At 32.6% G+C, this 72,089-nt stretch overlaps 5 protein-coding genes across 6 annotated transcripts; 3 read left to right on the forward strand and 2 right to left on the reverse strand.

Moving 5' to 3' along the window:
* Nucleotides 1-487: 487 nt before the first annotated feature.
* Nucleotides 488-3,782, reverse strand: LOC126660700 (uncharacterized). Of its 2 annotated transcripts, none has more exons than XM_056103993.1 (4): nucleotides 2,627-3,782; nucleotides 2,166-2,219; nucleotides 1,701-1,824; nucleotides 488-846 (listed from the first exon to the last, which is right to left on the reverse strand). In XM_056103993.1, the coding sequence occupies exons 1-4, from the start codon at nucleotides 2,735-2,737 to the stop codon at nucleotides 746-748; spliced, it is 390 nt and encodes a 129-aa protein (XP_055959968.1). In that variant the 5' UTR covers nucleotides 2,738-3,782; the 3' UTR covers nucleotides 488-745. The 2 variants fall into 2 exon arrangements, with proteins under 2 accessions (XP_055959968.1, XP_055959969.1); XM_056103994.1 differs by having other exon boundaries at nucleotides 753-1,587.
* A 17,897-nt stretch (nucleotides 3,783-21,679) lies between these two features.
* Nucleotides 21,680-31,110, forward strand: LOC126660373 (SAC3 family protein A). Its single transcript, XM_050353843.2, has 14 exons — nucleotides 21,680-22,007; nucleotides 22,108-22,179; nucleotides 23,217-24,269; nucleotides 25,119-25,538; nucleotides 25,745-25,858; nucleotides 25,935-26,032; nucleotides 26,191-26,353; nucleotides 26,477-26,971; nucleotides 27,095-27,235; nucleotides 27,367-27,426; nucleotides 28,126-28,256; nucleotides 28,820-28,953; nucleotides 29,073-29,299; nucleotides 30,640-31,110. Exons 2-14 carry the CDS (start codon nucleotides 22,120-22,122, stop codon nucleotides 30,739-30,741), a joined length of 3,198 nt encoding a protein of 1,065 aa, XP_050209800.1. The 5' UTR covers nucleotides 21,680-22,007; nucleotides 22,108-22,119; the 3' UTR covers nucleotides 30,742-31,110.
* Nucleotides 31,111-35,107: 3,997 nt separating this feature from the next.
* On the reverse strand, nucleotides 35,108-35,900 carry LOC126659585 (uncharacterized). The gene has a single exon (XM_050352881.2). The coding sequence runs from the start codon at nucleotides 35,819-35,821 to the stop codon at nucleotides 35,243-35,245; it is 579 nt and encodes a 192-aa protein (XP_050208838.1). The 5' UTR covers nucleotides 35,822-35,900; the 3' UTR covers nucleotides 35,108-35,242.
* Nucleotides 35,901-39,417: 3,517 nt separating this feature from the next.
* Nucleotides 39,418-41,664, forward strand: LOC126660989 (ABC transporter G family member 6-like). Its single transcript, XM_050354723.1, has one exon. It carries the CDS (start codon nucleotides 39,432-39,434, stop codon nucleotides 41,580-41,582), a length of 2,151 nt encoding a protein of 716 aa, XP_050210680.1. The 5' UTR covers nucleotides 39,418-39,431; the 3' UTR covers nucleotides 41,583-41,664.
* An 18,926-nt stretch (nucleotides 41,665-60,590) lies between these two features.
* Nucleotides 60,591-61,728, forward strand: LOC126662022 (uncharacterized). Its single transcript, XM_050355907.1, has 3 exons — nucleotides 60,591-61,029; nucleotides 61,133-61,314; nucleotides 61,414-61,728. The coding sequence occupies exons 1-3, from the start codon at nucleotides 60,591-60,593 to the stop codon at nucleotides 61,726-61,728; spliced, it is 936 nt and encodes a 311-aa protein (XP_050211864.1).
* Nucleotides 61,729-72,089: the final 10,361 nt, after the last annotated feature.

The raw sequence follows: 72,089 nt of genomic DNA on the forward strand, positions 1-72,089 counted from the left end.
AAATGATTTTCATTTGTTTTATTCAAGTCAAAACACTTTTTTTTAGGAAGTCAAAACACTTTCTTATGCTTTCCTTATTGCATCAGAATTCTATAAAATTTATAATTACTTACACTTTCAGAAAAAAATCAAACATCTTAAATTCCTTATTAATAGTAAGTTTAATGATTTTCTTATTGCAATAGAATTCTATACAAATGCCTGTCCCACCCCCCCCCCCCCCCCAGAATTCTATAAAATTTATAATTACTTACACTTTCAGAAAAAAATCAAACATCTTAAATTCCTTATTAATAGTAAGTTTAATGATTTTCTTATTGCAATAGAATTCTATACAAATGCCTGTCCCACCCCCACCCCCCCCCCCCCCCCCCCCCCGCTTTTATATATAGTATAGATATGTTCATAGAGAGAAAGACAAACTTTCTCGACAATTCTAAAAAATAAAATTAAAGGTGTACCACATAAGAATAGTAAAGAACCTGGATAGAGAGAAACCTCAAATTATTTTTTTAATCAAAAGCAATTCTTTGCAAAATTAGTTCTAAAGTCTCTGCTTCATTTTCTTCTGAAAATAAGCCCAAATGCAGCCCTACACTCCAACTTTTTCTAGCCTCATTTTCTGCCCTTAACTTGGCAGCATTTGCAAAATTCAATTTGTTGGGGTTCCTCATGTTTTCATTCGAAAAGAAGGACTCAGAGCTACACGAAATTTGTGACGTAGAGTAAAGGTTCCCTGCCGGATTTACTCGTTTGCATTTACGTCTCTGAGTAATGAGACCTGCGAAATTTGCTGGAGCGAAACTAGTTGGAGCCTGGCAGCATCATTTCCCATATCAGCAACATCTGAACCCCTTGAAGCCCCAACCACATCACCATGAACCAAATCAGATGTAATATCAGTAACATGCATCATAAGCCCCTTCAACAATAATAGGTTTGGAAATATTTAAGCCAAAAGCTGGAGTTGGATTTTCAAAAAATCTCGTTGCCTTTACAGATAAAGAATTATGAGATGCCAAACATTTATCATAATCTGAAAAGGACCCCTTACTATTCAGCGACTCCGTCGATGAAATCTAAATGGAATCCGAATTATCAAGCTAATTGGAATGTCGGATTCTAAAATAAAAATAGAGAGTTCCCGTCCATGAATCATGACAATGATCGATTCTTGGATATGTTCGCTAGTTGTAGAGATCAGAACTGATCCTGTATAAGGTCTGTCATTTGATAGAACCATAGGATGAATCGAGATAGATTCACCAAAACAAAGTTCCAATCACTCCTTCCATGCACAAATAGGGATACCCACAATATTTAACCATATGTAACGCCCTGTACACTCACAGCATAATCATCACACTGCTTGAATGAAAAAAAGAACGTGACAATAACAAGATTCACAAGGAGATATATTCTTACATCAGACCGTCCTTTTAATCAGAATATATTCAAGTTATTGTTCGATGATCTACATGGCGCTAGCGCGTGAAAGGAAACCCCGCCTAATATGATGCAAATGCACACAAATTCAACATTCCGTACAACCCATCATCATGTAAGATATATTTCCTCCTACATCCACTATGTTTCAGGCCATTGTAGAATCATCAGGAAATCGCATCAAATATTTAGTCACTTTATCTTATATAAGCAACTAGTGCCACAACAATGCAAGTGCTCTGTTTAGGTTTTACCTGTTAGTTCTCCATCTGCTTCTAGCATCGGAGCAATTTTGTCATCCAGTCTTTGCATGACAATCAAAAGCTTTCTCATGCTTTCTGTGAGTTCTTGATCGTCCATGTTAGTTGCAGCAAGGATCTGAATGTTTAAAGACAAACATGAGCACTCAATATCTACATAGAAGAAGCTAAAGCTAACTTAATATCTACATAACTTATAGGAACTGTGAGCACTCAATAGGCTGCAACTAGACTTACTTTTGTTCATACTTGTTCTATGGAGAAAACAATTTCTGTGTTATAAAATGAATCGGCAAAGAAACAAATTATATAGTTGAAATTAAAATGACGAGATATAAATCGGCAAAGAAATAAATTATCTAGTTCAAATTAAAATGACGAGATATAAATCGGCAGAGAAACAAATTATATAGTTGAAATTAAAATGACGAGATATAAATCGGCAAAGAAACAACTTACCGGAAGCTTCACTACTTCTCGGTTACAAGTTATAGCTACATGAGTAGCTCCTCCCTGTATAATTCATCATGATAAGTGATATTGGATGAGAAATAGCACTTAAAGGTGACAATTAATGATACAATGAAACAAACCTCGTCTGCTACATTAACAGCTGAAGCAACATTGTCAAAATCAAAATGGAAAGCATCTTAAAAGTAAAAGCAGAATCAAGATCATATCAAAATTGAAATTGAAATCAAAATTGAAATCGAAATCGAAATTGAAATCATAATTGAAATCAAAGTCGAAATCGAAATTGAAATCAAAATCAAAATAAAAATCAAATGATTGGAAATCTAAGAGTAGCGAAGCCGATGCTGAAATTGGAATGGACCTTTTTCCTCAGCAAAGCATCAAGACTCTGTGGGAAAAAGAAAAGTATGAGTTTAGATGATTGGTAACCGCAAGAGATGAATCACCTGCTCAATTGAAGTAACAGATGATGTGATTTCACAGCAGTAGAGGCAGAGGAGGTTGATGAAGGTTGTTGAAACCCTAGAAGAGAGAAAATGAACCAAATCAGATGCCATATGCTTACTATTATTTACTAACTTTCCATTTCTAAATTACACTCTTAATTGACCATTACATACACATTTTGATCTTACAAGAAGAAGAACAACTTATATTGTCATTACATAGAGAATTTGTTTAATGTAAGGTTTTGAGCTAACACGGACACAATCGCGGTAGCGCCACTCCATGTAGATCATCGATCAATAACTTGAATATATTCTTATTAAAAGGACGGTCTGATGAAAGAATATCGCCCGGTGGAAGATCAACGCCACAATTAGCTAGTCCATCGGCAACTCTGTTTCCTTCTCGATATTGATGTTGAACTCTGACAAACCATTCCATTTTGAGCATCTCGTCTATGGAACTAAGCAAGAACTCTTTCATTTCATCTCCTCGGCATTCCTTTCGATGATGGCTGTTTATGGTATCAACCGCTATCTTACTATCACTCTCGACAACCGCATCCCCTTTCCCAAGAGATTCTTAAACCTGTCAAAATCCCCCATAATTCCGCTAAAATGGCAGAGGAGCATCCTGTCAGATGCATGGAAAAACCGACACACCAATTCCCCGAGCTATCTCGTACCACTCCGCCCGCTGTAGCTACACCCAACGAAGGCTTCCATGCGCCGTCTGTGTTGATTTTGACCCAGCCATTTGACGGACAGCTCCAAGAGACCATCTTGAGAATTTTCCGTCTAACCTTGCATTGGTTGTCTAATCTCTGATCCATGGATGCATCAAGAAATTGCCGGCTGCATGGAACTGGTATATGATAAGCCATGAAACTTAGGCATGTTCTTGTAGTGAATTAACTTCGCAAGCAAGTCCATAGTCTGCTAATAATTCCATCTCCGTAGATTAATTGCGGTTTGCTAATAATTAACTTCGCAAGCAAGTCCATAGGATACTGAAACAAAAGTCGTGTACACGTGGCATATATGGTTGTAATTCAAATTTAATTAATTTTTTTATTTTGCTATTCTACAGAATGAAAAATTTAATTCTTACCTATCTTTCAATTAAGTAATATAGATACTTTTAAATTAAATTCATCAATTTAAAATTGTTTTTGAAAAACCTTATAAATAACTGATATCAATGTCAAGTTCCGATTAAGGTTCATGTTAGTTAACTTAGCGCCTATAAATAAAATTCATCAATTTATCGACCAAATTAAGGTTCATTGATATTAGTTATTGATAGGCGCTAAGTTCCCATCATTATCAATGTCAAGTTCCGATTAAGGTTCATGTTCAAAACCTGAATTATCGCCATCGTGATCATCGCCTTCGAGACTCATACCTTCACGGGAAGCAATTGGAATCTCCACCTTCGTCTCTGCCATGGTTGTCCCAGATTCCAATTGCTTCCGCGGTCTTTCTCATCGGATCTATACTCAACGCTTCTGCTCGAAATCATGAAATGTTGATCATCATACGAATGTTTCTTGGAGCTGGAGTTGGTTTTGGTAACCAGGTGATCGACTTCAATCACAACTATTTTATGGATTTCTTAATGTATGCTAACTGTTTGATAAAATGCTTCAATGGAATTGCCATTGCATGCAGTTCCATTATTCATATCAGAAATTGTGTGATTTGTGTCCATTTCTTGTCTAATTTCTAATCAGGTTGATAATCTTACAACCCTTTAGTATTATCAAAGAATCATCAATTTTAAGTTTAAATTTCAATGATACAGACCTTGATCTGAATTTCAACAGGCACCGAATAGGAATCAGCATATTATGATAGCAATAAGTTGAATCTCAGCTGATTGCATTATTATTTCAAGAACCTTAAGGTAAGCAATTTAACATATTACTAGTCTTGTTTGTGCTTACTGTTGTATGTGCTGCTTTTGTATATTGTTTTGGCTCCAAAGTGTTTGATAAAATGTATGTAGGAAGCTTTTGGGATTAATACTAGGAGAATTGCACAAACATTCTCGATTTGTTATGTAGGTGATTATTGGATATCACATCGACGTGAACCCGAGTAGAATATCCGGGTAGAATTATGGATCAGCAATAAATCCCGTCAATTTTGTTATAATTTTATGGTTTAATTGTGGGTTTTTTTCGACCTCTTGTTGTGATTCTTTTTATCTAATGTCTTTTGAATCCTTTGTTTGCAGGTCTGTATCAATTAGGTTCATGGTGATGGGATTTGTTGGATCTTTTGTTAAGCTTATCTTTACCCCTATCAACAACATCATCGTTGCATCTTGAAACCAGCAATTCAATTTCTATCAATCTGTTCATGAAAATTTGTGGGTTGATTATTGATTGTTAGATACGAGTTTAATTTCAGATTTTAATCATGTGAAATTTTACATTAGCGGTCATGTTTTTGGTGCCTCTAATGAACACTATGGTTTGATGTGAGCTTCTCCCTATCTCCATTATATGATAATTGATTATGTGATATGAAAATCAACTACTGAAATTAGGGTAATGTTCGTAATTTATACATAAGGGTATCCTTAGTGTTATTTAGGTGTTACTTAGATGTACTTTTGGTGTTTTTAATGTTTTTAGGTGTATTCTAAAAGATAAACACTTCTCCGGCAGCACAAGGCCTGATCATGCTCTTCAACTACAAGAAGGGTTGCTATGGTTTGACAGGTTCTTCACAGAATGAAGCTTACGACTTGGGGCAGCTTGAGCTGCATATTGGGTAAGCTTATTTTGTTGATTATTTCTGCTAAATGGGTCTTTTGATGTCATATCTACTATATGTCCAACATTAATTTTGTAGGTTTGAAATTATTACATCAGATTGAGACCATTGCAAACCCTAAAGGTCTATGTGCTATGTCATAGTAAAAAATTAGAAAATTTTATGTGTTTGTCATAGTTTCAATAAGTGTATTAACTTTGAATTTAGTTGCTTTTAAGCAACTCTATAACTTTATGTATGATGATCAAATCATTCTGCCGTCCTCTATCAATTTGTCATGATACTTGTGGTTTGATAGTGGTTTCTTTGACCTTTTGTCGCGAGTTCTTTTATCTGCTGTCTTTTGAATCCTTTATTCCAGGTCTGTATTGTATTGGTCTTTGTTATATCTGGTAAGTTAGAAGGAACTTCTCTCTTTTCTTGTTTTATGAAATCTGAACTTTGATGCTTTTCATGTCGACAATTTGAAACTGAGTTATTTTTATAAAATTATGGTAATATGCGAATAGAAACGTTGTTATGCTTTATGCCTGATCTTAAGTGTATTTTTAGTGTTTTTAAAGTATGTTTTTAGTGTATTGTAAGTGAATATTAAAATATATTAGTGTATTTTTAGTGTATTAAATGATCTGTAGTAGGTGTATTTTAAGTGTATTTTTGGTGTTCTGTAGGTGCAACTTCAGTTTACTTTCTTTGTTTTTCTTTATATGATACAAGCAAACAGATTGATAGCTAACTTTTGAGTCCATCCAAACTACCAGCTGGTTAATGAATAATGACCCTGAAAATTCAAGTCCAAATGATGTGTATTCAATGTCCTTCTATGAAAGTGTATTAGTGTCCCCTGATTTTGAAAATCAAAATTTACATAATCTGTCAACTTCGTCTGTACTTTCTAGTTCAGGAAATAATGCTGCAGAATCTACAACTTTGGATGTATATATCAAGTAGCATCCTTATAGAATTCGATTTTTTTGGTGCATAAGAACCTCACTGAGAGCTAATGTGGTGTTTATATAATTGATTCTGCAGCGTCAGATTTGAAGGACTATGAGAAACAAATGAAGTTTCTTGATCTTGAAGGACTGTTATGTTTATTGGAAGATGGGTTTTTTCATGGCTTGGTGTCTTGTGAAGCATTAAAAACAAGTCACAAAGCTGTCAACATAGAAAATAAAGAGAAAGCAGAATATGAGGGAATTATCATAAACACTATGATAAATTCAAATCGTCCAAATCATAACCAAATATTGATCTAAATAAGTGATACAAGATGCTCATAAAGGCAATATAATACAGCAGAATTTACAAATTAAAAGTGTAAGGAAAATTATTCTCTAATGTAAAAATAAAAAATCACCTAATCAAAATTTGCTCACAACTATCTAAATTATTGTTCTCATTCTGGCAACTAGAATTGTAAAATATCTTCCTAGAAACAAAATTTAAATAATTCCTAGCCATTTTGAACTAATCAACAATACAATCCAAGTTATCCCTAACAAACTTCTTCGAAGTTACTGATGCATCTTCAGACATAATACAACTCTTCATTTATAAAGCCATTTTTACCTTGCGAGAGGCAAGCCGTCGAAATAAGCTTATAAGATCATCAAGACCCTGTTCAACAACACAACTAAGGGACTTCAGATTTTTTCCAACATCAGGCTACTTGGTCAAGAAATGAAACTATCTAATATAAGATTAGCATTTCCAGTCCGATGTTAGAAAGAAAAGTTAATACCTTTATTGTGATGACGAGAAAGCTGAAAAGCACTACCAAATATGATCCCAGCACCAGAAGTAACAGCAAGTCAAATGTTACACTAGCAACCTATCATAGCACGTTTTAGCTGATCATCAAAGAACCAACGGAAGGTGAAAAAAATAAATGCCACCAAAACACCAACAATATATATCAAAGACCAAACAACCAAGAATCTATAAACCGAAATTAAACCAAAACTAGATCAAACCAGCAAATACAAGCTAATCGACAGTCTGTTGCACGCTCCAATAACCTGCTACAATTTGAAATTCCACCAAAAACACACTGAAATTACACCAACAAACACTGAAATTACACCAAAAAAACAAATGCCTATAAGATTGCTACATTAAAAATATATCCCAATTTTAACAATGAACTAAAGTAAATTGTGTCACTTCTCAATTATTTACCGTCAATCTAACTTAAAATACACCTAAATAATCTTATTTATTCCGAGTTTGTAAACTTCATGCCTACTGATCTAATCTTGCCAAAGTTATGAATCTCATAAAAATGCAACATCTACTCAAAACAAAACAAGACAAGAGAGAAGTCTGTTCTAACTTACTAGATACAACAAACCCCAATAAAATACTTCAAAAGTACAATGCATTGAACTTGTGTATCAGAAATTGTATATACAAGAAGTCGGACTTCAATGCAATTGACTAAAATGTAGATCGCGATGAATTAAGGGTTATCCTTCTGTTATACGAAGAGCTTCGCATTCAGCAAACCGATTTTAAACTGAAATTAATTGATTCAACATTGTTATACGAAGAGCTTCGCATTCAGCAAACCGATTTTAAACTGAAATTAATTGATTCAACATAGCAAACCAAGATAAGCACAGGCTTGAAAAAATTGTTAACAAGATTGATTGATCAAGCAACAGTACATAAAGCAGTAACTAAATTCAGAAAACCACAATTAATCCATTTATGAGCAGCTTCAACTAGAAAAGCATACAAAATAGTGAATTTCTTCTTACCCCCGATTCAGAAAAACCGCTTGTTCTTTTCTCCGGCCACCATCGGAGCAGAAACCACCACAATCACCGCCAATCTCTTTCTTTAAAACTCTCGCCAGTCATAGAAGCATAAAATTTGACATCGCGTTGAAGGCTAGCAGCTGCTCTACTTTTTCGGTTTCATTCGATGATGATGACGATGACGATGACGACGACGGTGACGTTGCGGAGGTAGAATCACTACCAGATGCATTAATATTCTCTTATCTGACACCGACGCCAAAGAGAAGTCCTCCGGCAAAAAAGGCAGCTCTGGCGAGAGAGAGAGAGAAGATGGCAATAAATGATGCTTAACTCTGTTAACTAAATCTCGTTAGTTGTGTAATTTTTGTAAATAAATTACCGAATAGTGTAGTGACACAAATTACCGAAAAATTGGCCCAATCTGCTGTAAATATGTGAGTTAATCAGAGGAAAAACGGGATTCACCCAAATTAATTAGACAAATACAGTGCTAAGTTTCACTTTACAGATTTAGATTTTCTTTTCCTTTTTTTTAATTTTTATACTTTATGTTTTTGACAAATACGATCTTATCTTTCATTCTTCAATTAAAAACAGAAATATTCAGTGCAAACCCTAACCAGTCAAGCGGCAACCTTCGACGCAATCCCTCCGCCATCACTGAAGTAAAGGTCGCCTTCTCCTTTCATTACTAGGTTTGCCAACAGAATTTAAATTTCTTTGACGGAAATCGCACTCCGCCATCACTGAAACAGCCAAGCGGCAGCAGTGGCGACGGAGACGGAGATGAAGAAGTGCGGCGATAAGAAAGGTTTTCATAGACAAATCTCTTTCTTTTAACACCCATAGACGAAAATGGAAGAATTCTCCATGATGAAGAAGCTCTGCTCCATTTTTTTTATTATTTTTTTAAAGTGATGGTTAATTTCAACTCTACTTCTTGAGTTTTGTTGGGTTTATTGTGGAGGTTGGTGGTAGATTGTCGTGGATGTTTATGGATATGCTATTCTTTTTTGTTGTTTGAGTGTTTTGCTGGTCTTTGATGTCGATCAAGAAGCTATATCAATTTTTTATTTTTAGTGTTGCACAACCTGCACTCTAAGTGTTTGAGGAAATGCTTATTGAAATTGTAATGTTTTTGGGTGTTTGGGTAACCAATGGCTAACATTAGGTAAACTGTTAGGTAACTTGTAGAGAAGACGAGGTTGATGTCATTCAGTGAATTAGCCAAGGAGATCCGATTGGAGAAGGGGACAGCGGCGCTGCGACAATGTAAAATGTTTATAGATTTACTCATTTTTTTATTGTTTGAGTTATGAGAATTGTAATGTTTTTGGATGTTGGGTAACCATTGGTTAATATTAGATAATAAATGTTATTTTGAATATATTATTAATAAAATCGTCAGTTAACTGTTGAATTTTATTTTTGTTGCTAATTTAACCAATGGCGTACTAAAGGTACACCAATGATCTTTGTTTTTAATACAATGTTGGTTAACAAGTGGTTAACTAATGATTAATCAATAATTTTAGATTTAAAAAAAGACGATTTGGGTTTTATTTGACGATTGCTTTTGCGGTGATGAATGCGGAGGGGTTTGTAATAGAATTTTCATCTAGTTTAATTGTAATGGAGGTTTGAATTTGTAATATTTTTGTTTTTTAGTTAACCAATGGTGTTAGTAAACCGCTGGGTAACTAAAATCGTATTTCTGAGATTAAAAAAAATATTTTTGAGAATGACAAAAGTCATTTTTATAAAAAAAAAATACAAATTGTATTTCTAAAAAAAAAACTTTGAGGTAGTATTTTTGAGAATATTTTATCTTTTTTTGGTATTTATCTAAAGAGGCCTAAATATGTTAGGAAAAACAGATATTTTGCAAATAATCCCTTTGTTTTACCATTATCCCTTGCTTATTTTAGTATTTCACTAGTTTCGCATTACGTGCTATGCACGTGGCTCGTAACATGACTCGTCAATGTACATATTAGTAAATTTATTATAATTATATCAATTTTTTTTTTGTAAACACCAATTGAATTAAAAGGGCCCAAAACGCCAGAATTCAAGTACAAAGCAAGCTGCACAAAAACGGAGCAACAAAAGCTAGCTAATACCTATATATTCTTCCTATTTGTACAAGTTTTAACAAGAATTTTGCCAGTTTTCATAAACCAGCATGAATTCATGTGAAGTGTTTCTCCTGCTATACATCTTCAACAGCATATCTCTTCGAATCCAACTCAGAATCATTGCAACATTCACTACTTCTCCTTCAAACACACATCTATTCCTCCCTTTCCAGATATAATAAATTGTATAAGCAAATGCTATTCTCCTTAATCTTGCCATCAAGCTCTTCCCTGTAGCTCTTCTTGAGAACCACGAGCATTCTCTCCTCCACACCTCTACATTTCTTTTAATCAAGCAAGCTTGGAGTACCTTCTGAAAGATGTTTGTAGATACCTGACAACTAAAAAACAAATGCTCAATAGTTTCAGTTTCTTCTCCACACAGCACACAAATGTCATCTCCTACACAGTCCCATTTTCTTAGTCTGTCTTTTGTTCTCAGTTTTTTTCTTAACTACTAGCCAAACAATAAAACTATGTCTGGGAATAAGTCCAGGACTCCAGATTAATCTCCACCATGAAACTTTTGCATTAGCAGGTCTAAAGACCTTCCAAGCACTCTGAATATTAAATGCCCCATTCTTACTATGCTTCCACACAACTTCATCTTCCATTGAGTTAACACTGAATTTCTTAATTCTTTCCCAAGCCTCAGCAGTAGCTTCATCCATGGGATCAGGCAAATTCCATCTACCCCTCCTCCATAGACCTTAACTTTTGATGTATTGGGAACATCAGAGTCTTCAATCACCACATTTGGATATAGATCCAACAGAGAACTCCCATTCACCCAAGGGTCATGCCAGAACATAATGTTTCCCTTGCCAAGTTTATAGGCATAGCATGATTTCACCTCCTCTCTAAGCTTGACTAAACTCCTCCAATTCCAACTAGCATTGAATGGTTTTGTGATTCCCCAAAAACTGAGCAACTTCAGTTTATTTCTAATGACTCACAGCGCCCACATGGATTTTTTAATGGCCACAAGATCCCAGATGTGTTTCATTACTGCTACTCTGTTCCACAACACCAGATCCTTCACTCCCAGACCCCCTTCATTCTTCGGCTTACAAACCTCATCTCAGGCCACAAGACTCCCATTTTTGTATTCAGGTACTCCTTTCCATAAGAAATTCCTGCACATTTTCTCAACACCCTTAGTAACAGAAAGAGGCAGAATAAATCTAGAACCCCAATACACCTGCATACTAAACGTTACTGATTTTATGAGTTGCAAACGCCCAGCATATGTAAGATGCTTTACAGTCCAGTGATTAACTCTTTTAGTTATCTTCTCAATCAGACCCTTGCAATCATCTTTACTTAGTCTTTTGCTAATCAGGGGTACCCCCAGGTATTTGATAGGCAGTGTTCCTTCCTTAAACTCCAAAGCCTGCAAGATATTATCCCTTATGCTCCTCTCCACACCACTAAAGTAAATATTACTTTTGTTAGCATTGATATGAAGCCCAGACACATCTTTGAAATGTTTCAAAATCCCATCAATCTTGCTTATAGTTCTCATATTTCCTTTGCAGAAAATGAATAAGTCATCTGCAAAGCACATGTGGTTAATCTTCAGTTCTTTGCACCCTGAATGAAAATCAAACCCTCTATTGCTAGCTGCATTCAATACTCTGGATAGGTACTCCATTACTAACACAAACAAAAGAGGAGACATGGGGTCCCCTTGCCTGATTCCACATGTCCCCTTAAAAAAACCTTCAGGACAGCCATTAATCATCACAGAAAATGTAGGAGTTCTGACACACATCATCACCCAATGGATAAACTTTTCAGGAAACCTTAGCCCCAATAAGACCTCCTCAATGCAGTCCCAGTTTATTGAATCATAAGCTTTCCTTAAGTCTGTCTTTAAAGCACAATCTTTCTTACCATTAATCCTATGGTAATTGTGAACAAGCTCATGAGCCATCCTATAGTATTGATCTGCTTCAACAAACGGCCAGAAACAAAAAAATCCCTAACTGCATCACAGATCTCACCACCTACAATCTCCCAACACTTCTTGAAGAACACACTATTATAACCATCAGCTCCAGGAGCCTTATCACTACCAATCTCAAAAATTGCCTCCTTGATCTCAACATCAGATACAGGTTTGCACATGTTGATTCTATCCTCCTCATACACAAATTTTCCTGCAGACAGTATCCCATTGTCTATGCTAGCATTTCTAGTATTATTGGTGCCAAATAGACTCCTATAATACTCCACAATACTACTTGCAATATCATTCTGGTCAGTGATAGTTCTTCCATTGATCTTAAGATGGTTAATCTTATTACTAGCATTTCTCTGTTTCAAAGCTTTATGGAAAAACTTAGTATCTAAGTCACCAAGCTCTATCCATTGTACCCTAGACTTTTGTCTTAAGAATATCTCCTCCCATTTCAATAACTTTTTCAAATGGTTCCCCACTGCTAGCTCCTCATCTAGTAGGTCAGACTCAAGGGGATTATTCTGAATTTTGCTTTGAATTTCATCTAACAGCTTTCTAGTTCTCTCCACTTGAATTGATATATCACAGAATTTAGACCTATTAAGGTTTTTTAAATCATGTTTCAACAATTTGAGCTTTTGTACTATTCTAAACATAGGCTGCCCTGTTATAGGCTTGCTCCATACATTCCTCACAATATTCATAAACTCATCACATTCTGCCCACATATTACAGAATCTAAATGGTTTTGGCCTATTCACTATCACCTCATTAAAATCAATAATGACAGGAGCATGATCAGAAATACCTGAATTGAGAATTCTAGCCTCTGCATTGCTGAATCTGTTCATCCATTCTTCATTCACAAATGTCTATCCAGTTTCCTCCAAATTCTACTAGCAGCATCTTGATTATTAGTCCAGGTGAATAGGTTGTCAGACCATTTCAATTCCAGCAAGTTTGCTTCATCAACACAAGCCTGGAACTCCTCTGAATCATTCTGGTTCACACAATTTCCTCCAATTCTCTCACTATCTCTAAGGATAGCATTGAAATCACCAATAATTATCCATGCTCTCTCCTGATTCATAGCTATATTGCATAGTTCCTTCCACAATTCTCTTCTCTTCAGATGGTCATTTGTACCATAAATGAATGTACAGCTGAACTTCTTGCAACTATTCTCAACCTCACAATGAATCATTTGATCAGTTTTACCCAACACATTCATTGACCAAATATCCTGCTTAAACAGAATCCAGACTCTACCCAATGAGCAACAGTCATTATTATTAACAAGCCTCCACCCCTGCAAATTCAAACATTCCCACACTTTCTTAATATTCACTTCTCAGACCCTGGTTTCCACTAACGCAATTAGAGAGAGCTGATTAGTTCTGATAAGCTTCTTCACCTCTAACTGCTTGATGGGGTCATTCAGACCCCTAATATTCCAAACACCTATCATTTTCCCCTTTCAGGGGGAAAATTGTTCTTCCCAGGCCTCCTGTCTCCAATCACTCCTATTTTCCCTATGCCAGCAATATCATTCACTGCATAGCTTTTCTCTCCACTCATGCCAATTCTAACCCCACCTGGATTACCCACTATGGCTGCAGTTTTGGTCTGATTAATCACCTTACTTTTCCCCTTTGCAATCGCAGTAGCTTTGCTCCCAGATGGAGTTTTCTGAATTTCCATGCTAGTACTCTCTATACTCTTGTTTACTTTAGGGACCTCTTCTTTCTCTTTACTTCCATTATCACCTTCTCCACATTCTGTTTCACTACTTCTTTCTCCTCAGGAATCCAGACTTTCTGAATCTCAGTATTACTCTTATAGTTAGTCAAGTTGTGACCTAGCATTTTACACTTGGTACAAGCTTGAGGCTTCCATTCATACACCACCTTCTGCATAAATTGATCTCCATTCTCATCTTCTAACACAATCTCATCAGGGAATTCCCCAAACACCTCCATTTCCACCAATACACGTGCATATAAAAGCCTGGAAAAGTCACCAGTACACTGATCAGAGTACATAGGCCTTCCACACAGGCTTGATATCCTCCCCAGCATTTCTTGTGACCAGATTTCCCAAGGGAGCTTAGGAGTTGAATCCAGACTGGAATCTTCAACAGTTCATCAATGTTAAACTTCATTCTTCTTTGCCATTCCTTAACCACAACAGGTCTTTGATCAAAGAAGATAGGCCCATCATGGAGAGCTTTCAGTTTACCCTCATCACAATCAAAATGCAATAGGAACATCTTAGGATTAATCTGGATAACCTCACTAAGACCAATATTCCTCCATCTGCTCATTAGAAACCCTTTCAATCTGAAAAACCTCGGCTCAATACCAATAACTGAACAAACTAGCGAATACTTCCATCTTTCTTCACCCCCATTCACTTCTTTTGCGTTAAACTTCACCACTCTCTTCCCATTACTCAACGACGGTGGGTGATATTGCAATTTAATACCATTCTCCTTCATTCTATTTGCCGTAAATAGTGATTTCCAAGATCTATTCTCACTACCAGCCTTCGGTACATCCTCAGTCTCTGTAATCCCATCTGCTATTTCTTCTTGACAAACCCTAGTGCCATGGGTCTCAGCAATCAGATTACTCACTCCAATCTGTACTGTCTGTTCAGTCTCCATTGGTTCAGAAACCTCACCAACTTCTAAATCTGTATTCTCTTCATTTCCTTCATTACTTACTATCACTGCCATATTCAGATCTGAAATCAATTCATGAATCCCCTCTAATTCTTCCTTTCTTCGTTGTTCTTCATCCAACACCTCCTTAACAAGTTGCAGTTTTAGATCAAACTTCTTTGCTGAAGCAATAGTAACTTTCTTCGTCTTCCTCCCCATGATTTGGGAAACAGCATAAATTAGCCAGAAAGCTTATCCTGCGCTGAGAGAAAACATGAGAGAGAAACCCTTTGGCCTAATAACAGAATGAAAAAAAATATTATTAACTTGTTGGAAGCTTTCAATTTTTTATTTATAATTAATATTAAATTAATTAAGAATTTTTGTAAAAGTAAATATAATATATTCAGTTATTAATTTTTTTTTTCATACTAAATTTATTCTTTTTTTGTTTTTATAATAACCATAATTAAATAATTAACTTAATATCTTTAAAAAATAATCAGATAGAATTTAAATAATAATATATTGACCAAATATAATATTTTAATTTTATAATTCAATCAAAGTAAAAAATAGGTATTCCTACTAATTTGGACAAAATTTAGTTATTGTTTACATACTAAAAATTAAATTGGAGATAATTTATCTATCTATTCTAATTAGCACTTTAATTATAATATATGTTTAGTGATTAATTAAATAACTAATTAGTTAATGACTATAAAACATTTATTTAGTAATAAACTGAAAAGGATTATTCATAATATATTCAGTTATTAAATTGTTTTCCATACTGAATTTGTTATTCTTTTGGTTTTATAATAACCATAATTAAATAATTAACTTAATATCTTTAAAAATAATTAGACATACATTTAAATAATAATATATCGACCAAATGCTGTATTTTAATTTTATAGTTCAATTAAACTAAAAAATAGATATTCCTACTAATTTGGAGAAAATTTAATTATTGTTTACATACTAAAAACCAAATTGGAGATAATTTAACTATCTATTCTAATTAGAACTTTAATTATAATATATGTTTAGTGATTAATTAAATAACTAATTAGTTAATGACTATAAAACCTTTATTTAGTAATAAACTGAAAATGACTATTCAATAAATTTGCCCCCCCCCCTCCCCCCCCTGCTTTTAGTATAGACTAGTTCCGCATGACGTGCTATGCACGTGGCTCGTAACGTAACTCGTCAATGAACATAATAGTAAATTTATTATAATTATATCAATCTTTTATTTATAATGAATATCAAATTAGCTAAGAATTTTTGTAAAAGTTAATATAATATATTTGGTTATTAAAGGATTGTGATATAGGTTCACGATCCCAATATTAGTGAAATTGGTCAGTTTTGATTCCGATTGGTTTAAATTAAATAAAATAATGAATTATATAAAAATTAAAATTAAAAATTTTAAAAATAGAGTTTGAACTTAGTCTTCTAATTAAAAAAAATATCTATATATCCTCTTGCTGTATAAAAATATCAAAGCATAACATATTTATTTGTACCTGTCATTTGAAAAACATTAGTTATTCCTTAAATTAGTCACTGCCAACGGTAGAAGTTGCAGTGACATGAGTGCTATTAAATAAATCATCCATGAGTTTTTTTTTTGTATAGTCTTCACAATATTTTTCCTCCATCAAATAAGGAAACTGTTGCCTCCCCAACTCCGGACCGATTCCAAGTCGGTTTTGTGTCCGAACTGGCTCGTGGCCGGGGCTATTGTTTAGACTAAATATAAACAGTAGTACAAAATATTATTTTATAAACGTTTACATGTAACATTTAACAAAAAAATTTCCATACTATATTTATTCTTCTTTTGGGTTTATAATAACCATAATTAAATAATTAACTTAATTTTATTAATAATATTTTTAAAAATAATAACATAGAAATTTAAATAATATTATATTGATCAAATACAGTATTTTAATTTTGTAGTTCAATCAAACTAAAAATAGCTATTCCTACTAATTTGAAGAAAATTTAATTATTTTTTATATACCAAAAACCAAATTGGAGATAATTTAACTACCTATTCTAATTAGAACTTTAATTAGAATAGTGATTAATTAAATAACTAATTAGTTTATAAAACCTTCATTTAGTAATAAACTGAAAAGGATTATTCAGTAAATTTGTCTGTCCCCTCCCCCCCCCCATCCGTGCTTTTATATATAGTACTAGCGTTTCGCCACGCGCTACGCACGTGAGTGATATTTACGTGACCCGTTATTTAAATTTAAAATTAATAAAATATTAAATATATTTTTTTATTTTTTTATGAATTATTATAAATTATTTTCGTTTAAAATGAAACCATATCACGTTCTTTATTTTAATATGACCCGTTATATATAATTCGATAATGATTTTTTTTTATCAAAGGTAGACCTATTCTATGATTGGTTGTTAGCGGGAGTTTGCGGGGATTACTTTGCATTTTTTAAAGTTAAATCAGGCAACCACGGTTTGAGAAGAATCAGAGATTCGAACACCCGATCTCATGCAGTCAATAATTGTATATTTTTTTATTTTTATAGTTTTTATTGGATTATTAAAGTTTGCATGTCTTTTGATAAATATGAAACTATAGTAATAATTGTAAATCGTTAATATTTTTCTTACTTTTGTAGTCCTTGTTAGACTAATAAAGCTATTATATTGCCTAGTATTTAGCATATATATCCAAATGCTTCTTGTCTAGTAGTTTATTTGTATTTAACTTCTATTATAGTATATTATTTAAATTAATCTTTTCTAGCTTTATCTTTTTAATTATAAATTGTACCCTTAATGAAACCTAATATCGTAATTTTGCCTGTTCCCCCTCCCCCCTTCCCACATATAAGATAATTATAGATAGATAGATAGATATAGATTAGTTCACAATTAAATCAAAAATCTCAAAATCATTATTTTTAATTTAAATAGTAGATTTTTTTTTAACGGAAATTTAAATAGTAGATCAATTAATTTGTTTGGCACAGGCACTAGATATAATTCCCATAAAATCGATACTCTATTTACTCTTTATTATTTATACACGACATTATACACTTACAATTTCATGCATTAGCTATATAAAATAATCTAACATTTAAAAGATCTTTTAAAAAATAACCATCATTATTCTATATTTTATTTTTTTCAATTTGAATCTGCCTTTTGCTTCACCGCCATGCTACAAGAGCCTTTCTCTTGTTGGCATGCCTTAGCTCCCCTCGTGTATATCGAATTTGACTCTTTTAAATGCAAGCTCAAATCTGGTTTGGACCTCACCATTACAATTCGAATCCGACTTGCACATCACCAACCAGACCTTATTAAACTTAAATATAAATTTAATTTTTTTTACGGAGATAAACCTACTCAATTTATTAGCGGGAGTTAATTTATATATGGAAAAAGGGTCATTCATGTTTCTAAGGTTCGAGGTTTGGATCAAGTAAACCCTCAACGTCCGGAAAGGTTCACCCATGCCCCCAACGTTTGTAAAAATGAACAATTACACCTCTCGGTTTAACACCGTTTTACTGCTCCTAAGATTTCGTTAGTGTGATCCTACGTGGCAAAGATAAAAGGATCATTTATGCTTTTAAAGTTTGGGTCCAGAAACAAATGAGCCCTCAACGTCTGAAAAAGGTTCACTTATGCCCCTAATGTTTAAAAAAGTTCACTTATGCCCCCAACGTTTGAAAAAAATGAACAATTAGACCCCCAGTTTAACATTGTATCATTGCTTTCCAAACTCCATTAGTGTGATCCTACGTGGCTAATTTTTAGTGTTTTCCATTAATTCAACCATAGCCGACCGACGTCGAACAATTAATCGGTAATAATTGTCCGCTATAATTGAAGACGATTAAACGTAATTAATAGTGAAACGTACATTATAAAAAAAATCAGTTTATTCATCTTCTTCATTTATTTCGATTCGACAATTACATTCCTTCAAAAATTAGAAACCCAACAATTATATAAAAAAATTAACTAAAAGAATAGAGATTGTATTCCTTTTTATTTGACGTTTCTGTCTAGTTTCATCAAATAAGATACCGATTAATGAAGAGAATTCCTTATTCCATTGTTGGAGAAGGACAGTCTATCGGTTTAGCTCGGTCTTGTTATAAAATGGCTTTGCAACGACGGACTATTGTTGCTGAGAGAAAGACCGTCAGAAAAATTTGCCAGTAAAAATTAGTCATGTAGGATCACGCTAACGAAGTCTAGGAAGTAATGAGACAATGTTAAACTGGGGGCATAACTGCTCATTTTTCAAACGTTAGGGGCATAAGTGAATCTTTTCAAACGTTAAGGGCATAAATGAACCTTTTTCAAATCTTGAGGGTTCATTTGATCCCAGAACCAAACCTTAGGGGCATAAACGATCCTTTTATCTCTGCCACGTAGGATCACATTAACGGAGTCTTAGGAGCAGTGAAACAGCGATAAACCGAGGGGTCTGATTGTTCATTTTTACAAATATTTAGGGCATGAGTGAACCTTTTCGGACGTTGAGGGCTTACTTGATCGAAACCTTAAACCTTAGGGGTATGGATGACCCTTTTCCCTTTAAATATTCATTTTTGATTCAACGCACCGACTGTAGAGGCCTGAGTCGAACCCAGAATCTTTAAAGGATATCATAAAAGTTTTACCAACCAATCTAATTTAGTTATTAATTAGAGAAAAGGTGCAAAAATGACCCTCATGTCTCTTGTTGGCACCTCATGTATTTCAAATCTCAAATATGACCCTAACGTTACGAAAAAGTATTAAAAAAACACAAAACATGGATGACGTTAAACATAAATGTGTACGGCTTTAAACGGAAATGTTATCAGAAGGGTCATTTTTGGTACTTTTTCAAGACGTTAGGGTCTTTTTTGAGATTCAAAATACATGAAGTGCCTACATGAAACGCGGGCTATACATTAGGGTCATATTTGCACCTTTTCCCTATTAATTAAAAATTATTTTAAAAAATACAGTTTTAATTATTTAATAAAATAAATATTTGCTGCTTTTTTTTTAAAAGACAGTCTACTTCAATTGTTAGCGGGGGTTAGCGGGAGTTAATGTTAATCATTTTTTAAATAGGCACACTGTCTGTGAGCGTGGAGGGTCGAACCCTCAACCTCATACACATATCATTATTGTTTAGCCAACTGGGCCAAGTCTTCAAGTGTAATATTTGCTGTTTTTTAATTTTCATAATTTATAAAGAATAACATTAATTTATTAATTATAAATTATTATTATTATTATTATTATTATTATTATTATTTAACTTAATTTTTTATTTAATTATTACTTTAAAACTAAATTATCATTAATATGTCATATCAGAGCGACGTGCCAAATACATAAAGTAAATTTTATTTTTCTTATTAAAAACTAAAAAAATAAATTTTGTTAATGTTAATATAACAAATGACACTAATATTATTAAATATAATAATTTAATTTTAAAATATAAATAATAATATGCATAATTTTCAATTATCTCAAAATTATTATTTTTATTGTTATTAAATGGAATTATTTTCCAAATACCTGTTTTGGATAAAATATTTACATAATTTTATCCCATCTTTTCCTCTTATCCTACATTACCAATAAGCTAACTTATTTACCAAAAATACCCACTACATAAAAAAGTCTTATCTCATTTTAGGTTAAACTTTTACATAGCCACCTTTTTTCTCCCTCTCTTCTCTCTTCTTTTCTTCTTCTTTTTCATTTGATTTTCAGTTTATCTCCTCCGATTACTTTTTCGTTCATCTTTTCCGTTCGTCTTTCCCGTCGCGCTTCCGTTCGTCTAATTCCGATAGATTTCTCGTCGTTTCCGGTCGTTTTCATGTTCGTCTTTTCCGTTTCGCGCTAGTCCGTTCGTATTTTCCGTTCGCACTATGGATTTCTCGACTCGTTTTTAGATTTGTGTAATTTTTTAGATTTTTTGTAATGATTTAAATATTTTGTAAATAAATTATTATAGATCTATAATTTTTTGTTTATAAAATTGTTCTATTATTCATATAATTATTTATTTTGTCTTCTCTTATTCATAGATTTGTTTATTTCTACTGATTTTGTAAAAAAAATATTGATTTATGGTGCATTTGTAATAATTTTATAATATCTTTACGTTTTAGTGTATTTTTGGTGTATTAATAGTGTATTTCTGCCGGTTTTTAGTATATTTATGGTGCATTTACAGTGTTTATGGTGTATTTGCAGTGTTTTATGGTTAAACCACAAAAAACACTACAAAATGCCATAAATACACTACTTATACACTACTCTTACACTATATATACACTAATTTTATAAACACCATAAAAACACTATATATACACTACTGTTATACTATAAAAAATAAAATAAAAAATTCCAGGAAAAAAATTTATAAAAAATAAAAATTAACACTATATATACACTAATCTTACACTATATAAAAAAACTGCCGGTCGGTTCGGTCGACCGAACCGAAAAAACCGAAAGCCGAAATTGAAAACTGAAAAAGGTATTATGAAATTAAAAAAAAAAGATATTTTTTGTAAACGAAAAAAGTCAGAAAAAAAATTAAAATTTGAAATGTAAAATTGTAAATAAAATGTCAAAACATGTACCACTTATTAAATCTCAATTTACATATAGTTTTAACCCTTAAAAATCCAAAAAATAATCATATAATCATCTACCGCCATTACTAATACAATAATACCAACATTTACATTACACGACCCAACTCATACGAATTGCTCATTCCTTCTTCATCTTCTTCTTTAATTTCCATCTCTTTAGTCTTAATCCTCTATTTTAATTACATTTTCCTTTTTATTTTTACTGATTTATATTTTTACTTCATACATATTTACATACAAAAACAACCATACTTACTGTAATTTTGTTGTTGTTGTTGTTGTGATTCAAATTTTTTCCGTGACGCTCTCTAATTCGGTTTCTCGATCTCTCCAATCGCGTGTTGAGCTGGTTTTTAGTCTGTTTATTTTGTCAATTTAAGGTTAGTTATTAATAGTTTCTGTAATTTTATTAGATTAGGGTTTTTGTGTTTGCTTTTGGTTTGAATTATTTTGTGAATGTGTTTTATTTGGTGAAATTAGGTAAGCAATGAAATGATGAATCAAGGAGTTAGTATGCAGACTGTATCTTCTGTCGATTCGAATTCACTTGAGGTATGTTTTTTTTAATTTTGTTGTTAATTTCAGTTTGTAGCTAATTTGATTGTAATTTTGTTGTTTTTAGCTTTGATTTAGTTATGGTAGTGATTACTGAATGTTTTGCTTAATTTGATGTTTTATTGCAATTCATGATGTATTATATGAGCTTAATTGAAAAGTATGCTTCGAAAGTAAACATGTTTTGGTGGAATCGGGGATGGTTTAGTTTTTTCATATTGATGTGAGAGTTGGATTAGTGCCCTAGTTGTAGGGTAGATTAGATTATTGAGTAATAACTTTTGATATTATGAATTTGTTCAGTTAAAAAGGTTCTGCCTTGCTTTACATACTTGTTTTCCTTGTATGTAGTAGCTATAAGCAGTTGCATATGAAAGTGGTAGTATGAAGAAGCTCAAATTTAATTATTTTTATGATTGCTGCTAGAGAAACTTAACATTAGTGGAATGTAAACCGTTTTATTTTCTGATTGTCCTGCAGCTCCTTTATAAAGCTCAACCATGGGTACTCTCAACATGCAGTGTGTTTAAACTAAGCTCATCCTTAATCAATCCTCAAAACCTTTAAGTCGTAGCCTGTGCAGCCATGAGAAGCTATTTTTATCCGTGCCACTTTCAAAATAGTGCTGGTTTAACTATGAACATATTGACTCTTATTAAGTATAAACATGCCAGGATCTAGACAAGAGCTAATTTGTGATCATGCATTATGATTTTTCTGCCTCTGAATCTTGATGTTCCATACGCCCCTCTAGCATAGCAAGTTCTGTTTGAATCATTTAACTTTAGATTCATGACATTTACACCGGCAATCATAAACTAGTGATAATTGCAAGTTGTTTATGCTTTTGGTGAATTATTTGCAGAGTGTATGGCATTCTAAACTTGCTTCTGCGACTTACTAGCTAATATTTACTGTCTTTCTAATAATACTGTGGATTTATTTATGGTTCTAGTTGAGTGTTAACATTGAGTGCTTTAATTTTTTTATATCTTTCGCACTAAGACTTTTGCTTTTGCTCATCTCTTTTTTAGACTCGATATTCTGTTGATGCAAGCCAACCACATGCTTCGTTATATTATTCATCCACAAGTGGGCAGCCTGAAGCTGTTTCTTGGACCATGCATAGGGTAGATAACTGCTCTGCAGAGAATGGAACTCCGTCCACATCCACTTTTCATCTGGATCAGTCAGTAGAGCCTCCCACAAAAAATATCCAGAATAACCTGAATGCAACTTCTCTTGCTTGCTCATCGAGTTTGGGGGCAGCAAGCACCTCACAAGAATATAGTAGCTTTGCATCATATTCTAATGCTACAGATCCGTATGGTTATGCAAGCACGGGATATCCAGGGTACTATAGTAACTATCAACAGCAACCTAACCATTCTTACTCTCAGCAGCAGCCCAACCATGCATACTCCCAACAGCAGACCAACCAAGGATACTCTCAGCAGCAGCCAAACCAAGGATACTCTCAGCAGCAGCCCAACCAAGGATACTCTCAGCAGCAGCCCAACCATGGATACACTCAGCAGCAGCCCAACCATGCATACTCTCAGCAGCAGCCTAACCAAGCGTACTCTCAGCCTGTAGGAGCATATCAAAACTCAGGTGCTCCTTATCAGCCTCTTTCCTCATTTCAGAATACAGGGTCTTATTCTGGGACTTCAAGTTATTCAGCCACTTATTACAATCCTGGTGATTATCAGACATCTGGAGCTTACCCGAGTAACGGATACAGTAATCAGACTACACCGTGGAACGATGGGAATTATGCAAACTATACAACTCAGCAATATTCAAACTACACTCCAGACACAACAAGTGCATATAGTTCTACGAGCGCAGCTGCGACTTCAATGAATTACCAACAGCAGTACAAGCAATGGGCAGATTATTACAATCAAACAGAAGTAACTTGTGCACCTGGGACAGAACATTTGTCTGCTTCTAGTGCAGCAAACCAGGGAACTTCATCCTCTGGTCTTACTTCTGGGTATCCAAATTCCAACGGCCAGCCTCCCTTATCATTCACACCCTCTTGGAATCCAGAATCCACTCCATCTGAGTTGCCTTCTGTGCAGGTTTAGTATTCTTTCATCCGTACTTATAACAAATTGGATGCTAAATAAATTTGTGTAGGAAAATTGCTAAAATAATAGCAATAGCATTTATGTGTAAGCTCTGTGCTCTTTAAAAAAATGTTGTTTGGCATGTTCTGTTTGTGACTTAAATTGGGTTTGAATGCAGTAGAATAACTTCAGTGCTGTAGTAGGGCCAGCTTGTTAGGTTGCATGGCTAGCCTTTTGTGAAAGCAACAAATAAGTAATTCACGTGAGGGGTCATGGCCATATCTCATATCAAAACCCCAAACTTGTAAAAAATCAGTAAACAATATACTGCAAGTAAAACGATGTGCACTCAGAAAGAAATGAAGTGTTTCATAATGTATCTATATAGTACTATTAAAGTCTAATATTAATTTGATTTTACAAATTTTTATTTTAATGGTAAAATCTATTTATTTATTTTGTATTTTTTTTGAACCGGCTGGAATTGGAACAATGAACCGGAACCGTTCAAGGAGCGGTTCAAAACCGGTTTCAAATTTTTGGAATTGTGAACCGCCGGTTCCGAACTGGAATGGGGTTTTCCTGAACCATGGCCAGGTCTTTGTAAGATGTTTTGATATTGGTTCATGTTAAACAAGTTGTCAGAGATTGTAAGACTTGTTTCCAACTTTCCATACATCTGTGCCTCTCCTAACTAGTGTGGTCTAAATTGACTATAAATCTGTTATGCTGTATAACTTTTCAGGTCATCATTCTTCATTATTTGGAATTATGGATGATGACTCTTTATTGCACTTGGATTGTTCATATTTGAGATTGGTTTTGTTGGCTTAATTTGATATTTTCTGGTTTTCTTGTCAGGCTGCAGGAGCAACTGGTGGTGCTCATGATAGCTACTGGTCTTCGACTTTTCAAAATCACAATGTTAGTCCTATGCAACCACACTTTCAAAAGTCTTTGGATCCAACATCTTATGACAATTTTCAGGAACAACAGAAAACTGTTTCTCAAGCCCCTATTACGCAATATCCTGCACATCAGGTGTCCCAACATTATCAACCTTCTATACAATCATTTCCGTCGCTTGATACAAGAAGAGTAAGCAAAGTGCAGATTCCTACAAATCCTAAAATTGCTTCAAATTTGGCTCTGGGTTTATCAAAAACCGATAAGGATTGTTCTATACCCGGTGCAGCAGCAAAACCTGCTTATATTTCTGTCTCTATGCCAAAGCCAAATGACAAATCAGTGTCTAATGATGCAGCTGATGGCATGCTTAAGGTTAGTGTTGCATAATTCATCGAGCTGTCGTTGGTATTATATAACATTCACATGATTGTCATAATAGCCTGACATCCTTGGATAACATTCTGCTATTTGAACCGAAGCATCTTCATCGTCCCCCAACTCTTGATGTTCATATCATAATCGTTTTTTGTGGATCACAGTTTTTGTGTGGCAACTGATAACCTCCTTGTTACTTGCAGCCTGGTGTGTTCCCCAATTCATTGCGCTTTTATGTTGAAAAGGCTTTGAAACGCTGTCGAGAACAGTGTAAAAATGACCCTCAAACGAAAGTTTGTCAGGCCATGATGAAGGAGGTGAGTCGTATAACTTGTAACCTGTTCTAATTTTTTGAAAAATTTGTGTCAACCTTTTTCTTTTCTGATTGTCCAGATCATTTCCAAGGCAACTGCTGATGGTACACTTCACACTCGAGATTGGGATATGGAGCCTCTTTTTCCGTTACCAAACACTGTTTTTTCTGACAAGGAGTATGCATTATGTGTCTTGTTATATCATCTTCTCCTCACTCTGTTATGGCTTGATTCCCTTTATTGAGTTTCTGTTTGGAACTCACAAGTATTAGGCTTGATGCAAAATTTTGTTTCAAATCTAGTAATACAAATTTTGATTTTTTTGTTGATTGCAGGAGTTCACAATCTTCAAGTCCTGTTGCTTCATTACCAAAGTACAAAAGGAGCCCAAACAGAAGGTCCAAAAGTAGGTGGGAGCCTTTACCTGAGGAGAAATTAGCTGAAAAGCCCGTTTCAGTCGGTAATGCTGATGTAATAGGTGGTGTCTGGGGTAGAAAGGTATACTTTTGCATCATCCTCTCATTTTCAGTTATTCTATAGTTGATTGGCTTTTGTATCTAAAGCACTCTACTGTAGTTTAAAATGGTTTTATTCATTTTATTGTTTTATTTTGTAATGCAGCCTTTAAGTGGGAATTCTGAGAGCAAGGCTGATGCTTTCAGTAATATTAAGTTCTCCTTACCACAGCATAAAACTTTTAGTAAAAGTGCCCAGAGGCCATTGAAGAAGCAACGCCTTCTCGACGGTGTTAATAATGCTGAAAATGGCGATTCATCAAGTGATAGTGATAAGGAACAAAGTTTGACGGCTTATTATTCTGGTGCAGTAGCACTTGCAAATTCACCAGAGGAAAAAAAGAAACGTGAAAGTCGCTCAAAGCGATTTGAAAGACGGCAAGGGCATCGGCCAGAAATTAATTATTTCAAACCAAAACATGCTGGAGCTGGAAGCTTGTACAGTAAACGGGCTAGTGCGTTGATGCTTAGCAAAAACTTTGATGATGGTGGAAGCAGGGCTGTCGAAGACATTGACTGGGATGCTCTAACTGTTAAGGGGACCTGCCAGGAAATTGAAAAACGATACTTGCGCCTCACTTCTGCACCGGATCCTTCCACTGTATGTATCTAATGTGTTATCTTTTTGTCTACTTTTCCCCCCCACTTCTTTCCTTTACAAAGTGTAAGCCATCGAGGACATATGAAACACGACTAACTTGGTTAAAATCTGTGTGGTTTAAAGGTGAGACCAGAAGAAGTGCTAGAGAAAGCCTTGCTTATGGTTCAAATGTCTCAGAAAAACTATCTGCATAAATGCGATCAATTGAAGTCCATCCGCCAGGATTTAACTGTACAGCGAATACAAAATCATCTTACTGTTAGGGTCTGTTTTGATACTCGACTTCTATTTTCTTTATGTTATTTTGACTAAAGCTTTATTTGAGTTAGGCTGTACGAATAGATGTTTAAAGGATGGATCTTTTCTTGCCCTGTGCTCATGTTTTACCCATTCAGGTGTATGAAACTCATGCTCGGTTAGCATTGGAAGCAGGGGACTTGCCTGAGTATAACCAGGTTGGCAGCCTATTCTATAGTTACTATGTAATCGCCTTATGTTTCAATTTTTGTTTGCATGCATCCATGTATAGAGCCATCTTCCACTCGAGGGCTAGCACTTTTTATTATATAGTGGTGGGGGCCTTGCTGCTGTATTATTGATAGCTTATTGCATAGAAAGCATTATATTAGTGTAGTTCTCCCTGCTTGTGTGATTTTCAGAATTGCTTTCCGCTATAAGATCAATTGTCAGTTTTGATGTGACATTACAGCTAATAGAACAGTCCAAGAAAAGTATTTCCACACCTACATTTAGGATCACTTAAACATGTGCTAGAAAACAAAACTTATCAGCCAATTTTTCAAGAGAATAGTGCATGAAATGTTTCTAAAGAATGATGCCTGAAGATTTCTAAGTGCTATTGTTATATGTCAACTACAATTCAGCTTCATGAAACTATAATCTTCTAAAATATTATCTTTGTCTAATTGATGCTATGATGCTAGGTTTTATTATCGGTTTCGTATGTGCTGTTTGTATTTTAATTATGCATCCACTAGGAGCTCCCATCCTTATCATAATGCTTGAATCTTGAGTATGTTAATTTTGACAGTCAAGGTATCTAAATCGAACAGGACATATTTATAATTGCTTTGTGTTATCTTTTAATTCTCAAATTTGTAATTACATTATGCTTTTAATTCTCTTCGTTTCAGTGTCAGTCACAGTTAAAAACTCTTTATGCTGAAGGAATTGAAGGATGCCATATGGAGTTTGCAGCTTACAACTTACTTTGTGTTATCTTGCACTCTAGTAACAACAGAGATCTTGTATCATCAATGTCAAGGTCAGAGCAAGATAGGAGTTGTATTTTGTTATTATAGTATCGTCTACTTTCTTAATCATGAAGCTCCAATCTGGCTATTGCACAATAAGGTTTATTCTGCAATGTGCTGTAGGAACCATAAGATTTTGAAATAGTTCTCCTTTTGTTAGACACTAGACTGTTACAACATAATGATCATTTCTTTAGTTTTGCAATTCCTTTCCTTGCCTGCTGCACTGATGTGGAAATAATTTTCTTGTGAAAGTTCACGATATTATTAAGCGCAATAGTAAAAATCTTTACAATTCGGTAAATAACTGGGGGTCATAATTCTTTTATCATCCAGATATTTCCCGATTCTTTTACATATTAGGCTAGATATTCTGCAGTTAATTATGTGTGTATACCTGAATACTAGACGGCTTCCTGATTGATGTTAGGTAACAGAATTGAGCAAATACAATATTACGTGAATGCAAATCTCAATGTTTGAACCGATAGTTAAAATGTTAGCCAGAGTGCATTAAATTCCTCCATTTTCCTTTAATGTTGAATGATAAAATAAATTCTTTTTGAGTTGCCAGATTAACCGAGGAAGCAAAGAAAGATAAAGCTGTTAAGCATGCCCTATCTGTTCGTGCGGCAGTAACTTCAGGAAACTATGTTATGTTCTTTAGACTGTTCAAGGGAGCTCCTAACTTAAACACTTGCCTTATGGGTGGGTATACAGTTCGAATCTCTTCTTTCTTATTTATGTATATGTTGAGTTGCGGATTTAAAATGTTAGCATTTGGGACGAGAGATAATAAGGTCATGGTGATTTTTGAATCTCTGCAGATCTTTGTGTTGAAAAGATGCGGTACAAGGCAGTAACCTGCATGTCCCGGTCGTATCGCCCTACTGTACCTGTTTCATACATTGCTCAGGTTTTGGGCTTCTCCACTGTTGGTGAAGGAGATGATCAGACGGAGCCTCTAGGTTTAGAGGAATGTATTGAATGGTTGAAAGCACATGGTGCATGCCTCATTACAGATAACAGTGGAGAATTGCAGCTTGATGCTAAGGTATTTTCATATTCATCGTGGAGTATAAGAAATACATAATTTTTGATGGGAACTTTGAATTACTTTATTACTGAAATAGCATTAAGAAATTTGATTTCGTCCTCTATGAATCAAGTTACTATTATTTTGGGTTTATTTACAGTAGTGTCCTGGTTGCCTCCTACAATTCCACTATTTTTTAATTTATTTAAAATGGCTCATCTTTTGTAAAATAATGAAGCCTCTGGAATATGCCCTCCTGTACTGGTGGCTATCCCATTCGAGAGCCATAAATTGGTAGTACTGGAACAACTATTAAATTAAAATTATATATTTACTATATGCATATCCTTGATGCAACTGTAACTATGCACATTTATTCAATCAAGATCATTTTGGTTTGGTTTTTTCAAGTGTGTGATATTAGAGCATCCACAATGGGGGATGCTCTTGGGTTATTATATGCTCAATATTGAGCACTTCCCATTGTGAGCATTTGGTAAGTGCTCAATGGTGGGGCCAATTATTTTATTTTTATTTTTGTATTAGTTAAATAATAGTTAATATATTATATTGGTTTAATATTAAATTAATAATATAATTAAACATTTACTATTTAAGCTCACCATAATAGAAAAAAATTGTTGAAAACAATTTTTAATAGACAAATTATTTTTGAAATTTTATTTAATCAGTTTTTATTTTATATTCAAATTTGTAATTTTTTTCTTTTTTAATATTCAATGTATTTTTTTTAAAAAAAATAATAACTTATATTATATTATTTTAAGAAAAATGATAATTTTTTTTTATAGTATATAAAAAATAATTTGTACGTAATCTATAAAAAATGTATATAAATACAATATAACCTTTAAAAAGAAATAGTATTGTTAATTGGTGTGGGTCCTAATCAGTTTCCTTTTTAAAGTCTAACCATTGTGACAAGTTGTATAATGAGAGTGAGTTTAATAGAAAGCTGACGTGGCATGGTCATTAGACTCAAAAACAGTCTAACGATTGTGGATGCTCTTAGGATAATAATAGGCTCAATTATTGGAATGAAGTTTCTCATCAGACAATGATATATTGGGGCTTTTTGGCATTACAGGGCATCAATTTTAACATCGGAAACTAAAAATTTATTAAGTTAAACGAGATATCATAAAATTCACTGCCAAAATAACTGAATAACGTGCAAACGGCTGTTTCGGTTTGACATGCTTCAGTTATTTGAATCCTTTATTTACATCATTTGCTGTTGTTTGGTGTTCCTATTAAAAGGAGCAAAATGGGCATAAACTTTTGAGTGTTTGGTTTCAATATTTTGTTTTAATTGAAGATGAATATTTGATGCGCAGGCTTCATCATCTAGTCTCTTCATTCCGGAACCTGAGGATGCGGTCTCACATGGAGATGCTAACCTTGCTGTAGAAGATTTTCTCGCACGGACGTCATTGTAGCCAAGGTGAATGTATCTAAATGTATTCTATTGCATTAGTAAGAGAATTTGGAATGTGCAGCCCTTGACATAATGTACAACCAGAGGATAGGTTTTTTTGTGTGCCTGACTGGAATATATAGTTCAAGAACATGAGGGGGGTTGCCTGTAACCTTAGCGAGGATAGTGCAGGGATGTATAAAAAAAATGCAACATGATGAAAATAGAGCAAAATTTCCCCCTTAAAATAGTTTGCCTAGAATTGCATAGGGACAGCCCACTTAGCTAGCACCAGGTGAGATTAAGATTTTTGGAGTTTATTTTTTGTATTAAACAGTGATTCATTCTTTGTTGGGGAAGGAAGAAATAATGAGAAATGGAAATTGTTGTATGCATTTGTCAAATCAGAATTTTGATTCTTTCCTGATAGCTGATTTACAATTATTGTTGGCTAGGATGCTTTCTCTTGATGGTTTTGCGCTTTCATATTTAATCAAGGTGCCTTTATTTCAGTACCAGTTGCAAAAGTAAATGGTACTTTATTTTTTATAAAATAAATATTACTTTGAATAATAAATAATTTAATTCAAATGTAAAATAGGCATGTAGATGTTTCCTATAATGAATGCTTTGAAAGATTTATATTATTTTAGTTACTGATCACATTATTCAAAAGTTAGGTTTATTGGTTCATGATTGTAAGTTGCTTTTCTTTTTCTTTCAATGGGAGCTTATCAGTTTTGTTTATAAAACAAGCAGCTAATGTTGTTGATCATAGCTTGGCTAGAATTGCACATTTTTATGCTAGTCCTTCAATTTGGTCTTCACCTCGGGGCATGGTTGGTTTATAGAATTGATACGGAATAGACTAACTATTTTATATGGAATGCTTTGGTTTAAATTTTAGGTAAATATTAGTAACTCCATTGAATTTTGATTCTATAATTTTTGTTGAATAAGTATTCTCTCAACAATTCATATGTATTTTGCTCTGCGAACCAAATATTTTTTTCTTAGGAATGGCTACTGTTTCATATGTATTCAGAGGTGATATTTCTTTTGATGCTGTTAATGAATGAATTTTTTTCTAGTTTTGCTATTATTTTATAGTTGAATATATAGGAGCTAGATGTTCGATTTGAGGATTGCTCATTTTTTGTCGAAATAATTCTTAAATTTATCTTTTATTTTTATAAGGTGATATGCGAATTAGGTAGCACATTTGTTAGTGTAGAATGCTCATTGTTTGTCTAGTCATCGTGTTGTGTTTGCTCTTCGAAATTTCTCAAATATCTTACCGATGTAGTTGTTTTTGATCATTCTTAATGAGATAGCTGAATTTCCAAAATAATAATTATATAAGATGAAAATTGCATCGTTTGAAGCTTAAAGATAAAGAGCAAATTACTATGAAGCTCTTCATATTGACTTAATTTACATTTTAGTCCCTCTTATTTGAAAACTAAACTATGTGGCCCCTCACTTTTGCTTCTGTCAACATTTTAGTCCCTCCATCCATTTTTAGTGTTAGTCATTGAAGTCAAAGGACTTATGGGTAAATTAATTATTAAACTTGAGGGACGAAATCGTTGACAAAAACAAAAGTGAGGGGTGAAATTGTTAGAAAAAACAAAAGTGGGGGACCATATAGTTTTGTTGACTTCGTTGACTAACATGTAAAATGGATGGATGGACTAAATCGTTGATAAAAGCAAAAGTGAGGGGCTATATAGTTCAATTTTCAAATAAGAGGAACTAAACTGTGAATTATATCAAATATGAGGGGTGTCATAGTAATTTTCTCAAAGATAAATGGCCACACTAAGTTCTGGTCAAAAAAGCAAATGTGATTTAACATTGTTTGTGAAAATTGATCGAAATCATTCAAAAAGTTGGCATTCTCAATCTTATTTGATTTATGTTTGAAATAGTCATACAACTACATGAAAGCTAAAATCTAACATTAAATCTGGAATGTAAATTGATTTTGAAGGATAAAACTGTATATGGGCAGCTTTTATATATTGGTTTTAATGATGTCAAAAGGCAAAATATTTTCGGACTTGTTAAAAATATATCCAAATCTTTCGACAATTGTATATCTACCCAATGATAATTGAACGAAGGTTCACTTTCCCCTCCGAACTTGGCACAAAGTATCAAAAATGTTCAAATTGAGAAAACCGGATCACTTTTATCCTGAACTTGACAAAACCGACTCAAAAACCCCCCTTATGCTGACATGACACTTAATTGGAGAGTGAGATTTATAAAAATCATAATTAATTTTAATTAAAATTTTAAGGATCTTTTTGAATTTTTTTCCAAAAATTCTCAATTTCTTCTCTTCCAACCGACCAACCACCAACCACCATCCCTATACCTCCACTGTCCACCACCTAAAACCGATAAGCCACCGCCCAAAACCGATTAACCACCTAAAACTCAAGAACCACAACCGCTAAGTACCGACTGGGTTCGTCTTTAACATATCGGACCCGTTGGAGACGAACCCAGATGGGTTCGTCTCCAACATATCGGACCTGTTGGAGACGAACCCAGATGGGTTCGTCTCCAACTGTTGAAGATGGGTTCGTCTTCAATCAGAGACGACGACCTCGTCTCTCTCGTCTCTCTCAGAGACGAGCTCGTCGTCTCTGCTAGCTGCCGGCGGCAGCTGCTCATCGGTCTCTAAAAAAATTGGATTTTTTTTGTAAAAAGTACATAAAGACCCTTTAGATTTTTAGTTAATAAAAGTTTGATATATAAAGTTTTATAATTAAATTGATTTAAAAATTGATATATAAAGTTTTATAATTAAATTGATTTTTTTAATTATTATGAATTGATTTGAAAACAAAATTAAATATAGGATCATTTTAACCCTTTTGTCATTAAAAACCACCTAAAGAGAAAAGAAACCGGAGAGTGTATCTCACTCTTTTAAGTGAGAGTGGGGAGGGGTGTTTTTGTACCGATTTTGACAAGTTCAGGGTAAAAGTGATCCTATTTTACTAATTTGGACGTTTTTGATACTTTGTGCCAAGTTCGGGGGTAAAGTGATCCTTTGTTCAATGATAATTTGTTGTACATTTATCTATTTTTCTGAAATTGATTTAATTATGCCTATAATATGTGATATTTTTAATTTTAAAAATTTAAAAAATTTTCAATCGGGATGCCATATAGTTTTGATAAATAATTTTGAAAAATATTAAATTGATTTTAAAAATTAGATAAATTTTCAACGAATTAGCCAAATATGAATATATTCACAATTTTTAAAAGTTTGAATAATTATTTTTAAAAAAGTTGGCTTTTTAATATATATTTGATCGTATAAGAAAATCTTAAGTTTACATGTTATGTTATTTCTTGCTTATTTTGAGAAGAAGAAAAGAAATTATTTAAGTGGCACTTGAACTTTTTTTTTGAATTTTTAATTTTTTTTATATTAGTGTTCAATTTTTGAAAATGTATAAATAAGGATCTTTATTATTTTTATATCATTAATGTGTTAAAAATAAAAATACATTTTATATTTGGGTTAATTCCTAAAAAAATCACTAAATTTACACGAAATTTCATTTTAATCATGACCTTTAAAAGTTGTCATTTAAAGGCACGAACTTTTATTTTATTTCAAATCTATCACCAAAGTAAAATTCGGTGTATTTTATCTGACTAAAAATTCCTAATCCTAGATATTCTAATTGAAAGATAATAAGATTTGATGTTGATTAATATCTTAGGTCTTTCATTAATGGTTTAGTGAAAAATTTAATTAATAAAATACACTGAAATGATGAATTTGAAACAATATGAAAGTTCGTGCCTTTAAATGACAACTTTTAAAGGTCATGATTAAAATAAAACTTCGTGTAAAGTTCGTGATTTTTTTAGAAATTAACTCTTTATATTTTTAAGTCCGTCTATTATACTAGTAAAATCATAAGGGTAGTATGTGTAAGAGTTACATTGCATATGACATTATAATAATAAATTATATCAATGATTAAGTAGTATTTTTATTTTGTTAATAATTTTGTAACCAAAGATGATTATAACATTTTAAATTTTTTTTATTGATTATTTAAGGAGGGGAGAGCGCTTGTGGGAGGAATCGAACCCACAACCTAATAATTTACTGCTCAACGCTTATAACATTTGAGTTATAACTCAATGGTAACATTTTAAAAGTTGTTTTAACAAAAAATAATAAGCCATCAAAATAACATATAATAAAAAAGTTCACTTATAATTTTTCTTCTGAAAAACCTAGCTTAAAATCTTTTCCAAAAAAATTAGTCACTAGAAGCTAAAATCTACTTAACTATTAATCCATTTTGGTGCTTCAACTTAATTTATCTAACTAAAACAAACAAAACTACAAGAAAATTTTGTATCATACAATCAATAAGCTCAATCAAGCAAATGTACCGCTAATTACAAAAATAAACTTACATATATAATAAATCATCATATTAATTAACCAAAAAAAAATAACTCTTCCAATTTCCAATTCATTCTTTAGCAGGAGAAGATGGGGGCCAAACACTAACTTTCTCCTTCTCAAACTTAATATACAAAGCAGTAACCGCCGCTACAAAATAAACCTGAAGCAACACAACCGCCGGCGTATGATAATTAATCACACCCTTCCCCGTCGCCAATTCCACCAGCACTAACGCCGTTAACCCTAGTAACGCTACCCTCCCATTTACTCTCTCACTATACGGGCTAAACCCGAGCTCCACTTTCACCCCACCCGACACCGCCTCCTTCAAAGGTACAGGTGGCAGGTATATTCCGGATCCGGACCCGGATTTTGATATACCCTTTTTGGATTTTCTAGCTTCTGCTTTCTTACCTGATCCACTACGGTAACGGAGACGGACGTTTGAGAGACGGGACTCGAATGGGTCGGAGTCGGAGTCGGAGTCTGGAGCGGGTGGTGATTCGGGTTTTGGATCGTCGTCGGTGGTGGCGCGGGTTGTGGAGGAGAAGTAGAGTCTAGGTTTGGATTTGGGAGGGAAGGAGATGCAAAACGGCGTCGTTGTAGTTGAGAGTTGCAGAGATGGTGGAGTGAGAATTGTGGCCATTTAGGATTTGTTTTTGAATAATGTGTTAGGATAAGGAAGTTAAAAAAAGTGGTTGATTTGTGGATATATATGTGGCGGCAACTGTAACGGAAGTGATTTTGAGAGCTACGTGTCGTTTATAATGTAGATTTATTGAAGATGGGCTGGCCTTACAAATCTCCGTCTTTGTGAGAAGAAAAGGAGAGAATGAAATTATTGTTGAATTTTCATTAAAATATTCTGGCAAAAAAAAGAAAATTTCATTAAAATATCTAAGAATTCTTAAAAAAATAATGTACGTGTCTACTTTTTAATTTTTTTTTTACTGAGATAGGTTAGAGGGAACATTTTTTAAAGATCAAGTCAGGTCAAGTTGGAACTATGCACTTGGAGCATCTTTAAGGGGAGTCACTATTTTCAATAGCTTAATCAATTTAGAGGCTCCTGTATTTTACACTTTTTTTTTTGTAGGGCTTTATACTTCATTTTTATATTATCTGATCCTTCTACTTACCTATTTTTGATTTTCAGGTCCTTTTTGAGTTTTTTCAGTCCCTCTACTTACAATTTTTTTTTCTCTAGTCCCTATACTTACAATCTTTTTTTCCTCCAATCACACAAAATGACTGGAAAAAATTTAAAAAGGACCTGAAAAATAAAAATAGATAAGTAGAGGAATTAGATAATACAAAAATGAAGTATAAGGACCTACGAAAAAAAAAAGTATAAAGTACAAAGACCTTTAAATAAGTTTGGCCTTTTTCAATTTGGTGAATTTTCATCAAATTCATTCTAATGGTCATCACCAAATTTTTCATCAAAAAATATTTTTTTTTATTTTTTAATATAAAAATTGTTTTTAATTCTTGACATTTTATACACTTTTTACCAATTACACCCACAAATTTATTTATGCTCATATTCGTTCGAATTATAATATTATTTATATTTTAAAAAATAAACTGTTATTAATTTTTTTAATTATGAATATCTTATAAAATTTACTTTATGTTAAAATTATTTAAAATGAACGTTACATTAATTTATTTAAATTAACACAAAAAAAACTAAAATTAACGAAAACATAAATCAATCCTCATAATGACTATGGTTCATCCACAAATGCTCTATTAAAGTATTGTAAAGTTCAAGATAAGCATTTTTATTTTTAATTTATCAATGTCTCGAGAAAAATTGTGATGGACTTAAATTTAATTGTTGATCCAAATATGCGTGCATATTGGGAAGCCGAACACAGACGAATATTTCAAAAAAAGCTCAACAATCATCCTCTACTTTAAATACTTTTGGTGACTATTTTACTAATATTGGTGGATCCGATACCAATCTACCAGATTATTAATAGAATATGTATTCTGTTTATTTATTACGTAATGTCGTAGTATGTTTCGTTTTCAAGTTATTATATCGTAAAATTATCTATGTAATGTTTTTATATTATTGTCTCGTAAAATTAATTATGTAATATTTTTTTAATTGTCTCGTAAAATTATTAATTTAAGATTTTTATGTTATTGTTTTTTAAAATTATTCATGTAAAATTTTTATATTATTGTCTCGTTAAATTATTTAATAAGTAAGTAATTAATTAAATACAACTATAAATTATATGCACCAAAATGTAAATTAACCACATTATTATATTCAAAAAGTGAAATGGTGAAGGAAAAATTCCTTCACCATTTTTGGTGACTCCTTTAGAGATGGGGAGTTATCAATTCCCATTTTGATGACTCCCTTTGGAGATGGTCTTACAATGCTATAATTCTCATTCGACCAAATGGTTATCAGAAATCAACTCGATAAACAAGATTTTTCCAAAACAAGACAAAATCAATCATTCTTTTATAAGCGAACCTAAAATATGCAAAATTCATATACCCAATTGTTTAAAAAATAAGTCAATATTGATGCCTACTCTCGATCTAAATTGCACAAAAATGTTCAAATAGAAAACATTAAAGATCCATTATTTGGTCTAACTATTATGTATTTGGTTATTGTTTGAAGTACAATGACTACAATTTCTTTGAAAGTTTCAAACTGGTGCTAACGAAACAATCTGACGAGTCACGATGGATTCTAATATCTGAAAACGGGCTTTAGGCTAAAATTTAAAAACATTTGAAATGTTGTACTAATATTTGAGACAAAATGGTAGTTTATACTTAAATTGTAAAAAATACTAAAAGTGGTGCTATATGATAGGAATAATATAAAACGACGTCGAATGAAGAAGGCCACACTGGCGCTAACGAAGTAATCCGGCAAGCCACGTTGGATTTCAATGGCCGGAAATGAGATATAGGCTAATAAATGAAAAGATTTGAAAGGTTGTGCTAATATTTGATACAAATTGTAGTATATGTTTAAATTGCAAAAAAAAAGACACTAAAAATGGTGATATTTAATAGGAATAACTCTTTTTTGATACAATAACATTAAATTGGTATAAAATTAGAACGTTAGGATTTGTACATCCCTACTATTTATTATTCATGATATAGTTAAGTGAACTTTTACAATTAAAGAAAACAACTACTTTTTTTTAAATTTGTTAATTGATTAAATTGTCATTAATTTATCACTACAACATTAGCTGAACTATATTTTTCTACGAGTGATTTCATTAAAAGTATATTATGCAATTGGATGAAACATTAACTATTAAATAATTGCTTTAAAAAGGATTAATTATATAAAATATCACGACATTATTATGTAATTTTATTTTAAACACGATTTTTAAAAGTTGTATTGAAAAGCATGACCTTTAGTTTTCTTTTTCAAATCCATCATTTCAGTGTGCTTTTATTGACTAAGTTCTTCATTAAACCATTAATGAAAGACTCAGATTATAAATCGACATCAAATCTTATTATTTTTCAGGTAGAGTATGTAGGATTAGAAATTTTTAGTCCGAAAAAGTATACCGAATTTTACTTTTGTGATAGATTTGAAAAAAAAAGTTATGCTTTTAAATACCAACTTTTAAAAGTCGTGTTTAAAATAAAACCATGTGCAAATGTCGTAATTTTTATATGTAATTAACTCTTTTTAAAAAGTGTTCACAATAATTATCAATGAAATTATTAACGATTTTAGAAAAAAACAGATCAAAAAGATATATTATGATATATTTATATAAAAGTTTAATTTTTATAAATATGATATTATTAATTATATTTATTTATTAATAAATTATATATTTTTATATTTTAATTTGAATCCTTCTGAAAGAAAAATCTGCCGTTGTCACGGGAGATAATAATAATAATAATAGAATACTTTAATAATCCACTTTTTCATTATTAGTGGAAGATTATAATCATGGGTTGCACGAACAAATTTATATTAAGATTATCAACAACAAAATCAAATATTTTGGAAAAAATGACAATCAATACGCATTTTTCAAATGTTACGCATATTGACACCGAATCAGATTAATAATGGACTCCAAGTTTGTTTTTCCTTATGCTGTCTTACATTTTAATTTTGATTATTTGGCGTTTAATTGTTATATAAATTTGGAGTTGGAGATTCTGAGTTCACTATATAATTATCATTGTTTTTGATTATTAACTATCCACAAATTAAACAAAAAATCATGTCTGATATTGTGTCAGAGAATTTATCCCAAACCGTGAGTTCACTTGACTCTTTCTCCGGCCGTTCCACCGCTTCCCTAATTCCCACGGTGGGCCAATTACACAAAGAAGCCACCCGAGATGGATGCGAAACCCAAACTGATCACGTTCTTGAACTCGGAGACACCAGTCTCAAGGGACACAGATCAATCCCACTCATTTTATCGTTCAACAACTTGACTTACAATGTCAAAGTACGCCGTAGAATGAGATTACCTTCTATATTCCCTGGCATGCAGCACCACAGGGAAAGCATACCAACTACAAAAACTCTCCTCAATGACATCTCCGGCGAGGCGCGGAATGGAGAAATACTTGCTGTTCTCGGTGCTAGTGGATCGGGAAAATCAACGTTGATCGATGCAGTAGCGAACAGGATAGCTAAAGGAAGCTTGAAAGGGACGATTACGTTAAACGGAGAAGTTTTGGAGTCAAGAATGTTGAAAGTGATATCAGCTTATGTTATGCAAGATGATCTTTTATTTCCAATGCTCACAGTTGAAGAAACTTTAATGTTTGCAGCTGAATTTAGGTTACCGAGAAGCATATCGAAGTCGAAAAAGAAATTGAGAGTTCAAGCTTTGATTGATCAGTTAGGTTTGCGAAATGCAGCTAAAACTGTGATCGGAGACGAAGGTCACAGAGGCGTTTCCGGTGGAGAAAGACGTCGTGTTTCCATCGGAATTGATATAATTCATGATCCCATTATACTTTTCTTGGATGAACCCACTTCAGGTCTTGATTCAACCAGTGCATTTATGGTTGTTAAAGTTCTTCAGAAAATAGCTCATAGTGGGAGTATAGTTATCATTTCTGTGCACCAACCGAGCTATCGGATTCTTGATCTGTTTGACCGCTTGGTATTTTTATCTCATGGTGAAACTATATACAGTGGTTCTCCGATGAGTTTACCTTCTTTTTTCTCTGAATTCGGGCATCCAATTCCCGGTAATGCGAACCAAACCGAGTTTTCTCTAGACCTTATTCGTGAGCTTGAAGGTTCTCCGGGAGGGACTAAAAGTTTGGTGGACTTTTATAAAACATGGCGGAATACGCCAAATTCTGAACCCGAACGACCCGGATTGTCGTTAGAGGAGGCGATAAGTGCAAGCGTTACAACCGGCAAGTTGATTTCCGGTGCCACGGGCACTAATTCATCGCTGGCAACATTTGCTAATCCATTTTGGTTTGAATCGGTTGTTTTGTCAAGGAGATCAATTACCAATTCAAGAAGATTGCCAGAATTGTTCGGAATTCGTTTAGGTGCTGTCGGTGTTACTGGGTTTATTTTAGCAGCAATGTTTTGGCAGCTTGACAATTCACCTAAAGGAGTTGAGGAAAGGGTAGGGTTTTTCGCATTTGCTATGTCAGCTACTTTCTTCAACTGCGCCGGGTATCTTCCTTCTTTTCTCCAAGAAAGGTACATTTTCATGAGAGAAACTGCGTATAATGCTTATCGAAGATCGTCTTATGTAATATCTCATGCTCTCGTTTTCTTACCATCTTTAGTTACACTCTCATTTTTCTTCTCCACCCTTACATTCTGGGCTGTCGGGCTAGACGGCGGGTTTTCGGGGTTCATGTTTTATTTCTTCATCATGTTCGCATCTTTCTGGGCCGGAAACTCCTTCGTTACGTTCATATCCAGTGTAGTCACTAATGTTATGCTTGGCTACACCGTAGTTGTCGCACTCTTAGCTTATTTTCTCCTCTTCAGCGGCTTCTTCATCAATCGCGATCGAATCCCGCCTTATTTGATTTGGTTTCATTACATGTCACTTGTGAAATACCCTTATGAAGCTGTATTACAGAATGAATTTCAGGATCCTGTAAAATGCTTTGTCAGAGGAACTCAGGTTTTCGACACCACTCCGTTCGCGGCAGCTTCAACGGCTCTGAAAATGAAAATGTTGGAGACATTTAGCGACACATTGGGAGTGACTGTTACGAGCTCTACGTGTGTAACTCGAGGGTCAGATATATTGAAGCAACAAGGTGTTACTGGTTTAAGTAAATGGAACTGCATATGGGTGACAATTGCTTGGGGATTCTTGTTCAGGATTTTATTTTACTTCTCTTTGCTATTGGGTAGCAAAAACAAGCGAAGGTAACAAAAAATCCAAGTAATTAACAAGTTCTTGTTGGTTGTGGTGGTTGGAAAAAACGAGAAATTCTTACAAAAAATTTATCTTGCAGGTACGTAATTTGTGTACAGCCAGTGATATTTATCATATCATTAAAATGTTTAGTAATAATAAGCTCAATCCATTCCGAGGTTTCTGAATTTTACCACTTTTGTAAAAAATTTGTTACTCTAAGAAAGTTGTTTTTCAATTTTCATATTTACCAAATTTTAATTTTTTTTATTACTTTTATATCTTTTCAGTCTCTTTAGTTATGATTTTTTTTTTCAATTATAAAAAAATATATAAAAATTAATATTTGGCAAGTATAGAAACTGAAAAGATAACTTTATCAAGATAGAAGTTTTCTGATAAAATATAAAAACCTTAGGATAGATTTGTCCGTAATAATACAATTAAGTTAATTATAATTTTAAGAGTTAATGTTAAAAAAAATCACAAATTTTATATATTTTCTCATTTTAATCATGCAATTTAAATTTTTTTATTTTCATGCACGAACTATTACTTTTTCTCAAATTCATGCACGGTGCTGAGGTGTCACGGCTCAAGTTGGTATTATTCGCTGAGATGGAGGTCATTTTACACCAATAAATGAGCGTCACCTCAGCACCGTGTATGAATTTGAGAAAAAGCGGTAGTTCGTTCATGAAAACGAGAAAATTTAAACTGTGTGATTAAAAATGAAAAAACGTGTAAAGTTGATAAATTTTCATGATATTAATCCTAATTTTAAACTTTAATTAAATGATAAATGTTGTTGGCTGTATTCACGTTTGATATGGCGGAAAAAAAATGAGTTTTTTTACAGATGAACATGAGCCGTGAAAATGGATGGTTTCTTAAGTTATGTCTGGGATCAATTTTCAGTTGTGCAAATTGTTTACGGCTTCTTTAGATAATGGAAAGTTAAAATATTTTAAAAAATACAACGTTAAAGTTTGTTTTTAAAAAATACAATTTGTACTTTTTTTTTATAAATTTGATTTTTGTTATTTTTAAAAAAATTTCTTTTAATCTCAGAAATACGATTTTGTTAACCAATGGTATACTAACATGTGACTAACGATATACTAGAAAATAATTAATATTTTATATGCACAATTTTAGTTTACTAAAAAATATTAACAATATACTAAAAATTAATTAATTATAAGTTTATCAACGGATTACTCACGGTTCACTAACGGTATTCTAAAAACAAAATTATAAAAAATATAAAAAATAGACTTTTTTACACAAAAAGCTACAACTTATATCCATATATTATTAAGTGGGTCTAATTTATCCCTAATAAATCTTAAATAATTTATTAAAAATAAAATGTAGGCCCCGTTAGAATAAAAATTACATTTTTATTAATTACGAATTATGGAATTTATGGTTAAAATTTAAAAAAAATTGGAGTTCGTTGTCCGTTTTAGCTACGGACGAGTATTTAAGAATTTAGGATAAAGTAACACGTAAATACCTAGGGGCTAGTTTGGATTTAACCAAACTATATACATATGTTCATTTCAAATGAACATTTCATGTTGATATCAAAACCAAAAAGCTAGGTTTTGGTTTCAAGAGAACGACGACGGAGACGACGACGGTAGGTTATCCGTTTTCGATTCGATTTTTTGTTTCTAACTCAAATTTATTTGGTTATCCGTTATTAATCGAGTTATAACTGTTATTTTGAATTTGGTTATATAAAAAATAGATTATATTCGAATATATAACGGCTACCGTATCGAATCGAACATATACGTAATGATTTTACGTTCTGATAGCGGAAATGGATAGATTGGTGTTTGAATAAGTGTTTGGCATAAAAAAAGTGGCGTTAAGCACGTCGGAAAGCCCGGGAAATGCGAATTTCCGGGGCTGTGCACGACTGGTGCACGAACGTGCACCAGCCAGCATGACCGTGCACGGGGTTGCACGATCGTGCTGCCATGGCTCGAAGTGGGGAGCATTTTGGGAAATTTTGCCCTAACTTTCGACGCATGTAATCGTCGAATTCTGGATGATTCAACTGGACTTTAAACCTTAAACCTAGACGTTTAATGGACTAAAAGAACTTGGACAATTAAGGGAGTTCGATTAATTAAAACTTAAAGACGTTTTAATTAGGTCCTCGATTAATCAAAGTGATTGATAGAATTTGAGGACTAAAAATCGATATCGAGGATAAGAATAGACTAGATATGTTATATGTCTAGTAGTGTCAACAGAGTCTACTCTTTAGAGTTAGCTAGAATTCTTGTTTCAAAAGTGTTTAACAATTGTTTTCTAACTAGATCCGACGAGCAATCAAGCTACCGAACCAGGAGAGTAGAGTGTGACCGAAAACTGTTTTGTGGATAACAGTTTTGTGAGTTCGCATATTTACTTTTAAATATTAATGCCAAAACGTTTATAAATCAAAATGTGATTGAAATTGCATTACATAGAGTCGATTTGAAACCAATATAGATCCACTGGAACGTGCTATCTATTGGGCAATATTAGGACTGTGTGATAAATCAAAATGTGATTGAAATTGCATTACATAGAGTCGAATTGAAACCAATATAGATCCACTGGAACGTGCTATCTATTGCGCAATATTAGGACTGTGTGATCACCGGTATTAATAAATCATTGCATTGTATTGCATATTGGTTGGGTCCTATGGCCAGATGCTTGCAAAGCAACCTAGACCTAACAGGTTGTCCTGGGGAGCCAGTAATTCAATTTACGGCCCAGCAAACCTTACACAAAATTAAGATGACTGTGACGTTGTGAGTTTACAGTTCATCCTGTGTTAAACAAGTGAGCATAAACTGTGGCAATAACCATAGTCAACCAAATAGGGTTTCTCTTAGGGTTTCATTTGGATCAGTTATTTGGCTGCACAAAGTGTGTTTACATGCGATTTCTACTTTTATTAATATGCTTAAGTATCTATGTGAATTCACTCACATTTGACCCCCGTTGATTTCCCTTTCACGGGTAAATGACATTTTGACGTGACAAAACTTCCATTTTTTCTCCGGAAGTTATAAATAGATAAAGGTCACTCTAGAGCTGCAGGGTAGTTCTGCTATCGCACAATAGTTCATTTGTAGATGTTTTAACTCTGATGTGAAACTACTGTTAGTATCATTTTGGGACAAAAGCATGTTTTATACAAAAAGGGCTTTTGCCAGTTGTTTATAAAGAAACCTGATTTTGATAAAAGCTTTATGTTTGTTTGTCATGCTTTAACCAGTTACTTGTTGTGTTAACTGGTTTTCACCGCTGGCGTTGTTTTCAGACAAGGTTGTGTTAGGATACGTGTTGTGTACACGTACTACCCCGAGTCCAGAAACGCAATCGCACGGTTTTGATTGCATGTTTGTCTAAAGGTTTTCAAATACTTGTGAAAAGAGATTTAGACGTTTTATGTTTTCAAAACGCAAAATGTTTTTACTGTTTTTCCTAGGCTTGCTACGGGTTTTAGAACAATCATTCCCATTCCCTAGCGTCAGTCTCGGCACGAGTTTCAGGATGGAAATCGGGCCGCACATAAATCCACTACACTGTAGGTGTTTGAAGAAATGCTTATGAAAATTGTAATAGTTTTGGGTGTTGGGTAACCAATGGTTAACATTGGATAAACCGTTGGATAACTTGTAATAAATTTTATTTTGAATATATTATTTGTAAAATCCTTAGTAAATTGTTGTTGAATTTTATTTTGTTGCTAGTTAACCAATAGTGTACTAATAGTACACCAATAACCTTGTTTTTAGTACACTGTTTGTAGAAGTTGGGTTAACCGCTAGTTAATGTGTCATAATTTTTATTTTGAAAAAATTTATCTCCAAATTCTATAAAATCTTAGGAGTAACTTCTTAAAAATATTGCGTGAATATTGAATCCAAAAATATTCACACGGGACTTATAAATTATTCTATTTTAATTTATATGCATTTCTTAATTCCAGTTAGTTAAAATATAAATATCCAAATTTTATATTTTAACTTCTATAGCTATTTCACATTTCCGGAGATATCATAAATTAAATTTATTCTCAAATTTAATTTACGTTCTCTCGGTCCTATAAATTATTCCTTATGTGGAAAAATTTAGTTCTTGAAAATTACGGGGTATCACATTATGTGCTTTCAATGGATTTCTGTGCCCTGTGCCGTGGTCATATGGGCTTGAAGAAGTATTTGTGGAGGCGTCTTGCAGTGGATTTCGGGTGTTATCGTGAATATTATTTGTGGTCATCAGAGCAGATTTTATTACTGCTGGACTCCACTCTGGGTGCGTAGCCTTAAGCAGTTCCAGACAATATGTTAAGCATTTTACCCTCTATTTGCTACCACCCACACTGCCGCAGAGCCGCTGCCCCCTTCTCCAAGCGGATCTCCTTGGTTAATTCACCGGTTGACATCAGCTTCATCTTCTCCGATTTTTTTTTAATTTTTGTAGAATATCTCTTCACCGCTTTCGTGAATTCAGATTCACAGTGTGGCCTTCACCGTCGCCGGCCTTTCTTGAGATAGAGAAAAATAATTGAATGTGCAGTTGTTCCGACGGCGGCAGATTGAGAAATTTTTAGGGTTAGCTTTTGCTTTTGGTAGTGAAATAAAATAAGAAAAGGGTTTGAGTTGGAATTGAAGAAATTAGGTTATGAAGGAATTAGAAGAGTAATCGATAGTTATGTAAAAGTAAAAGTATATAAATTAAAAAAAAAAGAAGGAATTATATTTTTCAAAAAGCAAAGATAGGGTAATAATTATGAGATTAAGTTCATAAATTGTTGTATTTTGTCTAATCAACTTATTGTTTACTTGTCTGATGAGTTAAGACTTTATTCGAAGATGCTCGTAAGACAGCAATAATCAGTTTACTTAACAGATGTGAGTGGTCCTATAAGTAATTTAAGTTTGGCATAATTATTTTTTAAATAGAATTTTTTTATCAATTATAATTAAAAAATTAATTTTTGTAATTACCTTCAATTTAAAAAGTTATTTTTACAACTGTGTTAAAAAAATCTTTTTTTTATCTATTTATTCTAAATCGTTGATGAAATGTTTATCTTCACAACTCAAATTATGAACTCTTATTTTTTAATATTTCTATTTGTTTTATCAATTACGACTTAATTTTAAAGTAATGAAGTAATTGTCCAACTTTTACAAAATGTTACTATGATTATTTGGAATTGATAAAAGATTTAAATATTTAAATTTAAAAACAAAGTTTAGAACTCTGAATTGAATTGTATAAATTAAAATTGTTAATCATATCTTATAAAACACATAAAAGTTTGATGGTTTTTTTTGTTAAGAGTATTAAGAATAAAAGATTTTGTAAGATAAGTATATCGAATATATACCAATGGGCTATAACTCAAATGATATAAACGTCGATCCTCTCACAAGCGCTCCTCCTCCTCAATTATAAAATATAGGCTTAATAACGTAAAAGGCCAAACGTTTAGTGAAAGTCTCCATTATGTCCAAGCATGCATACTAATCATATTTGATATAACACGTGCCATAGCAAAACATTTAGAATCCATTAATATGCTGATAGGAGTAAAATACTCCTATTTACTCGAGTCGTTTCATTATGTTTTTATGCTATTTACCGTGCATTTTGAGGTGTTTGTGTGCCTTATTATGTGTTTGAGCTTTTCAGGACATTGAAACGTTTTGGAGCGTTTTTGGCCAAAAAAAGTGAAGGAATCGACAAAAAATACAAGGAGCGAAGTCTTATAAAAAAAGCCATGATTGAAGCCTGTCTCGATCGAGACAAACACTTATGGAAGTGTCTCGATCGAGACACTAGAGGAATTTTAGGCAGTAGCTTTTGGAGAAGTTTGTCTCGATCAAGACACATTCCTTTAATGGATGTCTCGATCGAGACAAGGGTTAATTCATGGGGCTCAGAATTCAAAAATTGAAGATCAAGACTTGAGGCCCACTTCCTTATTTGGCCAAACACTCATGTAATAGGATGTTTTTATTTCTTTTTTGGAGAGTACTATATAAACACTTTTATCTCTATTTTTAGGGTATGTCTCATTAGTGTAGGATACATCAATTTTTAGTGTAGTTGTAATTCCTTTTGCTCTCACTTTTATGCGAAAATCTTTATTGTTCTTGGTGTTCTTCATAAAGATTTTCCAGATTTTGTTCTTTTTGGGATTTACACCCACTTTAATGCAAGATTTTTATTATTGATTCTTTATTATCTTGTTTATGATAGTGCTCTACAACCTACTTAAGGTAATCTTTCTTATTTTTAATATGTTTAATGTTTATTGCTTTAATGTTAATGTTTTAGTTATGGTTGGCTAAACCCCTTGTTTGGGGGTTGTTAATGAAGGCATAGTTGATTAGGGATTAGGATTGTGTAGTGGCTTAGGGTTTGTTGTGATTATGTGTTCTTAATGCTTAGGTTGGTGTGATCTATTAACCTATGATTAGGGTCTAATTAATTAGGCGAGGGTCAATTAATTAGACGGACTTAGCTAATCCCGAACCTAGGACCTAATCACGCGAGGGCGGTTTAGGAATTAGGTGGTTATAGAGTTTGCTTGATAATTATATTTGATTGATTTGTTCAAAATCTAATTACGCTAGGGCGATTTAGATTTCGACTTGTTAATCAAATATGATTCCTTAACCTTAGACTCGAGAGAACGGGGTTGAGCCTTTACAATAGCTTGACCTGAACCAATGCCCATTAGCAACCCCGATACCTAGGATTCTACCAGCAATAGTTAGCAAACCTTAAACGCTTTTTACTTCTTGTTTATTCCGTTGTTTAGTTAATCGTTGCTTGATTAGTTTATTGTTAAATTTTAGTCTTGTTTACTTTAGTTGTTTTTAATTAATTGTGATCCAAAACTATGTTATTTGTGTGCTAAACGAATTGAGTGACAACTAAACTCATTCTCATCATAATTCTTCATTCTCGTGGGTTTGACAACCCGGACTTAAAGTCCATTGTATTACAAGTTGATAAGAAAAATTATTAACACATGCTTTGCACAAAATCAAGCAAATAAAGCATTCGCAACACTTAGTGCAATACGAGTCTAAACATGCATCGCCAAATTTTCTAGACTCGCGAGTCTTATAAATTCTTCTTTTAAGGTGTTTATTTTGTAGGTTATTGTTTGTGGAGCGTTTTCATAAAGTTCGAACGAATTTGATATTTTTTGAAAATTCTTGCCTAGTTATTTGATTTTGACAAGTTTTAGAATTTAACAAAATTAAAGAATTAGTCAAACTGAAGAATTTGACAGAACTGAAAAATTTGACAAAATATCACAATTCGGCAAGGAAGCTATATATCTGTCAACCTTTCTTGTAGAAATTCACCTTTTTGGTAGGCGACAAAAGTCCACAATGCAAGGATTTTTCTGCAAATTTAAAGACTCGAAAATCCTATTTCTACTCGGATTTCAATTTAAAGTGAAATTCTTCTTATAAGATACCTTTAAGAATTTTCCTATATATAGAGATGACTCAAGGCTATGTAAGAATGTTGAAAGTGATATCAGCTTATATTATGCAACATGATATTTTATTTCCAATGCTCACAAGTGAAGAAACATTAATGTTTGCTGCTGAATTTAGGTTACCGAGAAGCTTATTTAAGACGAAAAAGAAAACGAGAGTGCAAGCTTTGATTGATCAGTTAGGTTTTCAAAATGCAGCCAAAAATATGATTGGAGACGAAGGTCACAAAGACGATTCCCGTGGAGAACGATGTCGTGTTTCTATTGGAATTAATATAACTCATGATCCAATTATACTTTTCTTGGATGAACCCACTTCAGGTTTGGATTCAACTTGTGCATTTATGGTTGTTAATGTTCTTCAGAAAATAGCTCGGAGTGGGGATATAGTTATTATTTTTGTTCACCAGGCAAGCTATCAGATTCTTAAATTGTTTGATTGATTGGTATTCTTATCTCATGGAGAAACTATTTACAGTGGTTCTCCGTTGAGTTTACCTTCTTTTTTTGTTCTGAAATCGGGCATCTGATTCTCGATAATGCGAACCGGACGGAGTTTGTTCTAGATCTTATGTAACTCCCGTATTTTTCAGGTTAGTTCCGATGAAATTTACGATGTCGTTTTGTAAGTTTAGTTTGTGTTTTGATTTCTTGAAATCGTGTTTTGTCTCGTGAGACCTTCGGTGTGTTGTTTGGGCTTCGTTTCCTGTGTTTCGGGCCTCGGGGATGAACTTTGGGATTCGGAAGCAAGTCTGTATGCATCAAGGGGGAGTGTCGATGTACCAGGGAGGAAACCCTGGTGTCATGTCATGACAAGGGTGTCGCGACGCGACACCAGGCGGCACGTCGCGCCAATGGGTGTCGCGACGCGCCGCCAGTCCTGCTTTGCGGGGCCTATAAATAAACCCCTTAACTAATGTGATTATTCCCTTTTCGAACCCTAAACCTAAAAACAACCTATTATAAACCTATATTTCTTCATTCCAAAACGTTCAGGTTCGATTCATTACACTAAGTGTGTGATTTTACATCCTTTCTACAAGATCTACGAGTTTTCTTCTATTGTGTTCTTCGTTGGAGGCTTGTGAAACTGTTTGATTTCAGCCAAGACCTTCATACTAGGATTTAATCTTATTTTACCTTTTCCATATTTGATTGTCATGTCAAAATTTATAGAATGTTAGTGTCCAATTTTCCCCTATTTGATGAATTGGTTAAAAATTTACTTTTATTAATTTATGAACAACATTATCAGAAAAACAATTGAGTAACTTTGTTTATGTTTTACAGACATGAACCAAGAGGACTAGGGTGAAAAATTGAATTTTCCAAAATCCTTTCATTCTATAAATCATGTGATCCTTGACATGCAAATTATGATTTTAGCAATAGTGGAAATGTTAAGCTATGAGCTATTTTACTTGTAGTGTATAGTGGATTATAAAGAGCATACACTCATTGATTTTGTGAGATTTTTGAGCCTATTGAGCATATTTTTTAGGTCTTTATTTCTTATGGTGTGAATTAATACATGTTTCATTCTCTAGAACTTGCCTTAAGTCCATAGTGAGTTTGCTTAACTAGTTAAAAGTTTCAATATGATACATGGCATTTAGGTTATCCCTTTTTATTAGACCACTTTAAATAGCCTACCCATTTCCCCTTAGTTTACCCAGGTTGAGCCTTAACCTATTTCTTTTGTTTCAAACCCACATTTAACCATATCTACCTTTCTACACTTTCTCACTTTCTACCATGATAGTTTGACAAATGAATGATGAGCTTTGGGAACTAGTATGAAGATGTCGAATACATCCTAATTTTTAATTTTGGTATATCTCCTCATCTCTGAAAATATGTGATTTTGCCTCATGGAAGGTGTTAAAAAGAATTAAAAAAAATAAGCAAACAAAAATAGAAAATGTGCTTAATGATAATAAAAGATATAAAAAGTTGAGGAAAAGATATAAACAAAAAAGATTGATATTCTAACGCTATGAAAAAAATAAAAAGAGACGTTACTTGATGTTTAATCTAGATGTTTGTGATATACTTGTTTTCCATTTTGTATTTTATTTGAAAAAAATTTGTCAAGCTATGTTCACCTTCTTTTTACCTTTTACCATACCCTTACCAAAATCCAATTACAACCCTTTTAAGATTATTTTAATTCTTGTCTTGATTAGTTAAATTATGGATTAGAGGCAAGCTTATGGTAGGATATGCATGTGTTGATTTGAGAGCTTAATTTATAACCCTACTAAACACTTGTGTGTTAGAGAGAACCTTGTGAGATTCACTTATTTGTATTTGTGCTATATACACTTGTAACATCTTGCAGTAATTTGCATTTACTTTTGTTTATGAGTGATTAGCATGTTTTGAAGATCAAAAGTTTTATGAGTTGAGCATTTAGTTAGTTCATTTGAGTAGTCCGGATGTTTTTGGTTCATATGATGGCACTAGGCATGTTTACTTAATTTTTAGTCTCATTTGGTTGTTTGATTTTAAAGTGAATTTTTGATTGGTTCATCATTTAGGGGGTTTGTAGATTTTGACTTTTTTAGAATATTTTAAATGGTAATATAATATTGTTCTGTATTTGCTTGAGGACAAGAAAAAGATAAATGTGAGTATGTTTGATAGAAGTAGAAATACTCCTACACTTTATGTGTATTTCGAGTCATATTCGTGAATATTACGTTTGTATCGAACTTCCTTGTACTTATTTTTGTGTTTGAGCATTTCAGGACCCATTTTGATGTATTTATGAGTTTTAAGTCATTTGAAAGCCTTTGAGACCAAAATTGAAGTATATTAGAATGTGGTGCGAAGATCCGATGAAAATAGGCACTGAGCGCACATTTTAATACTTGTGAATCTGACCCCTCCATATTGATTGAAAGTTTTTGAGCATTTAGAGATCTCAATTGTCTTTGTGTTCTTCACAAGAAATAAAGCACACATCTTAAGCTTTCTTGGAAATCAAGAACTAGCTCATTCTGACGTGTCTACAAGGAGTTATGAGGTTTTGAAGTCGATGGTCGTGCAGTTGAAAACGAGGCGCGACAGAAGGCGCAACCGCGCCTATAAGGCCCCTGATATGTGCTTAGGCGCGATGGGAAGAGCCATAGCGCGTCCCATCGCGCCTCATGTGTTGAAAACATGAAGAGAGACCGTGTTGTAGAATGTATGTAAGTTGAACACGGCAATGCTTGATTGTGTTATCTCATAGGCAGGCATTGATTCCTATCGACTATGCATTGGTTTTCAAAGAATGTTTTCGACGCAAATGAATTATTGTTTCACGATGTTTTTCCGAAAACGTTTTATTCATAATTAAATGTTTGATTCGCAAAAAGTTTTTAGTCATTTTTAGCCTTGTTACGGGTTCCGGAGAAACCATTTCCATTCCCTAACACCGGTCGCGCCCCTCAATTTTGGATCGTGACAGTAGTTTATATTTTACACAAATTTAAAGTGGAAACTAATTTATTTGCATGTATCATATTGGTTTGAAGCCATTAAAAACTTATAATAAACAAATGTGAAACTATAAAACTATCTCATATTGTATACTTTTTAGAAGTTTAAATTAAACATATACAAAAAATATACTAAATCTATGCAACATTAAAAATTATATACAGTTTTGAATTTTTTTCTTAAGTCATAGAGTTTTGAATTTGAAACTATAACATACTTTATGCTTTCTGTTGATAAAAAAAAATTGTATACTTTTTACAAAAAAAATTGTATATATTAAATTTATAATAATATTAACAACACTAAAATATTGTGTACACTTTTTTTGTTTGAATCATCTTTTAACATCAAATAAATTAAGATATATATATATATAAGTAGAATAAGGAAGGGTATTATCATAAAATTTACCAATTTCACATGTTTTCTTATTTTAATCACTCCGTTTGAAAATCATCATTTCATACATCAACTAACAATTTTTCTCAAATCCATAAACCGTTCAAAAATCAGGCAAAAATTGCGGACATGTCACTATCCAGTTCGTTATGACATGTCACTATCCGATTGTCAATCCATCAATTTTCACTGGATTTTTGAACAATATTGGATTTGAAAAAAATTGATAATTCGTGTATGAAAATGACTATTTTCAAACGGCGTGATTAAAATGAAAAAACGCATAAAGTTGGTGAATTTTTATAATTTTAATGAAAAAAAATTGAATTTTATATTAAAAAAATATTTTTATAAATATTTTTAACAAAATAAAAATTATGTCTTATCGTTTCATAGAATATCTCTGGGTTATTGACAAAAATGGTACCAAACCTTTGGGCCTTTATCTCAAAATGATATTAAAACTTTTGTATCCTATTGGTATCCTATTTTCTATCATTTATTTCAGATTAATTTTTCTTACAAATTCCGGCCATTTTTAATGACGTGGCAACTGGAGGAATATTTTTTTATTTATTTTTGCCACATCAGATGTCATATCACATGACACATAAAATTTAAAACTAAAATCATCAAGATAAAAAGTTAAATGTTTAAAATAAAAATATTGCTCTGGTTACCACGTCATCAAAAGTGGTCGGAATTTAAAAAAAAAACAGTTTGAAATAAACAAGAAAAAATTGGCTACCAAAAAAATTACAAATTAAAATTTTGGTACTATTTTAATGCAAGATCCAAAGGTTTGGTACTATTTTGCCAATAACCCAATATCTCTCTTGGCTGATAGATATAGATTGATCTTTTTCTCCCAAACAATGAATCTAGGTGCCTTGAGATATATTTTATTAATCTCAAGGCACCGAGATAGAGCTGGCCATGGGTCGGGTCAGCCCGTGAACCGGCCCGGTCAAACCCGGCCCGAAACCGGTCAAAACCAGAACCGGACTAAAACCGGCCCGGAACCGTAGAAAGAGCGGTTCCGGACCAGTTCCAAATTTGTTGAACCGTGAATCGGCGATTTCGTGTCCGAACCGGCGGTTGAAGGGTCGAACCCGATAATATATATGTATTATATATTTAAAATATATATTATATATTTATCATATAATATATATATATATATATATATATATATATATATATATATATATATATATGCAATAAAATATATGTTATATTTGTTTTAGTTAAATTTTTTATTAATATTTTATTTTCAAAAAAAATTATTTATTTTCTTGTAATACTATCTCAAGTAGTTATTTTATTGTTAAATTACAATTTTAGTAATTAAATTTTAATTTTATTTTCAATATTTTTTCTAAACCGTCTTAAACCGGAACCGGAACCGTCCGGTTCCGAACCGTCATGGAACCGTCTCTTAGGCGGTTTCGGGCCGGTTACACTTTTTCTTGAACCGCGACCCGACGGTTTTGAACCGGAACCGCCGGATTATGAACCATAGCCACCTCTACACCCAGATCAATCCCACCCATTTTATCATTCAACAACTTAACTTACAATGTCAAAGTTCGCCGTAAACTGATGAGATTACCCTCTATATTCCAATGCACGCGTACCACTGCCGCAGACCCGGGTTATTTGCTGGCCAATATTAACTTCAAACCAAAACTCTTCTCAACTACATCTCCGGTGACCTAAATTCTGCTGCAAACAAACTAAAATCTTTCTCCGGTGAAGCAGCACAAATGCGGTGGTTGTGCTTGCCGGAGAATATAGAAGGTAACCCCATTTTAGGGCGAAGTTTGACGTTGTAAATCAACTTATTGAATGATAAAATGAGTGGGATTGATCTGGGTGGGTTGAGATTGGTATCTCCGAGTTCAAGAACTTGATGAACTGGCGTTTCGTTATGGTGTAGAACGGTAATTATAGTGTACTCAGAATCTCAACTTCAATATGTAAGACAACATTGGCAAACATAGTTGGAGTCCATGAATATGATTGGGTTTGCCCATAATTAGATAATGTGTGCGACTTACCAGTTTCTCCAAGATATTTTATTTTGTCAATTATTGATAAAGCAAAATGAATTATTATATATTAACAAGATGAGATCAATAATTGCATCCTTAATAAAAGAATTACCAATTTATTTAATTCTAAATTTAAAATAATTACATCCGATAAGCAAATATAAAAGGAAAAATTAAGTGTCAATACAATACCATTTGGGATCTAAAATTATACAATAAGTTTTTTTATGGGATTATTTTCCAAATACCTAATTTTTATAAAGTATTTACACCATTTTACCCCATCTTTTTCTCTTATCCTATGTTACCTAATAAATTAACTTATGTACAAAAAAATACCTACTATATAAAGAAGTTTTATCTCATTTTAGGTCAATTGTTTTTCATAGCCACCTTTTCTTTTCTCTCTTTTCTTCTCTCTTCTTTTCTTTTTTTTCCATTTGATTTTCAGTTTATCTCTCCGATTATTTTTCCGTTCGTCTTTCCGGTCGCGCTTCCGTTCGTCTACTTCCGATGGATTTCTCGTCGTTTCCGGTCGTTTTTCTGTTCGTCTTTTCCGTTCGCGCTAGTCCGTTCGTCTTTTCCGTTCGCGCTATGGATTTCTCGATTCGTTTTTATATTTTTTGTAATTTTTTAGATTTTTTGTAATGATTTAAATATTTTATAAATAAATTATTGTAGATCTATAATTTTTTGTTTATAAAATTGTTCTATTATTATATAATTATTTATTTTGTCTCTTATTCATAAATTTGTTTATTGCTACTGATTTTGTGAAGAAAATATTGATTTATGGTGCATTTGTAATAATTTTATAATATCTTTACGTTTTAGTGTATTTTTGGTGTATTAATAGTTTATTTCTACCGTTTTTAGTATATTTATGGTGCTTTACAGTGTTTCTGGTGTATTTGCAGTGTTTATGGTGTATTTGCAGTGTTTTATGGTTAAACCACAAAAACACTACAAAATCCATAAATATACTACTTATACACTACTTATACACCACTTATACACTACTTATACAATATATATACACTAATTTTACACTATATAAACACCATAAAAACACTACTGTTACACTATAAAAAATAAAATAAAAAATTCCAGGAAAAAAATCTATAAAAAATAAAAATTAACACTATATATACACTGATCTTACACTATATAAAAAATTGCCGGTCGGTTCGGTCGACCGAACCGAAAAAACCGAAAATCGAAATTGAAAACCGAATAAGGTATTTATGAAATTAAAAAAAAGGTATTTTTCGTAAATGAAAAAGGTCAAAAAAGAAAAGTCAAAACTTGCAATGTAAATTAGTAAATAAAATGCCAAAACATGTATTTTGAGAAATTACCATTTTTTCATATCTTCAAAAATACATAGTAATATTTTTTTTGGTTGTCCATCCGGTTTTCAGGATTTCGCTCTAACTAATTCGGATCTGACCCGCGTCGCGCACCTAGCATGGTGGGTGAGTCTGCCAGCGGGAATTTTCTGCCGAAACTTTACTTAAGCGATACTAAGCCGCTTACTAGGGGTAAGCAAAAACCGAGTCAAACCAAAAAAACGAGTCAAATCGAACCGAAAAATTCGAACCAAAAAATAAGTGGTTAAAACGGTTTGGTTTGGTTTATGATTTATAAAAATTGCGGTTTTCGGTTTTGTTTTGGTTTTAGAGTTCGGTCACCAAACCGAACCGAAAAAACCGAATTAATAAATGTGGCTGTTTTGGTCTTTATACACTCATTAAAACTAAAACCCTAATGCCAATGTTGGCCTAGCCTAAATGGTGAAGGCGTCTCTAAGTGCATCGAGAGATTATGGGTTCGAACCACGCCTCGGTAACTAACAACTAACATGAGACTTTAAAGAGTCGATTTCCACTTTTGATAAAAAAAAAAAAAAAAAACTAAAACCCTAATCACTCTACACTGCCGCCACACTCACCCTGATTTTCACCAATTTCTTTCCTTGCCTTTCCCTGTTTCTTATTTTATTTCTTAATCTCCTTCTTTATCTTCTATATCAATCCTAAATCAAGCCAAAAATTCTAATGTTTCATTTAAACTACCACTCCGACATGGGTCTTTATTCGTTTTCAGTTTTATTTTTTTGTTATTTATCCCAAATCGATTCTTGATATTGATCCGCAAAGATGTAAATCTGGAAATCTATAGTAATTTTTTTGAAGAAAAACATAAAATTTGTAAGGTAAAAGATCTAATTTTTTGTGAATGATACTCTCTCAAAAGACCTATTTTTGTCCATTTTTTATTATTAATTTTAATTAATTAAAATTCTCGTTTTTGTGTTTTGCAGGAGTTGAAAAATTTTATGATTCCTGAAGAAAATGGAAATGAATTTAGTTCATTTTGTAAATAGAAAAAAATATAAAATAAATATTTAAAATCAACTGATGTAGCCATTTACATATGTTAATGTGTTTTATGGTTTAGATCTATTTTTTGGATTTTGAATTTTAATTTTGAGTTTCTGTTTTCTTATTCGGTGAACCGACCGAACCAAACCGGAAAAACCGACATTTTTGGTTTACCGAACCGAACAAAACCGTAACCGAATTACAAAACTTGGTTTTTAATTTTATAGGGGTGGTTTGGTTCGGTTCTGACAGTTTGTACATCGAACCGAACCGAACCGTGTTCACCCCTGCCACTTACTATTTGAACCAACCCTCGTTAGTAAAATATATAATATTTATATGTTAGTATGATGATACTAAATTGCTAGCGTGTCTGAAAGTTAGTTAATTCCAATTTATAAATTTGATTAATATCAATATGAGTATTTTCAAAATTATACAAAAACTTTGAGAAAAAAATTGCATTTAAAGTTTGCAAATGCATTTACATGATAATCGATCTTGTTGCTATCTAGGCTATCTTTTTCTTTACATTGATGACCAAACTTTCATTATTTTGTTTCTAATTTTAGTTTTTAACGTTTAATTTTATTTTAAATAATAATTTTTCAGCCAAAGTGCATACGTGCCAACCGAATTTTACCACAATAATTAAATTTTACTAGTTTTACTTTAAAAATTTATAAGCTCTCCTTTCTCTTTCATTCTTCCTCTCAAATTGAAAATCCAAACTGTCAAGGATTTTTTTTTGTTATTCACTTCGGTTATCGTCAATGGTGTATTCTTGCCGTTAACGGTAGTCATTTCTTTTTTTATTGATTTATTTACATAGATTAAAATAAATAACCGACTTCTTTTTCATCTTTTTTGTTTTTTTTTGGTAAATTTATCGACGAAACACATCATATCAATATATATTCGAATAAAAAATCAGAGATAAATCAATTTATAGTCAATACCTTTTCAAGACTAAAGATGAAATCGATTAGATATTATATTATATTTTTTTTTTTTGATATTTTTTGTTGTAGCGGTTATCTTTTTTTAAAAATGTTTTGTTGTCCTTTCTATATCGCAAGATTTGTTTGTTCTTTTTATGAAGTTTGGATAAGTCTTCTATTAGACAGCAAAGAGAAGAATTGAATTCTCATGATGGTATAGTAAATATGTAATTTTGTTTTTGATTTGGTAAGGCGATTAAGCTTTTACTTCTTGTTCTATTTCAGGTTGTTAAAATAGTAATTTATTCTTATAATTGCTTGATATTAATGAAAGATTATTTTAATTGTCAACAAAAAATTTCAAAGATTTGTAACAATGATTTTTTTTATAAAGAATTTTTTTTTTTATGGATAGCCCCTTTCAACATTTTTAAATTAAAAAACCTCTTTAAATTATTAGGTTATTCCTATTAAATAGCACCACCTTTAGCATTTTTTGCGATTTAAGCCACTACTACAAATTGTCTCAATTGTTAGCCCATGCTTTCCAATCTTTTCAATTATTAGCCCAGGTCCCATTTCCGGCATCTGAAATCCAACGTGACTTGCCGGCTTGCTTCGTCAGCGCCACGCTGGCCTTCCCATACGACGTCGATCACTTTCCTCTATTTTTAAACACAAAACGCTGCCGTTTTCTTGAAATGAAATCGTTGTTGTTTCGTCTAAACCTAAATTTCCTCAACCTTTCCCTCTTCTTCTGAATCATTCGACCTAAATTTTTTTTTCTCTCTCAAATCCCTAAAACAATCAAATACCCAATTTAAGAAATCCATGAGAACCCTAAATTCACTGAACTATAAATGCAAATTTAACCTAATTTGAAGAAACTTATCAGAAGTTGTAAACGATATGAAGAAGAAAAGGAATCCACTGGAGTCTGCGAATAACAAGAGGAATCCGTTAGAGGTCGTTGTTCCTCCTGGGGGTAGTCTTCTCACTCCATCAGCAGTTGAGGTACGTTGCCCTAATTTTATTTCTCTCTTTAAAATCCTAGGAATCCGTTCGAGGTCGTTGTATCGTTTTTATTGATTAAAAAAACTCATTTATGAATGCAGCAACGAATATATGCTTCTGGGTTTTCTATGCGGTATCATCATGGGGGAAATTTTATACATTATGTGGTGAAATGGTTTATATGGGTGGAAATGTAGAGGCAGATTATGGTTACTATCCAGATAAGGTTCAATTTTTATGTATTAGACTGTTTGCAGAAGGATTAGGGTATAAAAAAGTTAAACTGAGTTATCGTGTCCCTGGAATGCCTCTAAAAAATGGATTAAGAGTACTGGATTGTGATAATGTTGTGATGGATATGGTGAAATGTGTATTGCTTGGGAATGAAAAATTGATGTGTATGTGGAAGGAGAAAAGATAGACAGTACAGACAATGCAGGTCCAAGTACACCAGGGGGTTTTTCTATTGCTTCCCGGAGATCCACAGTGTTAGAAAATGGGGTTGAGGCAGGTAGAATAGATTTTGTAGACATAGAACCACCTCCTATTCAGTCTTTGAATTCTCCTGAGAAGGCTGATGAACCTATGCTTAATGAAGTTCCAGTGTCACAAAATGAGGGTATGTCTTTTGTGTTTGAGCAAACTAGAAGCATTTGTGAGGACCAAGATAATGACCAAGTGAATAAGCCAACTAGATCACTTGTGGGGAGCAGAATAATGACCAAGTGAATGAGCCAACTAGAATCACTGATGGTTTGGCACAATCAGAAGATGATGATGGAGAAGATACAGACTACTATCATGCTGATGGGTCTGAAACTGATGACGGTCTAGATGATGATGAGATGTCAGATGATGAAGAGTATATATACTCAAGAAAGTTACTCCACCAGAGCCATAGGAAGGGGGCTGCCAATGCTTCTGTGCAAAGGTCTGGTATGGATTCTGTGCCAAGGCTAACTGAAAATGGTAATGCTCAACTACCTATTGATAATGTAGATCAGCCAGATGGGTTTTCTTCTGATTATGAAGACAACAATTGTGATGTAAATTCTCTCTGCACATCTGAGGAAGAAGGCATGGATGAGATAGATAAAAAGCAAAGGAGCATGAGGAATAAGACCTTACAGTTTGTGGTAGGCATGAGGTTTGAGAGCAACCAACAAGTGAAGAAGGTTGTTCAGAAGTAGGGAATCATGAATGGTCGTAATGTGAAAATTGTGAGGAGAAATTACAACAAGATTGAGGCTGTGTGTCATAATGGATGCAGATGGAGATTGTATGCTAGTTTGGTAAAGGAGGAGAAAACATTTGCAATTAGGAAGCTACAACCCCAACACACATGTTCTAGAGTGACTAGGAATAGAGCTGCTACGGCTGGTTGGATCGCTAAGGAGTTTATCTCAAAATTCAGGAGAAATCCTAATTGGGATGTCAAAGAAGTAGCAGGGGATTTGATGGAGCAGTATGCAGTAGAGGCAGGAAAATCAAAATGCTACAGATCAAGGAATGCTGCTACACAAATGTTGAAGGGATTTATTGTGGAACATTATGCCCTGTTAAGGCCATACAAGGCAGAGCTAATGAGGGTAGATAGTACTGGGAGGTTTGACTTTTTGATCAACGAGGTGGATGGTACATTTGAGGGTTTTTTTTATAGGATTTAGTGCTTTGAGAGAAGGGTTCAAAAAGGGGTGTAGGATGATGCTGGGTTTTGATGGCTATTTTCTGAAAACAGAATTGGGTGGGGCACTATTAGCTGCAGTAGCAAAGGATGGGAATGATCAAATGTATCATGTATTTTGGGCAGTGGTTCAAAGTGAGAATGAACATTTTTGGACTTGGTTTATGAATATAGTTTTTGAGGAGCTGAATTTGGGGGATGGGCTTGGCTGGACATTCATAAGTGACCAACAAAAGGTATGCCAATTCTTGTTTTAAATTGATTATGACTTGTTTTAAATTGTTAATTTGGTGTTTGAATTGTTGTTTTTGACTTGTTTTAAATTGGTTTAACAGGGCCTTTGCAATGCCATAGTAAGGCTGGCACCCCTAGCCCAACACAGAAATTGTGCCGGACATGTCTACTGCAATTGGAAGAAAGAGTTCAAGGGTCAAGCCTTAAAGAAACCTTTTTGGGCTGCAGCAAGACAAACTCATGAGCCTGGTTTGAACCTCGTATTTATGCTTCGTCATTCCAAGATGAGAAGAACAAACGAAGAAGCTCTGAGAAAATGGGGAGCGAAGGTGACAAAATGGGTTTTCGAGAGTTTTAGGGCTTTCAGCTTTTTAGGGATTTCAGAGATAAAAAGAGAAATTAGATCGACTGAATGATGGGGAATAAGGAAAAATTAGGGAAATTTAGGTTTGGACGAAACGGCAACATTTCATTTCAAGAAAACGGGGCCGTTTTAGGTTTTAAAATAGAGGAAAGTGAGCACCAAAGGAGCGGTGTCGTATGGGAAGGTCAGCGTGGCGCTGGCGAAGCAAGCCGGCAAGCTACGTTGGATTTCAGATGCCAGAAATGGGACCTGGGCTAATAATTGAAAAGATTGGAAAGCATGGGCTAACAATCGGATTCCGCCCCCGCCTCAAATGAAGTAAAGTCTAAAACAAATGAACCATTAGCGTGTTTATCATTAATATGAATTACTGTAGTTTGAATTGTCAGAATTTGTTTGGAGCATTTTCGTTCATGCTTCACTTTTTTGGGATTTCAAATTATAGTGTTTATAAGAGGTACGTGGAAATAAGGGTGTGTATTCGGTCAAAATCAAATTAACCGATCGAATCAAACTGAAATTATTTTAGATCGGTTTTTGGTTAGTTCGGTTTGATTTCGGTTTTAATTTTTTAAAAGTTTAGTTAATTCGGTTCAGTTAGGTTTTGGATATGAAATTTCCGAAATTAATCAAACCGACCAAAATAACCGAATTATATATATTTATAATATATTTTTATATTTTTTTTAAAGTTAAGGTAGTTTTGAATTTTTTTAGGATTTAGCTACTAAATAACCATGAAATTATATAATAATAAATTAGTATCAAAATTAGTATTTTTTATTTATTTTTATTTTTTAATAATTAATTTTAATAAAATTTGGTTATTTTTGTTAACCAAAATAACCGACCAAACCAAAATATTATTTCTGTTCGATTTCGATTCGGTTTCAAAATAATTCGGTTCGGCTTCGATTTTAATATTTCAAGTTCGGCTAATTCGGTTTTGGTTTAGGTCGGTGACCGAACCGACCGATGCACACAGCTATGTCAGAAGATATAAAAGAACTCTTTAAATATTTCAAAATGAATTTACTTTTTTCATTTAAACCCTCCATATTTTTAAAGAGGTACAAATAAGCCCCCACGTTAACTTGCCTGTGTAAATGACTAATTAACAATTATTGTCCACGATATCATCACTCTTTCTTTATTTAAAACTCTCACTGCACGCCATAGCACATTATAATTAAATAATTCACAAGGCGCAACTTATAATTTTCGCCAAAACCACCAATTTTCATAGAACAACCGCCGCCGTGGCTGTCATGGTTGTTGCCGCCACCATAACCACCATCTTGTTAATTACGTTACCTTCGCTTGTTTTTGCTACCCAGTAACAAAGCGAAATGAAATAAAATCCTGAACAAGAATCCCCAAGCAATTATTACCAATAGCCAGTTCCATTTAATTATATCGGTAACACCTTGTTGCTTCAATATATCTGACCATATTGTTACTTGTTATACAAGTAGAGTTCGTAATAGCCACTCCCAATATGTTACTAAATGCCTCTAACAATTTCATTTTCAACGACGTCGACGCGACGGCTGATGGAGTTCCGTCAAATACCTAAGCTCCTCTAACAAAGCACTTTACATGATCATGGAATTCATTTAGTAATACAGCTTCATAAGGGTACTTGACAAGTGATATATAATAAAACCAAACCAAATAAGGTGGGATCCGGTCGCGGTTGATGAAGAAGCCACAGAACCGTAAAAAATAAGATGTAATTGCTACTACTATAAGCCGGTTCTTTTGGCTGAATCATGTTAAAATCTTGGTATTCTCTTTATTATTTATTTATTAGCTAACGTGTAGACTAGCTAAAGTTATTTATTGTGAAGTTAGTTATACCGTGTGAAATTCTGCATAAGGAGTTTGGTAGTTAAGTGGTCCGCTTGTGACCCATCATTTTTTCTTGAAAAATTTCCGCTATAATTATCTAGCACAATACGTGACTTGCTAGTAATAATTGTTAAGCTTCCGCAACAGATATAGCCGAGTTCAATAGCTTGATGAACTGGCGTTTCGTCTCCATCTCTGGTTATTTCTTTACTTATCGAATAAGTGGAGCGCTAAGGAGAACTGTTGAGTGAATTTGTGGTGGAGGAAAATTGTCTGACCCGATGTGAGACATGAATTTTTTATTTATTTTGCTGATAAGAAATATGCAGCAAATGAGATAACTATAATGAAGTTGTGTATGCAATGTTTTAAAACCCGGACCGGTAGCAGAACCGGTGTAATCGGCGGTTCAAGGTTCGACCGGTTCGACCGGTTCAACCACCGATCCGACCAGTTGAGTTTACAGTGATTGAATAGAGATTGAGAAAGACTGAAAGTATACTAAATGAGCTTAGTTGGTGCGGTTGCCAAGACTGCATAGGTTAAATATCATTGGACTTTTTATATAAAATACTGATTTTGGCAGCTCATTTACTTTTATACAGGACAAGTTAAATCTTTACTTTACCTACCTCATTTTCTTACTTTGATAACTTGTACTTCAAATTTCTTTCTTTTATACGATTTTTCTTATTTCTCTCAATCATTCTTTTTCTCCACGATTTCTTTTGAGCTGTGAAAGAAAATTTTCACGATTTCTGCTCCTTCGCTTCCGCCGTTCCGCCTCCTCCGTTCTGCCGTTCTGCCTTCGCCGTTCTGCCTTCGCCGTTCTGCCTTCACCATTCCGCCTCCGCCGTTTCGCCTCCATCGTTCCGCCTTTGTCTCGCCACGTCATCTTTCTTTTATCTTTTTAATTTTAGATCTGAAATTTTTTGTTCTTTTTTTTATTTTCAGATCTGTAATTTGTTTATCTTTTACTGTTGATTCACCATTAAACATGTATAAAGAGTATCTTTAAAGAATCTAATACTTATTTCATGTTATATAGAATAATTTTGTGATTTTATATAATAAAATTCTGTTATTTCTGTATTTTTTTGTGTTTTGTTGTATTTCTGCGTTTTTTTTATTCTGCAGAATGATTTGTTGATGATGATTAATTGCTGAATTATTGTAATGTTACAGTGTTGTTGATTTTATGTTGACTCTATGTTGATATCTACTGATTCTTTTTATTTTAACATTGACAAATAAGATAATATTGTCTGTGAAATAAACTTTCGTTAGATGAAATGAAACTGTATCATAACCGTCTTTGTCGAAATTTAGTTAGGTATGAGAGGTGGAACGCAAAATAGTTATACAAGTAATTTTGAAGAAACTGTACAGCTGCAAAGAGAATTGAGGAAAAAAAATATTTTGAAATAAATTTCTTTAATTTGTGAACTGTTGTGTTGGTGTATATTTAATATATTTTTATTTTTATATTTAAGAATAATTTTATTTTTTCATTTGAATTATTGTTGTTGTTTTTTCATATTGTTTTGATTACTTACTATGCTAATATCTTTATCTGATTCATTTATTTTAAACATTTTGTACCTTTGTTGTTCATTAGTAGAATTACTACTATCATATTAACAAGTTATCAACATAATGTCAACATGATATCAACAATTAATGCTAATTTAATTATAAAATGAGAACATCGATTGATTTAAGCAAAAAACAATCAACATATTATCAAAAACATGTCAACAGGTCATCAATACAGCAATTTAACACTAACTTTACTTTTCTTTTAATGATTGAAAAATCAACATGTTATCAACAGTTTATCAACAACATGTCAACATAAAATTGAAAATAAAAAAAAATAGAAATACTTATCAACATAATGTCAACAATTAATCAACAACGAATCAACAATTAGTGCTAATTTAGTCAAGATGTTTGTAAAATGAGAATATTAATTGATTTAAGTTAAAAACAATCAACATATTATTAAAAACATATCCATAGTTCATTAATACATCAATTTAAGACTAACTTTATTTTTCTTTCAATGATTGAAAAATCAACATCTTATCAACAGTATATCAACAACATGTCAACATAAAATTGAAAATCAAAAAAAGTTGAAATACATATCAACATAATGTCAACAATAAATCAACAACGAATCAACATAAGGAATAAAATAAAACATAATTTTTTGAAAAATTGTGACAATCTATAAAATATCAACAAGAAATCAACAACATGTCAACATGATAATGCTAACATATCCATATGTAATATCATTTAAATTCTGTTTTTTTAGTTTATTTCACGCACAAAATTATCTAATTTGCTAATGCTTTTTTTAGAATAAATTTTTTCAATGTTAAAATTAAGGAAATACCAACTGATTATCAACACAAAATCAACATAAAATCAACAACACTGTAATATTATAATATTTCAGCAATCAACCATCATAAATAAATTGAACTGCAGAATAAAAAAACACAGAAATACAACCAAACACAAAAAATGCAGAAATAACAAAAATTTATTCTATATAACCATAAATTTATATTACATAACATGAAATTAGCATCATATTCTTAAAATATAATCTCTATACATGTTTAATGGTGAAATAACAGTAAAAAAATGTAGATCTGAAAATAAAAAAGAAGAAGAAGAAGAACAATGAATAAATTATAGATCTGAAATCAAATAGATGACGACGATGAGCAGAGGAGATGATGGCGTTAACAAAGATGGCAACGGAGGCGATGATGAGAACGATGACGGAGGAGCGGAGGAACAGAGGACGGCTCAGCAGAAGACGGCGAACGGTAAAAAAAAGAGGAAGATGAACTGAGAGGAAGAGAGAATTGAATGATGAGAAGAGAGAAAATAAATGAAATTATGATTTGTATGTTGTTAGGGTTTAATATATAGAGTCCGCATAAAAGTAATAAAATAGGCCGCACATGGTAGTTTAGAAAAGGCAAATGGCTTCTTTAAATAAGTACCTTACATGGCTATACTTAATTAGATTTTTACTGTTGACCAAAAAAAAGTTGATGACATACTTTTTAAGTTTCTAAATTGCACAAATAACTTTATGATATTTGAGGATTACTGTCAACTATAAAAAAAGGAAGGAAGTAGTTATAAGAATCAAAATCTCATACAAAATCTCAAAGCATAAATATATAGCAATTAATATTCAAGAATCTTTAATAATCCTTAATTATAGTAACTGATAATTTGAATTATATGCCATAAACGGCAAAAGGGAAACCAAAAAAATAAAATGATTAAAAAAATGAAAACAATAAGCATTTGAGAAACAAAAAAAATCCAGCAAAACAAGAAATTCAAATGTAATTTCCATATATAATGGCAAATACATGATTATTCAAATACACGATTCTTAAAAAATAAATAACAATTTTTTTAAACCAGCTGTAATTATTTTTTCAACAAAAAAACGATTTGATTTTTTTTAAAATAATAAAATTTTACTAATAGTTATCTAATGGTTAACTAATAAATTAACAAATTTTTTATTTTATAAATGCAGGAATGACAACATTGAAAGTTCTGATTTATTATGACGGAGTATGGAAGAAAGATTTTTATGTGGACATTGGTTTTACTTTTCAGTTAACTAATAGTATACTACGAATCATTAAAAAATATCAAATTTGTTCTTAATAACTTAACATTAGGTTGAACAATAAAGTTAATATGAAATTAACATGCAGTTAACTAATAATATGCTATTACTCATTAAAAAACATCAATTTGTGTCTAATAACTTAACATTTGGTTGAAAAATAAAAGTTAACTTGCAGTAAACTAGTAGAATATTATTATATAATTCATTCTCATGTTATCTATAAATTTACAACTTCAAAGGTTTCTTTAGGTGGACATTGGGTTTACTTTCAGTTAACTAATAGTATACTACTACTCATTAAAAAATATCATGTTAACCAACAAACAATTACAGATACATAAATAAAAAAATTACATCAGAAAATTAAAGAGCATCATTGGAGGACAGCCAACGGGTTACTTAAGGTTAACCATCATTGTACTCAAATACAAGATTATTGGTGTACCATTAGTACACCATTGGTTAACCAAAAAAAAATTAAGCCATAAAATTACAAATCAAAAACTGATGTTGCTTTGCGGATCTGATCGCCGATTCTTATTTGTTCATCATGGCGGCATGAGGTATTCCATCTACACTTTTCTGGAAACGGAACAAAGCGGAAAAAAAAAAAGCAAAGATGTCCGGTACGAACAAGACGGCGCCGAGGCAGCGACAGACTTGAGACAAAATAGTGGCTGACGGGTAGGGCTTGCGTCAGTTAATTAGTTAACTTAACAGTACACCAGATTAGTTAACCGTCAGTTAATCAGTAGTCACTTATTAGTTAACTTTAACTAATAAAAAATAACCAATTAACATCATCAGAATCAATTCAGATAAATAACAACCAATTAAACAATTTAAATGAACATCAGTGAACAATTAAATAACTGTAAGTTAACCAAAATGGTGATAATTACTAATTGCAAAATAAATTTAATACCTATAATATCATAAAAAACTAGCAAGAAAAATAAAAAATGAGAAAAACATGCATATCCTTTGCAAATCATTCAAAAACAAGAAACAAATAACATAAATAATGACAAAATGATAAATAATAAGAATTAAATGTAAAAAAAACATATAATTGAAATCAGAAATACCTCAACTCTATCTTTCTTTTGTCGATAGTTGACCATCTAAAAACTCTATCTTTCTTTTGCTTCCAATCTTCATTAATTCCGCCATTGTAATTTTTTGGCCGGGGAAGGTTTCATTGGTGAATGCTTTGTCGATGAACTAGTTTTGGCCATTTTGATTTTTTTGTCAATCTAAATTCAAAACAAACAAGAAAAGATTGAGATAGATGAAAGTTGCGGAAAATCGGGCGTGAATCTATGAAACTTACTTAAAAATAGAAACATGCAAATCAATCGTGGATCTTTTCCATAAACGGCAACCGTAAATTTTAACTTTGAAAGTTTATTTGTTAAAGATGAAAGTTGTTTAATCAAAGAAATAAAAGCTTCAATGTATTGTATCTAAACTGAAAAGCCTAAACGTAATTTTGGGAATAATTAGGTCCACGCACGTATCCTGGTTAATTTTCTCAAGGCAAATTTGGACCCGTATAAAAAATAAGAAATTGGCAAAATAAGTTGTTTGTGTAAAAAGCCCAATATCTTTTGAAATGGAGAAAATTAGGAAAAACACTCCATTTTTGAAAATAATTGTAAAGATTACCTCACCAAAAAAGAGATATGAAAAATACTTCCCGTTTTTTTTTATTTCTGTTTTTACTCTGACGTGGCTTTTTTTAATATAACTACCTGGTTTATATATGTTTTTACTCCCTCTCTTTTATAACTTATTTTTATACTCTCAGAGCAGTTACTGCTCCTCTTCTTCTTCTTCTTTTTCTTCTCTTTTTCTTCTTCTTTTTCTTTTTCTTTTTCTTCTTCTTCTTTTTCTTCTCTATTTTTTTTTCGTCGTTCGCCAATCCTTTACCGATCTGCCGTCGTTTCGCCGCCAATCCGCCGCTCTTTTATATTAAATTTTAGCAATTTTTTTCTTAACTCGTGATGATTATTACGAGTTATTTTAATGCTCAGATCTGAAAAATTGCTCTTCAATATTTTCTGTTTTAGATCTAAAAAACTGCATAAATAACATGTTTATGATGAAAAAAATAATTTTCTGCAAAAATAACGATTTTTTTGCAGAAAACAGCGTCTGATTATCATATCGTTATCACTATGACGTTATCATATCATTATCATAACATTGCAGCGAAAAACTATTTTTTATTAAGAAAAATGCTTGATTATCATTTCGGTATCACTAACGTTAGCATATCTATATCATTAACGTTATCATATCAATATCATAATATTATACGGTTATGATAATAATATGATAAGATTATGATAATAGTATGATATAGTTATGATAAAATACGTCATGATAATGTTATGATAATATTTTTTGATACTGTTATGATAAAGTATATTGTGATAATGTTATGATAAGTTTATGATAAAAAAATTACGATATAGTTATGATAAAAGTACGTCATGATAATATTATGATAATAGTATGATATAATTATGATAAAAGATAAATAATGTTATGATAACAGTATGATAAATTTGATGATAATAATATGATTCCGTTTGATAATAATATGATAAGGTATAATAAAATGTTATGATAAAATACGTTATGATAATGTTATGATAATATATTATTATGATAAAGTAGGTCATGATAATGTTATGATAATGTTATGATAATATACTGTTATGATAAAGTACGTCATGATAATGTTATGATAATATAGTGTTATGACAAAATATGTCATGATAATGTTATGATAGCAGTATGATAATCAAACATTATTTTCCATAGATTTTTTTTTATTTTCTGCAGTATTATGATAACGACGTGATAATGTAGTGATAATGATATGATAATCAGACACTGTTTTTCCACAGAAAATTGTTTTTTTGCAGAAAATTGTTTTTTTGCAGAAAATTATTTTTTTCAGATGAAAATCGTTTTTTTCTACAGATTTTTAAATCTAAAAACTGAAAAATTGTAAGATCGATATTTTTTATGTCTGTAAGTTAAAATAAACCATAAAAATTACATAATCGATAATTTAAATCTCAAATAATAGTGGAACGACGGCGAAGGCGATGGCGGAGCGATGTCGGAGGCGATGGCGGAGGCGGTGGAGAAATAATGAAGAAGGAGAGAATAAAAATGGAGAAAAGAGAACCAGAGAGAGAGAGAGAGGGAGAGAGAGGAGAGAGGAGAGAGGAGAGAGGCTGTCAGTGTCAGTTATATGAGAGTAAAATTCTGAATATTTTGACACGGAAAGTACAAAAATAATTAGACAAAAATCATGAGGTATTTTTAATATCTTTTTTACATTGAGGTAGTATTCTCTATTATTTTTTTATTTTAGATAAACACCTAATAAACCGTTTGAAATGCTGCAAAGAAAAGCCCATGTCCCAATGCTACTTCTCCAACTAAAATACAGTTCTTTTCTTCGCTCTTTTTTCCTGCTTTTTCTAAATCTAAGTTCTATGAGCCAACCTTTTCTCCACTATGTTATGGACAAATAGCATCCAAAATTAAAATTCCCTTCTAACTCCAAATTCTTTCTAATAAACTAACTTCTCATTTTGTTTTCTTCACCCGTTGATTTCAATACTTAGATCTATATATTAAAATATTGAAAACTTTTATGAAACTCTACCCTACGGCCTTTACCACAACAGATCTGATGGAACATGACAGGAACTCTTCTAAAACTAGCGATGATTAGCTATAAAATGGCAGTATTCTTGAATAGACCTGGGTTTCTTGAAACGTTTTTAATGAATTTATGTGCAGAGATGAACCTGCAACTTGCAATGTGCAGAAACCGGTTTTGAAAGTTTAACCGGGTATTACGGATTTCCGGGTTTGGGCGGTTTTTTCCGGGTTAAAACGGTTTAACCGGAAATCCGGGTTTTAAGGTGAAAATGGACAGGACAGAGCTCCGGTTCACGGTTCAACCGGTTGAACCGATCGGTCTGGTCCGGATTTTAAAACACTGTGCGTATGTCTAACTCTAAATTAATGAAAATTAAAATGTAAGACAGCATTGACAAACATCGTGGGAGTCCATGACTAATCTTTGGTATCAAAAAAGAATTTGTAATATGTTAAAAAATTGAAAATTGTGTACCACGGGCCAATTTATAAATAATAAACACTATAATTAAAATGGGAAAAGTTGAAAAATACTTGATTTTGTTAAAATAATCTCAAAAATACTTATGTTCGTTTTTATTTGCGGACAATACTTACAAAAGAAAATAAATTGCACCTAGCACTTGATTTAATAAAAACATTAAATCTAACACTTAAAATCTTATTTCTCTAAACCGTAAACCCTAAATTATACTAAACCCTAAACCCTAAATCATGCTAAAGCCCCTAAATCATGCTAAAGCCCCTAAATCCTAAACTCTAAACCCTAAAACATGCTAAATCCTAAACCCTAAATTTTAAATCTTAAACCCTAAACCCTAAATAATGCTAAACCCTAAATCCTAAATCATGCTAAACCCTATATCCTAAATCTTAAACCCTAAACCCTAAATCATGCTAAATCCTAAATCATGCTAAACCCTAACCCTAAAATCATAAACCCTAAACCCCTAAAATCCTAAAATCTAAATTCTAAATCTTAAAAAAATGGAGTTAAATGTTGGATGAATAAAAAAATAAAGTTAAATGTTGGACGAAATAAAAAGGTTGAGTTAAGTGTTGGATGAAATAAAAAGGTGGAATCAAGTGCTGGATGAAATAAAAAGGTGGAATTAAGTGCTAGATGAAATAAAAAGGTGGAATCAAGTGTTGACAGAAAAAAAAAAGATGCTCAAGTATTTTTGGAATTATTT

The sequence above is a fragment of the Mercurialis annua genome, linkage group LG8 (genome assembly GCF_937616625.2).
Source record: "Mercurialis annua linkage group LG8, ddMerAnnu1.2, whole genome shotgun sequence".
NCBI lineage: Eukaryota > Viridiplantae > Streptophyta > Magnoliopsida > Malpighiales > Euphorbiaceae > Mercurialis > Mercurialis annua.

Coding starts and splice junctions, on each gene's coding strand:
- LOC126662022 (XM_050355907.1), top strand. CDS start 60,591: ATGAATGGTCGTAATGTGAAAATTGTGAGGAGAAATTACAACAAGATT. Junction 61,030..61,132: donor TTTGATCAACGAGGTGGATG/GTACATTTGAGG, acceptor TTCTGAAAACAG/AATTGGGTGGGGCACTATTA. Junction 61,315..61,413: donor TCATAAGTGACCAACAAAAG/GTATGCCAATTC, acceptor TTGGTTTAACAG/GGCCTTTGCAATGCCATAGT.
- LOC126660373 (XM_050353843.2), top strand. CDS start 22,120: ATGATGAATCAAGGAGTTAGTATGCAGACTGTATCTTCTGTCGATTCG. Junction 26,354..26,476: donor GTGGTGTCTGGGGTAGAAAG/GTATACTTTTGC, acceptor TTTGTAATGCAG/CCTTTAAGTGGGAATTCTGA. Junction 29,300..30,639: donor AATTGCAGCTTGATGCTAAG/GTATTTTCATAT, acceptor TTTGATGCGCAG/GCTTCATCATCTAGTCTCTT.
- LOC126660700 (XM_056103993.1), bottom strand. CDS start 2,737: ATGGCATCTGATTTGGTTCATTTTCTCTCTTCTAGGGTTTCAACAACC. Junction 2,220..2,626: donor CTGTTACTTCAATTGAGCAG/GTGATTCATCTC, acceptor TGAATTATACAG/GGAGGAGCTACTCATGTAGC. Junction 847..1,700: donor AGCAGATGGAGAACTAACAG/GTAAAACCTAAA, acceptor CAAGGGGTTCAG/ATGTTGCTGATATGGGAAAT.
- LOC126659585 (XM_050352881.2), bottom strand. CDS start 35,821: ATGGCCACAATTCTCACTCCACCATCTCTGCAACTCTCAACTACAACG.
- LOC126660989 (XM_050354723.1), top strand. CDS start 39,432: ATGTCTGATATTGTGTCAGAGAATTTATCCCAAACCGTGAGTTCACTT.